The 72,089-nt window shown below is 44.5% G+C and overlaps 1 protein-coding gene and 1 pseudogene across 3 annotated transcripts; both read right to left on the bottom strand.

Moving 5' to 3' along the window:
• Positions 1 to 21,782: 21,782 nt before the first annotated feature.
• LOC113191732 (serine/threonine-protein phosphatase 2A 55 kDa regulatory subunit B delta isoform pseudogene) lies at positions 21,783 to 22,737 on the bottom strand (annotated as a pseudogene).
• Positions 22,738 to 39,962: 17,225 nt separating this feature from the next.
• On the bottom strand, positions 39,963 to 68,658 carry Mturn (maturin, neural progenitor differentiation regulator homolog). 3 transcript variants are annotated; one of them, XR_003301927.2, is made up of 4 exons: positions 68,270 to 68,658; positions 58,342 to 58,464; positions 45,148 to 45,308; positions 39,963 to 40,438 (listed from the first exon to the last, which is right to left on the bottom strand). XR_003301927.2 is itself a non-coding variant. In XM_026401545.2 (4 exons), exons 1-3 carry the CDS (start codon positions 68,429 to 68,431, stop codon positions 45,198 to 45,200), a joined length of 396 nt encoding a protein of 131 aa, XP_026257330.1. In that variant the 5' UTR covers positions 68,432 to 68,658; the 3' UTR covers positions 39,963 to 40,438; positions 45,168 to 45,197. The 3 variants fall into 3 exon arrangements, 2 of the variants coding, with proteins under 2 accessions (XP_026257330.1, XP_026257329.1); XM_026401545.2 differs by having other exon boundaries at positions 45,168 to 45,308; XM_026401544.2 differs by lacking the exon at positions 39,963 to 40,438 and having other exon boundaries at positions 44,327 to 45,308.
• Between the last annotated feature and the right edge of the window lie 3,431 nt (positions 68,659 to 72,089).

Genomic DNA, 72,089 nt, shown 5'->3' with positions numbered 1-72,089 from the left:
AGTCAAAAAGAGTACTTTGTTTTATATTTAGCAGTTGGTATGTTAGCACTTTAACTTGGCTAATTCATCTGATGTTTCCTCTACCAAACACATTTATGACTAATCCCATTGAGGTTAAATCTGACTTACTCATTTTTAACTATAGAAACCAAGATATCAAACAAGTGTAGTTAACAGTATTTGCCATATCTTCCTTATTGAAGAAAAATCCTAGAGGTAATGAATATTACATTCTAGACATTTTATAGAAACCAACACTTGGTTAATTGTCTGACCACCTAGACAAACTTGTGAGTTAGTAATTTTAAAGACGTCTTTACTCTCATTTGTTTGCCCAATTTAAATTAAACTTTTTAAAAAGCCACATGAACTAAAAAGTATTTGGGTCCATTTCTCATTTAAATTTTGATTTATGAGTGCTCATTTATCTATATGCCAATTTGATACCATGTACATGATATATGGACACAAGTACATATGTAGACACAAAAATACTATACACAGGGGTGCACACATACCTGAAAACTGATAGGAAATATATATCTTGTAGCTTTTTGTAAGTAGATCTCCACAGGTAGGAGGCATCATTATACATATTTATTAAAGCCTCTATTATATCTAACCTGTTAGAAATTAAAATAGAGCTTATCTGACATTCACATGATGATTTAAATATAGGGAAGAACTGTACAGTTGGAAATATTAGGTGTAGAGTCTGACAGCCATGGTGGACACTGAAATTAAAAGTTCAGGTGGCCACTTGCTCTTGATGGCTATCAGATTTATATGCAACATCACCAGGTCAATGTCCTGCTTAGGGTTTTGTAAAAGGAGATTTTTCCAATGTATTTGAGAGCCGACCCTTGAAAAATTATCCCCTGAACAAAGACAGAGTGTAAAAACTTCTGAAGTTAGATTAAAATAAGGCTGACCAGAAAAATATATTAATTTAGGCATGCAAGATCAAGTGTGAATTGACTATCAAACCATGAACTCAAAAATATAGAAATTAAAAAAAAACAGGAGATCTAAGAAAACCATGACACAGCTATAATTACTCTGATAAAGGAGCATGAAGAACATCTTTATCAGATCAGAGTGTACTTTTGGATCAGATTACAGTCAGTCCGTATATTTAAAGAATATGAGGGTCCTGAAATCCTCAGCTAAAGATTCTCAAGGTAAAGAAGACTTACATATGTGAGATCATTCTATTTTTCCTCCCTGTTCTTTACTGTTTAGGGAAGAACTTATTAAGAAAAGAGATGGTAGATTGCAAGAAGATAGCCAGCCATTTAGGTCCCACAGTGGTTTGAATTTAAAAGGAACACCTTTTCCCCCTTTGGTTTCAAACTGGTTTTGGGTAATCACCTCTGTTGCTTATAGTTCCAATGCAAGCCTTGGAGAGAGAGAGAGAGATCTGACAGGAGGTTAACAAGTAATGTGAACTACTGTTTTGAGCTTGCAAAACCTCATACAGAGGGTATTTTAACCATTTTTTCTTTTGTAAAGTCAGTCTCTTAATGTGTGGTGCTATAATTGATGTTTTCTCTGGAGACTGTTTTCCATTCCTCTAGTTGGTAATGAGGTCAGGTTTAGATGCAGAAAATTATAAGACATTTCCTTTATCCATCTGTGATTAGGTCACTTCCCAGACCTGACAGCAGAAGAAAATGAGGCATAATTTTGGGTCAAACTTATCCTGGTTTCTCAATATGCAAGCTAGTGGTGAACCAGGCATAACTGTTGAGAATGAAGCACCCATCTGAGTCCATTTTGTTAGGAATATTTCCCTGGATGAGCTTCTGATAGCCAGCAAACCCATCTCTCACTACCTGATTCTGCTGGATTTATTGCTGCCTCACCGGCAAGAATGGACAAGTGTCCCTGTTTCCCACATGACAAAGACCCTGGTGGAATCAGACTCAGTGGCATGACTGATCTCTTGCCAATATTAACTTTCCAAATTGATGCTGTCTTACAGCATATAAATATCTTACTTTCATATACTAAAACATTTCTGTCTGAAACTGTCTAATCATGTAACCTATTTTAATACTGTACATGAGTATTATTTTTCTCATGATAGAAAAAATATACACATTGTTTTACATGTGTTTTGTTTGTTCAGAGAACCAAACTACAAATGAACTCTGCATAAAACTTGCCGTCTTATGTTACACTGCTAAGCATTAAAATTTAAAAAAAAAACACAAGTATTTCTGAAATAAACAGATCTGCTTTTTCCTCAAGGACATTGGCTTTTCCAATATGAGAGTATAAGCAGCTTTCACTATCATTAAAATCTGTTTTGGATATCATTGCTGAATAACAAATGGTCTCAAAACTTTGTAGTGAAAACTATTGATTGAATTATGGTTACAGGCTCTGTTGGGTCAGAAATTAAGATAGAGGAGAGGAAGGTGGCTTGCTTCTGCTTCTTGTTCTCTGGCATCTTATCTAGGAAGACTCAGAAACATGAGGGGGACTTGACATCAGGGGACTAGAATCACTGGGAGTCTCCATTCACATGTCTGGCCCCTGGGCTGAGATGTCTTGCACACTGAGCTCTGCGGGGACCATCAACCAGAGTGCATCTATGAGTCCTCTCCATGCAGCTGTGCTTTCCCCAAATGTGGCAACCTTGGGATAGTTGAACATATGATTCAACAGCTTGTGGTTCCAGTACAAGGGTTCCAGTGGGCAAGGCAGAAGCCTTATTGCCTGTTATCACTCAGTCTTGGTGGTCACATAGTACCACCTCCATCATATTTAATCATCTGAAATAGTTACCAGTCTATCCAGCTTTCTAAGCAGCAGATATAAACCTCATGCCTTGATGGGAGGCATGTAAAAGAGTTTTACAGCCATTTTTTGAAATCCTCACCCCATGTGTTAGAAACTGAACCCTAGAATCCCTATCGATGGCAATCTTAATTCACTTCATCCCCATTTGGGCCTCATTTTCATTAATGTATATCATTCACTTTTCCTAAGGGATCTGATCTCTAGCCTCCCTATCATGCATGGAATATGCTGGCAACATGAGCAACAAAATTCTACCTCCTTTCCTGAATTCAGTGCTTATCATGGATTATGTCAACTTTAAAAAAATATATTTTCAGTTATAGTTGGACACAATTCCTTTATTTTATTTATTTATTTTCATGTGATGCTGCGGATTGAACCCAGGACCTCATATGTGCTAGGCAAGTGCTCTACCACTGAGCCACAATCCATGCCCAGATCATTATTTGAGAGAGGAGCTCTTGGTACTGGTTGAATCAATGGCAGGGAACTTTCCTAATGTTCTGAACATTGACAGAACCCAGGTAAAAGCAGTTGGACACAGAATAACTGGCCATATTTGGGCAAGCATGCCCCAAATCATGACCCACACCTTACTTCCACCTACCCCACAGCACTCCTCCTTCTTAGGAACTTGTCCACTGGCCATAATGCTTCTTCCAGAGTATAACAGTTTTGTGGAAAGTCTCAAGAGCCAGGGGGAAAGCAGCAGTCTCCTGTGGATGCAGATTGTTTGAGATATGTTGTTTGGGGCTAAAGGACTCCTGTAGAAACTCTTCCTTAGCCTTATCAGGGGTCTTTAGAAAATAAGGTGGGTGGGTGCCAGGACCTTGGGTCAGGGCACAGAGATCTTGGGACTTGTAACTCACAGGAATCAGGGAGTTGAAAAAGTCAAAATGTGGAATGCCAGGATTCTGATGACACTCTATATCCTGTCCAAGAAGACATTAAAGCAACTCAGAGTGACCCAGGAGAACCAGAGGTGTGTCCTGGTTTAGCTGGTGTACATACCTGGGACTGAGTGCCAGAGGTGGTGCATTCAGCTGCCCTGCCAGAAACTGATGTGCTGAGTGTCCTGTGGACCATCAGCTGTGGCCAGTAACCCTGTGCTCTCCTGGATTTACATCACCTTGTCCACTGGCCCCAAATGAATTACCATGTAAGAGAAAATGTGTCACCCAGGAGCATGTGGCAGATCCAGTTGTATTCTTCTTTTGTATGTGTTGCTCAGCATAGGGCAGGACTTTACCTAAGCTTGATAACAATCACTCTGCCTTTATTGAGCCTTGATTATGTTTTTTTTGCACTGGAAATTGTGTGCATTCTTTGTTTTAATCAACATAACAATCCTGAACTTAAATATAAAGTATCCCACATATGAGTACTGCTAAATATGCATTGGTTTTACATGGTGACAGATAAGTTTGAACAATGCTGATAGTCTAAACAGTGATATAAATGGTAATTCTCCAAGAAATGAATCTACATGCAACTTTCCAACCTTACTTTGTCATAGAGCAATTTGGAATAGCTGGGTATTTTAAGGAATTCAAATTTGAAGCTTGAGTGGAGAGTATAGAAATGAATCAACAGAAAATATGGTGTCCTAGGAGGAGTGGTCTAAAAAGCATTTGGAAATGGGTAAAGTTTAAGCCATTATTGTGGAACTCATGCCACTATCTTTGAAAAGGGACACTCATGATATACACAGGATGACTAGTAACTCCTGAAGGTAGTTATGGTTTATTCTTAGAGGTGTGGCATCTACTTTCAAACTCTCCATAGAAGTCTGTGATTTCATCACAGGAGTGAAGAGCTTCATCTGCATGTCACGTCCAGTCACATGCACAAGGTAGAAAGATATTGTGAGCCATTGAGATATTTACATGCTGCCTCCTCTGCTGAGTCCACCTTCTCCAAGAATGTGCAAGGCTTTTTCCTGCATACAACACTACATGGAATCCAAAACCAAAGCCACTAGGTGTATTGACAACCCAGGACCATACAAGCTCCTTTTTTTCTAAATTTGCACACTCAATACACCTGTCTTTCCTTTTCTTCTTCTGATACCATTAAAATATTTCAGCCTACTTTTGCAGCATTTATACAACTTCATATTCATTCTACAAAATACCTTTGAAGAACTTCCATTTGTGATTAAAATACTTCACGTCTTCTTAATTCTGTAGTGATTCTGATCAGATTAAAATGATCATATGTTTAGGAATTGTAATGGGTCAGGAAGGAAATTTCCTATCACATAAAGCAAAGGTAGCCTCAGTTAAACTCAACACTTTCCTAAAACCAGGAAAATGGTGTAATCATGAAAGTTAGTTTATTCATTAATTTAGGTATGCACAAACATTTGTGGGATGGTGGCAACATCCGACTTATAACTGAAGTTGAACTTTTAGTTCACTCGAGGGACCCACTGCTGCCCACACTACACATTTGTGAAAATGAGGCACAAGGAGTTTAAAGCAGGAATTTTAGCTCAGACAGCCTCGTGGCCAGAGTCTTCAGTGTTAACAAGGAATTACCAACAAACAGAATCTGCTACCATTTTTAGAGTAATTGCCATATCTTGACCATGGGCTTGATAAGCACTCAGAATTTTCCACTGAAATAGCACAAGGCCCATTATAGGGCCGCCTTCTTACAAACTCCTCAGGAGATCCTTGGAAACATTTTGCTGTGGACAAAATTTTTTAATGGGCCCATGTTATTATAAGACTAAAGTTTTACAAAATTGAACTATAAAACGTGGAGCTGTTTAAAATGCTTCCAACCCAAATCATTATTGAAATGCTACAAAACTAAAATTCTAAAAGCTATATTTTACAGATGGAGAGCAATTTTCTGGATAAACTTAATTATATGTTATATGAACATGATAATACTCCTTCTTTTATCTCCCGACTCTTGCAAATAACATATATGGTTAAAACAGCATTATAGAGTATTTTTACTTTAAAATGTTTTTGTTGGCTCAAAAAAAGGCAAACTATTAAAATGATGACTCATGGGACATCTTTTTTGTTTTTTAAAGGTATCCATTTCTGACCACTAAAGGGAAGGGCAGGAAGAAGGTGCCAGAGCTGCAGACATGCCAGGGCTGGAAGATTTCATATTTCCGCTCCCCAAATCCTACGTGTTCTCTCTTCACAACCTTTAGCTGTGACCAGGAGGAGCTTTTGGGTGGGCAGGCTGCATGGCATGTGGTGACGCACTTAGCCACTGCTACAGGAAGACCTGCCCCTGCCCACTGGCCCACTCTCACTTCCTTGCACAAGGGATTATGGAGATGAAGCCATAGAACACCCTGGAATCTCCGGTGCCTTGCCACGAGTGTCTTCTTCAACAGCTGCATCCCACCCTTCACACACACTTCAGGGAGGGTCCTGAAGACCAGAAAAAGGATTCCTCCTGGCCAAAGTGTCCAACTTAAAGTGAAACAAGTCTATGCTGGCTCAAGGGGGAGAATTTCCATCTAAAGAGGAGCAAGTCTGGCTAATTTGACTCAAGGCAAGTGAGTCCCCATCCACCCTGGTTCAATGTGAGTGAGTATCTGCACTGAGCACCATAGGGAGGCACAGTGGTTGAGGCCGTGAGAGGGTGGCTCCTGGACTTGGGCCTTTGTCCTGAGGCCTCCCGCTTAAAAACAAAAACAAACAAACAACAACAACAACAACAACAAAAAAAAACCCAACCAAGCAAACAAACAAAAAACCTCAGCCTTTTAAAAATCTTTGAAACATCAATTTTATTATATAATTTGTGGAAACCAGAAATTAAGAACAAATTTCTCTCAAAGAATGGGAGAAAGGACAAAGAGCAGGGCAGGGGGATGTGTCCCAGGGAAGAGTCTCTGTGAGGTGTCTTAGCAGGTGGGGGCAGAGGAGACTCCTGGTGGAAACAGAGGCTCCTGCCTGGAATCCACGGGGAGAAGCCTGAGCCAGTCAATGCTCCTCAGGGTCTGCTAGCTGTCCCCTGGTTCTGTGGGCCTTTGTTAGAGTCTGTAAACAAGTCTGGATGGCGCCTGGCAAAATGCTAGAGGGAGTGGTTTGTGAAGTAACGCCAGCAAGCCATTAAGTGTGGAGATTTCTTATTGGTTGACTGCTGTATCGAGTTTATGCTAATTAAGATAAGCTGTGTGGAATGTATAAATACCTCTGTTGTCCTACAATAAACAGCTCCCACTCCAGCTGTATCAATGAATACAAGTTGCTTGTCACCCCCCGGTTATTTTGCTGCAGCCGGACTGCGGCAGGCCTTGGCTCGGCATTTCCACTGGAGCCACTCTGTCCCTCACTGCTGACCCACTGAAGTAGGGTACACAGCAGAGCTGACGAAGGCAGGTGCTGATCCTCCTCCTCACCCTCTTCCCACCCCTGATGCGGTCCTGGGATTGCCCTGTGGAGGTACCTCTGGAGGATGAGCTGCCTCTTCTGCAACCCTAGAGGGGTCAGGCCTGCAGCATCCCGCTGGGAGGCTGGGCTGGGAGGGGTGTGTCAACATGGAAAAAGCTGAGAGGAATAGCAGGCACTATTCCTCTGCACTGGCACTGCCACCACCCTCCTGCTAGGACTGCTTGGCCTCCTCAGGTTGCTGCTGCTCACAGGGCAAGGGCAGGGCAGGCTCACTGGAATACTTCTTGGAGAGGCTGCTGGAAGGATCCACAGGGCACAGGGGAAGCCCAACCACCTTACCACTCACATGCTTCAACTGGCACTGCCCTCCCCTGGGTTCTCTGGTGCTGGAGCAGGAGCTATGTAGCCATTGTGTCATCATGTTTTTTATTTGACAGGGATACCCAGATGTTATAAGGGTCGTAACCCATGTTGAACATGGTTGTTATAATGGTGGGATCCTGGAGGTTGGGGAGAGCCTCACCAGAAGGTCTGCATAAAGCTTCCTTGCTCTGGCTCAGCCATGGGTGCCCCATTACCTGCTATAGGCTGGGCCTCTATGTAGGGTCCACTGTCAGGATCTCATGGATGAGGATATGAGCTCCCTCAGAAACATGCAGAGGCATGCCATACGTTCCCTCCATGATCAGCTTCCTCACCTCCCCAGTGTGTTGGCCATAAATGGGCAACTTCCTGTCAGCATGAAATAGAGAAGGATGACCAGGCTCCAGACATTGGTGGGGGGCCCTCACATCCTCCCACTGAACAACTTCAGGGGCAAATTATAGGAGTGTGCCCCAGAACCTGCTCAGCTTCTGCCTAGCTGTGAATCTGGTGCTCAGGCCAAAGTTTTACATTGCCGCCTGCATGGAGCACAGCATTCTCTGGCTTCAAGTCCAGGTGTGCAATACCCTTTTTGTGGCAGTTCTGCATGGCATGCACAGTCTGCCTGAAGAGTCTGTGGGCCTCCTCCTCTGGCATGCCTCAGAGATGAGGCTCCTTAGAGGTTCCCCACTGCATGCCCCATGATAATGTAGACATATTTGATAAGTCTCAATGACCTGGAACAGCTGGATCATGTTTGGTTGGTCCAAGCCTGCCATCAAATTGGGTTCAGATAGGAAGGGGAGGTTTCAGGCTAATTTTGCCATGACCTTCACCACAACCTCTGCCCCAGTGAGGAGATGGTGAGCAAGCTTCACCTTGGCAAAGCCCCCTTCCTCAATGCCCTGCACAACCTCATAATGGTCCATGAAGGTGGGCTCATAGGAGCCTGGCCCCTGCAGCTCTACACTGCTCTGACCACTCTCACCACTTATCCTAAAACAGAACACCATCTTAGGATGCTAGCTAAAAACAAATAATAATAAACAAAAATAAATACATAAATAAATAAACCAAAAAACCAAAGCAAAGAAATGCCCAAATCAAAAAGCCAATATCCAAAGAGCACAACCACCAGCCACCAAATGCACTAACTATCTGGGAGTCCATCAGGTCACCACCAAGAGCTTCCTGGACAAAATCCCACTTGCTCTTTGAAATTCCCTCACAATGGCTCTTTGTCAGATCAGGGCAAGAAATGACCCAGTCACACCTGGGCATAACCCCCAGCATTCATCTCACTTTTGGGCCTCCAGGACCTTTTAGACTTTCATAATAAGAATAAGAAAGGACACTAGAAGATTTCTTGCTTTATTGGATTATGGAGGGTGATATTTATTTGTTTAGAAATTAAGATTTGTAGAATACTTCAGCAGTCTTTTCATTTTGAGTCTGAAAATCTGTAATATCTTTGTGGCCTTAGAAGACCTCATCATATCTACAGTAGAGGCTTCTGCCTCTTTGCTGCCCTGCAGTGAGCAACTTTCCTCCACTGGGCCCTTCTCCCATGATGGATGACCTCACCTTGGGCAGAGCAATGGAGTCAGCTGTCTGTGAACTGAGACCTCTGCAACTGTTAGCCCCAGAGAAGCTTTTCCTCCACTCAGTTGTTGTTTTGTTCACAGGGATCAAAAAGCTAATTAAAACAGCCATGGATCATCATGCCATGCTTGACAAGTGTGCATGTGTGTGTGTGTGTGTGTGTGTGAACACGTGTGTGTATAAAGTGCTGGGAACTGAACCAGGTCCTTGCACGTGCTGGAGAAGCTCTCTTAATGTGCACATCCCATCCCTGTGGGTGGGAACTTCCTGGCCTAACCAGCTGTCAAACTATTACAATGAGGCTGAACTGTCAACAGGGATTTTGGAGGGAGACACACATTCTAACTGCAGCACCCAATAAACAAGAGCCCAGGGAGTTGGTCCCCCTAGGTGTGCCCTGCGTGAGGGAAGTCCTTCAGGTTGCACTGAACAGCCTTAGATGGGAACTCAGATCTTGATGAAGCCAGAAAGATCCTGTTAAAGCAAGTTCATGACGATTATAATAGCTAGTGCTGCTTTTGTTTTCTACAGGGAATAAGAGAATAATGTATCTAAACACTCTGATTTTATTCTATGGTATTGAATAAATATCGTATATAACACTGTAATATCAGTAACTGAGGGGGCAGGGTTGGAGAGGTACAGCAGCTGCATCTGTACCCTACTGAAGTCATGTTACTATAGATTCATATCTAAGCGGCATCTCTTTCTCACATTTAATGGAACCCCCATGGGAACCACAAAGAAATACTGGTAGAGCATACCCAAAAAGTGAGGAAAGGAGGGGACCCAGCAGATGTGGTGCTCATGGGAGCAGGCAAGTCTTTTACCCATTTATAGATTTTTGTTGAGAGCCACAGCCAGCCGAAGGGGCCCCAGCAAACTTCCAGCTGCCAGAAAACTTCCAGCTGCCGGGTAATGATTGGCTCACAGCGGCCCCAGCAACATCTAGCTGATTGGCTCCTCTGCAGTGATGCTCAATGGAGATGCTCATTGAGCTGTTTTCCAGCCCTTTCAGACTGTCAGCTGATGATTGGCTCACAGCGGCCCCAGCAACATCTAGCTGATTGGCTCCTCTGCGGTGATGCTCATTGGGCTGTTTCCCTGCCCTTTCAGACCACGGAGCTGCTCATTGGGGGACTTTTTTGGCTCCACCCATGTGACCCAGCCAATTGGCCTCAAGAGCAGGAGGATTGGGGGAGGTGGAGAGGCTTGTGGTGGAGAGAGAGGCTTGTGGAAGCCGGTGGTGGCAGTTGGGCTCTGAGGGTTTTTCCTGAGGAGCTATTTTGTTTGGCGTGTGTGGTTCTAAAAATAAAGTTAGTTTCTTTTTACAAGTGGCTCCTGATTGTGCCCAGCCAGACTGCGGCATTTGGTGGGCCACACGGGGAACGACTGAGGGTAAGTGATAAGGTAAACTGCTCGCCCCTAAAGGCAGGGCTAGAGGATGGGTAGCCATTTTAAGATTCCTCTTTTGTTTTGCTTCACTTTTGTTTTAAGTTGCCTGTCCCTGGAGATGTGTAAGATGGAAGAAAAACCTCTCACATCTGAGGAACAGATAGAGAGAAAGGACGGATGGACATTTCAGGAGGATAGAAAGGCTATAATGATTTTCTGTTGTTCCAATTTTGTTTCATTCTGTTTCAGTTTTGTTTGGCGTTATCTTGTTGGGTTATATTATAGTTATAGTAGAAATATTCAAGTAAAAGAGAAGGTCTCTCGAGCTAGTCAGACAGAGAAAAAAATTCAAGTAAAAAAGAAGGTCTCTCGAGCTAGTCAGACAGAGGAAAAAATTCAAGTAAAAGAGAAGGCCTCTCGAGCTAGTCAGACAGAGAAAGAAAGTGTAAAGCAGAAAAAGCCATCAGGGGGAAAGTTACAACAGGAGACTGCTACTAACACCTATCTATCACCAGAGGACGTAAGTGTCCAACTAACAAGGCCACCTCCATATGCTGGGAGGCCCCCAACCCCCGCAGTTGATAGTTGGGATCCTGAGACAAGATCTCAAATATTAACATGCTGTGTATTTGAGGCAGGAGGGCAGCAAGTTCACCATGCTTTAAATTTCAAAATAGTGAAGCAGCTAAAAGAGGCTGCAACAACCTATGGTCCTCAAGCACCCTCCACTGTAAGCTTGGTCGAACCCATTAACAACTTGAACATGACGTCAGCAGATTGGGCTAATATGTGTAAAGCTATGCTAAATGGAGGTCAATACCTGTTATGGAAGGTTGCCAATGAGGAATTTTGCAAGGAGACGGCTAGACGAAATGCAGCAGCTGGTTATCCTCAGAGAAATCTAGATATGTTGTTAGGAAAGGGACCTTATGAGGATCAGCAGCAACAGATTGCATATGATCCTGGTGTATACGCACAAATTGCTGTAGATGCAATTAAGGCATGGAAGACTTTACAAGGACATGGAGGTTTACAAGGTCAATTATCTAAGGTAATACAAGGAGCTAATGAACCTTATGCTCAATTTGCAGATAGGCTTATTCAAACAGCTACCAGAGTTTTTGGGAATACAGAACAAGCAATGCCATTAATAAAACAACTGGCTTATGAGCAAGCGAATCGTTGGTGCAGAGAAGTCAATAGACCATGGAAACATGAAAATTTAAACACATATATTAAATTATGTAGAGACATTAATGAATAAGAGCAAGTCGTGGCAGCTGCAGTAAAACAGGCTTTAGAACAAGGGAAAGTCATGGCAGCTGCAGTAAAACAGGCTTTAGATGCCAGGCCAAGAACATGCTACGATTGTGAAAAAACAGGACATTTTAAAAGGAATTGCCCCATAGGAGGAGGATTTAACAAAACTAGGTATCAAAGGAGTAGAATCCCGGGTATTTGCCCACGATGCCGTAGAGGGAGACATTGGGCTAATGAATGCCATTCTCAAACCACCATAGAGGGTACTCCATTATCAAAAAATGAACAAGGACCAGGTTTTTATCCACGATATTGTGGAGAAAGGCATCGGGCTCCATTGCCAAAAAATGGACAGGGGGGCCCAATGCTCCGGAGCCCACAACCACAAATATATGGAGCACTGGAGGAACCCAGCAACCCCATCAGGGTAGTGCCTAGGACACATTGTCCATCAGATCCCTCATCAGACAAACCAGAGGGAGTGCAGGGTTGGACATCTGCACCTCCGCCAGAGCAATACTAACTCCAGAGATGGGAGTTCAAATCATTCCCACAGGGGTAAAAGGACCTCTTCCCAAAGGAACAGTAGGCTTATTATTGGGACGCAGTTCTTCTACTCTAAAAGGACTTATGATAAGTCCTGGGGTAATTGATCCCGATTATGAAGGTGAAATAAAAATTATAGCCAGTTTTCCAAAGGGTATATCAGTAATTTCACCAGGAGATAGAATAGCACAGTTACTAATAATACCCAGCCTACATGATAAATTTTCCAGTCGTACTGTAGAAAGAGGTTCCAAGGGATTAGGCTCCACAGGTGTAGAGCCTAAGCAGGTGGGCTATGCTTTCTTTAAATTTAGATTCTCGCCCCATGCTAAAACTAAATATTCAAGGACATGAATTTAATGGGCTACTGGATACAGGTGCAGACCTTAGCATCATCTCTCGTCAAGAATGGCCAAAACATTGGCCATTACAACAAGCCACTCAAACGCTTCGAGGCCTAGGAGTCGCGACTAATCCCCATAGAAGTGCAATGGTATTAGATTGGAAGGATCCTGAAGGATGTGAGGGAACTATACAGCCATATGTATTGGATCATCTTCCCGTAAATTTATGGGGATGAGATGTCCTAGATCAATTAGGTTTGACATTAACAAATAACATCAATCAAAATGCACCCACTATTATGGCTAGACAAGGTTTTAGGAAAGGAAAAAGATTAGAAAAACAAGAACAAGGTATAGCATCACCAATACAAATAGATCAAGGAACAGACAGGCATGGGTTGGATTTTCAGAAAGGGCCACTGAGACAATAAAAATTACTTGAAAATCAGAAAGACCAGTATGGGTTCCTCAGTGGCCCCTGACTAAAGAAAAGATACAAGCAGCCCATGACCTGGTCAAACAACAATTAGCAGAAGGACATATACAACATTCTGTATCTCCCCATAATATTCCCATTTTTGTCATCAAAAAGAAATCTGGTAAATGGAGATTATTGCAAGATTTAAGAGCCATTAATAATGAGATGGTTATTATGGGACCTGCTCAATCAGGGATTCCTCAATTGTCTGCTTTGCCAAAAACCTGGTATGTTTTAGTTATAGATATTAAAGATTGTTTTTTTTTTCAATTCCAATTCATCCTGAGGATAGTCCACGTTTTGCATTTACTATCCCTGCACTGAATCATGAAGGTCCTGATCAGAGATATGAATGGAAAGTACTCCCTCAAGGGATGGCTAACAGCCCAACTATGTGTCAAATTTATGTTAACAAAGTAATCCAGCCACTTAGAAATAAAAATCCTGAACTACAAATATTTCACTATATGGATGATGTATTATTAGCACATAAAGATAAAAACACATTGCTAGAATGTTATGCCACACTTACAAACTTATTAAAAAATTATAATCTAGAGATAGCAATAGATAAAGTACAATTAAATTTTCCCATTAATTATTTAGGAGTTCTATTATCCTCAACGATGGTCCGTCCACCAAAAATTCAAATACGAGTAGATCAACTCAAATCACTTAATGACTTTCAAAAGTTATTAGGAGACATAAATTGGATAAGGCCTTATCTAGGTATTCCAACAGGAGAGTTGGGACCTTTATTTGATATCTTTCTTAAAAGGTCCATCAGATCCAAATTCACAACAAATGTTAATGCCTGAAGCAAGAAAGGCATTAAAAGTCATTGAAACATATATGGAAAATATGCATTTGGATAGTATTGATATAAGTTTGCCTTTATTATTTATTGTACTACCAACAAAAAATATTCCTACAGGAGTATTTTGGCAAGAAGTTCCATTATTATGGATACATTTATCTCATTCTCCTAACACTATTCTTACTAGGTATCCTGAGGCTGTAGGACAATTAATACTCAAAGGAATAAAAGCAGCCAAGGGAGTGTTTGGAATTTCTCCCAATAAAATTATTACTCCATATGCTATGGATCAAATTGATGAGTTAGCTAATGAGTTAAATACTTGGGCAATAATCATGTACAAATCTAATGTTTCATTTGATAACCACTTACCATCTAATCCTTTATTGTCTTTTTGGTCATTGCATCCTGTAATTTTTCCAAAAATGACAAGAAAAACACCTATCATGAATGCTCCGAATATATTCACTGATGGGTCAAATAATGGTACAGCAGCAATAGTTACACCTGATCAAACTTTTACATTTTTAGTACCCAAACAATCAGCTCAAAAGGTAGAGCTTAATGCAGTATTACAAGCTTTTGTGATGTTTAAAGATTCTGTATTTAATTTATTTTCCGATAGTCAGTATGTAGTTAATGCTATAGTATCCCTTGAAGATGCTGATAGGATTTCCCCTTCCTCTACTGTTTTCTCTTTGCTTTCCACTATACAAAGTCTAATCTGTGACAGAAAAGATCCATTCTTTATAGGACATATCAGGGCACATACAGGATTTCCTGGAGCTCTTAGTTTGGGCAATGATTTAGCAGATAAAACTACACATGACATACATATTTTCTCTACACTAGAAGAAGCTATAATTTTCATAAAAGGTTCCATGTCAATGCTAATACTTTACAAAAGCATTTTAAAATAACTAAGGAACAAGCTAGACAAATAATAAAACAATGTCAAAATTGTGTGACCTTTTTACCACAAGTTAATCTTGGAGTCAATCCTAGAGGATTGATACCTAACCATATTTGGCAGATGGACGTCACACACTTGCCAGAATTTGGAAAATTAAAGTATTTGCATGTTACAGTTGATACTTCTTCTGAATTTTTGATGGGCTCCCTTCATGCCGGAGAAAAAACTAAAGATGTTATAGCTTATTGCTTACAAAATTTTGCCACTGTGGGCGTTCCAAAACAGTTAAAAACAGATAATGCCCCTGGTTATACTTCTACCTCTTTTAAACAATTTTGCTCAACATTTGGCATTACTCATATAACAGGAATCCCATACAATCCACAGGGACAAGGCATAGTTGAAAGAGCTCATCAAACTATTAAAATGTACTTATTAAAGCAAAAAGAAGGAATTGGGAAGGGGTATATATTCCCCAAAGATAAACTTAAAATAACCCTTTTTACTCTAAACTTTTTAAATTTGGATTCATCAGGGCTTAGTGCTGCAGAAAGGCATATGTTTCCAAAAAATGTACATAAGCCCAAGGTACTTTGGAAGGATATTCTAACAGGACAATGATAAGGTCCTGACCCAGTAACTGTCTGGAGTCGGGGGTCTGTTTGTGTGTTTCCACAGGGAGAACAGCAGCCGATTTGGATTCCAGAAAGATTAACTAAAGCGATTTCTACAGACCAAAAAGAAGATGATTTGGCTCAAATCTATAACAACTGATATCCAAAACTCCAGTTTGGCTATCCTTACATCTGGCTGAACCAGGATGCTTTTTTCAATATCTATTTTATTATTGTCCTTTGCCATATCATGAAGTTCTATTTTGTTTTTTGACCTAGGTTAATGTTTTGCTGATCAGTTCTAATTTTTTGACTAGAGTTTTTAAACATTGCAATGGAGATTTCACCTGTAAAAAGTTATAAGGCCTTTACTATTATGTTATGTGTTGTATGTATTATATTATGTGTGCACATTTGTGTTTTGTGTTATATGTTTGAATGTACGTATGTCCATATATCATATATGATGAGCGCTCATGAAAAAATGGACCCAAATATTTTTTTTCACATGATTTAAATGGTTTAATTTAAATTGGGTAAACAGCTGTTGAGGATTGTTTCAATATATGAACAAAAAAAGAGGTTAACAGATCTGTTTGTTTACTTTTTTTTTTTAGATTTCTTTTCATGTTTACATGACCAAAAGTGACCAAAAGGTAGGAAGAGAGCCGTCCGGAAGGTGATTGTTTGTATTGGAAAGTGCGATCCTTCCACTTCCCTGAGTCTGTTACCAACTGGTTTGATAGGGAAGTATTATCAACCCATTTTCTTTTTTCTTTTCTTTGTTTCGGGGGTACCAGGCATTGAACCCAGGAGTGCTTAACCAGTGAACCATATCCCCAGCCCCTTTTATGTTTTATTTAGAGACAGGGTCTCACTAAGTTGCTTAGGGCCTCATTAAATTGCTGAGGCTGGTTTTGAACTTGCAATTCTCCTCCCTCAGCCTCCCAAATTGCTGGGATTACAGGTATATGCCACCACATCTGGTTTATCTACCCATTTTCTTTAGTTTGATAATCATCTACTTGTGCTTTGCTTGATTGTTCAAATATCTACATTTCTGTTGGATTTGTCAAATCAAATTTTTTGTCATTTGTTTTCTTAGTCCTCATTGTTGCTCAACTCTTCCTTGCATATCCCAAAACTATGTCTGCTCAAGTGAGTGATAACAGAAGTCCCAAACCTTCCTGGTTTCTAGATGTAGTCCTTTTGACTTCTAGGACACAAGCAGATGTGGAGATCTGGGTCTGAGGGCTCAGGGGTGCTGATCACAGTGGCAGTTTTAGTGTTATGGGTCATGCTCTTCGGGCACTGATTGACAGATACTGGGGGATAGAACAACCATGTTCTATAATGCACACAAAGTATCTATAATGTATATAAGGTCTACATTAGACATTGTTTAATGTATTTTATGTGAGAAACTGGGCCTCTAAAGCAGCATTCAGAGCAAGCCAGATGGTACATTTGGGTTTGAGGGTCATGCAGTCTTTGTTGTAGCTACTCTACTTTGCTGTTTAATACAAAGCAACCAAAGACCATTCAGAAGTGAAAGAGTGTGGCTGTGTTGTAATAAAACTTCATTTACCAGTGCAGGCCAGTTTGGGTCTGCCCGGCTACTCTTTGTTATGACCAACACACAGGCCCTGGGTGAGGGCTCTCCTGCCTGTGGGTCAGGCACTCCTGACTCTTCTCATCTACATTCTAATAATTTCAAGAATTTCTAGAACAAGGAATCCAAAAGAAGTATAAAACTTTTGTGTTCATCATTTGAGTTCCATCCAATTTTCCATAGCCACATAGAATGCTGGTCCTCTTAAGCTGTGTGATCTTGGGCAAGTCATTCAGCATCCTTTGGCTTCAGTTTTCTCATGGTCAGTTTGCTGTCTAGTCCTTCAGAGGATTATTGAGAAAATCAAAATGACGACAATGATGATGATGATGACGACAACAACAATGAAGATGATAACACTTTTCATTTGCAGAGTATTTTATAGCTTCCATGTAACCCTTAGAAGAATCTTATGAGGTAGCTAGTGTTAGAAGTTTACTGAAGGATCCCAACTTGTAGTCAGTAGAACAAGCTCTCAAAATCAGATCTCTTCAATTCCAGTCCTGGGCTACTCTTACTCCAACCACATAGGATTTCTATGTAATCTATCAAGTGCTATGTAAAAACAGTGCTTTTTGAAACATTATTTCTATATTATTTCTTCCATTTTGGACTCTCGATGCCTCTGTATTATAATTCTCCTATTATTTAGACTTCATCCAACTAAACATTCTGTCAAATGCACGTTAACACATTTGAGTTTTTACTGAATAAACACCATTTATACCTATATCTTGGATAGTGCCAATAGGAAGAAGACACATGCCAACTTTCTTAATTTCTGCCCATATGGGCTTTTTCATTAGGCTGCCAATGAGGAAGTTCATGGCCAATTGAGCAGTGAGTGACATAAACATTAGTTCATCTATTATAGTTTGCCTCAAAATGGCTCTCACCTGCACAGGTTCAACATGTACTTGAAGGAGAACATTCAGGAAATTCTTCTGCACTTGATGGGGTTTGGTGATCAGATTTGATGCTGCCTCCTTTGTTCATTATGGCTGTTAACCAAATGTCACAAACTTTGCTATTGCAAATTCCAAGTCAAAGTTCAGTCTCTTGCTGGAATTACAATTTGTCAAACAGCTATTTAAACCAGATTGTTTGAAGATTTAGAAATGGTTTATATTTTGCTTGCCCATCACACCAGCAGACCTTACAAGAATGATGCTCATCATTCTTTAAAAATTTGGTTCTAACTTGTTCAATCTTATATTCCCATATAACTGCTTTGTTATAGCATTTGCTTTTTCACACATAGATTTGGCAATTTTAATCTCACAAAGCTGTGCTGCCTAACATGGTAGTCATGATCACACATGGATGGTTATTTATGTTTAAGTTAATTAAATTTGAAAAGTCACTTCCTCTAGCCAAATTTGAGGGCTTGAGAGCTACTTGCAGCAAATAGCTCTCCTATACTGAGCAGCACAGATAAGGAAAATTCTATTTTTATAGAATGTTCCATTGGATAGCACTGTATAATGGATTCAGAAACTAATTTTGACAAACTTCATAATCTGGTGCAAATACATCAGAAGACTGCTCTTTTAAACCACTCATATTAAGACAAAGACTGCCAGTAATAACAGGTACTTTTAGTAGACACTTAACTAAGCTCTTAGTGCATATTGTCTCACTGAATCGTTATGATAAGCTCATATTGGGCTGAGAGTGTGGCTTAGTGGTAGAATGCTTGCCTAGCATGCTTGAGGCCCTGGGTTTAATCCCCAGCACTGAAAAACAAATCATCATCATCATCATCAAGACTTATTTAGAGATGGAGGCCAAGGGACACATAGTAAGAGGTAGATTTGAAATTTGAACCCAGGTCTTTCTTGCTCCAGATCTGAAGCTCTTAAACACTCAGCTATGCCACATCCTCCCTCTCCTTCTCCACCACTTACTGGGATGAGGTCCTGGTCAGGCCACGTGGGGATAATGCCAAGGCTGAATGTTATACTATAGGAGATCCTGCCAAGAGGAAGGGCAGAGCTGGGCATGAGTAGGCAGAATGAATTATCTTGGTGGGGGTAAATCCGGCCAGTCTAGTTTTATGCCAAAATGAAAGCTGTGTCCTTCATAACTGTCTGCAAAGACTTTACAAAGCCAAATACCTTTTCACTAGAAATACCCAAATAAGAGTAATCACTAGTGGCTCTGTTAGGACGAGGGAATAAAATTTGACATTCACCAAAATAACTGAACGTGTGGGCTTATTATTGTCATTCTCTGTTCATTTTTTTTCTTTTTGAAAGCACTCATTTCATTCCACACGTCCAAGTGCCAGCTATAGTGACAGTCTGTGTCTCAGTGTTCCCTGGGCCAGCTCTGGGGGAGGACTGGCTGCAACCACTCGTTCAAAGCAAACAGTTCATATGGGTTTCAATGCTTAAATTTAGTTTTGCCTTTAATGCAAACAAATATGCAGATTGGATGGCAGAATCGTGTGTCTCCAGGAGACAGCTATAACTTTTCTATAGCTCATTATGAAAACTCTGTGTTTCCCAACAATCATGGCTTTGTTACCACAGTCCTTGTATTCCTCTCATCCCTTTTTCCTTCTTCCCTTCACATGACTCCTTAAAACTTGACTTAACCATGTCTATGGTTACTTTATAAAACAGGCATAGTTCTGCTGGAATAAGTACGTTCAACTTAGTGCCAATAAGGCTGAGAGTTTTCCCCAAAATGAATTTTCACAGAAAGCATGTTAAGTCTGGATTCAGGGAAATTTTCCTTAGAATCAAAAAGAGCAATACGATCTTCAGGATCTAATTCTGCCTCCTCATACCTCTCTAGAAGCAAAGGCACCAGACAGCAGTTGGGGATCTGCCTGACCTCCTTTCCTCCCAGGTCCATGATTCCCTTGATCCTCAATACGTTATTTCAGATCCAGGTGTTAGACCATTCATTAAGCATCCATTTGACATATCAGACACGTTGTGTAATCACCAGTAATGAGTCAGAATACAAGAGCAGACCAATTAAAAAACTTCCATCTATGAGTCATATTTGCAAGTTAGCAATTGTCAAACACCAGCCAAATCCTGTCCATAATCAAGAACAAGAACAACAACAAAAAAATCTATTGACAAGGAAGGCTTTTGACATCAAGATGTCATAGTTGGGTTGAATTGCATGAGGCAGAATGGAAATTCATCAGATCAACAGACAGAATGAATAACACAAGCTAGAAAACTCAGAAGAGCTAGAACCAAAAGGGCTGGGACAGAAGAGAAGAACACGGCCGAAGCTGAATCTTAAGGTTTCAAGACATGGCCAAATTGTTACTTGACTCAATATCATTGAGTGCTTTGTGACCTTTGAGGAACGTGGGACTTTGTTTAATTCTTGGTGCATCAAACAGCACCCTGCTTATAGTAGGCAAACAATAAGTAAATTAGTAAAGTCATTAAAATGAATAAAGTGAAAATTGTCCTTTTGATTATTCTTTCCATCCGTCCTTGGTCACAAGCATCATCTTTTGGGGAAATATCTCCAAGATGATGTTTCATTCACTTACTTGTTCTGGCTCAATGTATGTAAACAAGTGTACCCATCCCTTATACTATGTTTTTACTTTAACATTTTAACAGCATGGTTAAGAGTTAGGATGTTTAAGTCAGACCCGGACCAGAATCTGCCATTTAATAGCTGCAAGGGCTTCAGCAAGTTATTTAGACCCTATTTCTTTCCTCATCTGTAAGTAAGGGATTTGAATAGTAAAACAGCTACCTCATCAAGTGGTTGTAAGCATTACTCCTGTGGAGTGCTTAGCTCAGCACCTAATCACAGTAAACCAGTAGCTCTGAGTGTGTGTGTTCCCATATTCCAGCACAGTCATCACTAGTAGTGTATTAGAAGTTTGAAGTCTTGATCCCATTCCAGACCTATTGAATCAGAAACGGGGAGCAGGGCCAGAGCAGTCTGTTTCAACAAGATTCCCAGGTGATTCTGATGTAAGCTAAAGTTTTGGAACCAATATAGTAAATGTAAGCTGTAATAATAATAAATAACAGCTAGCATTTCTATTATAATGTGCTGATATTCTTATTACTTTGATAGGGGAACCATCTAGGAGACTATTATTCAGTTGTTTTCCATCTAAGTTCTGGGAAGCTTTAGGGCTCAGAGACATGTATGGGAAACCACCACAAAATGTGGTGGGACAGAACACATAGAAAGTTTTAGGCTGTCTCTCAGCTAGTTCAGTTCTACATTGCTTGCTAGACCAAAAAGTTCTGTTGAGATGAATCTTAAAAACCACTGCTGTGTCCAAAGTGCCAATGGGAATTAAAAATTCCCCTGGGCTTGTCACCACGTAGGATGATGAGCACTGGCCCTGCGTTCTGACCCAAACTCCATAAGCATTCTTTGGGAACTGTGCAGGCACAGAACTTTATGCCATGTCTTTAAAGTCTTTTTTTTAAAAAAATAAATACATTTATTTGAGTAATGGCCTTTATTGAGCAATGTCCAGCAGTTCTGCTCCCAGTGGGCTCTGCTCTGGAGCAGCAGCACCCTTCTCTCCCGGGCTGAAGGCAGGGCCAGGCCAGGATGCACCGAGGCCAGCTCTTGCTCTGTGGGAGGGTGTGAGGCTCTGAACGCAGAGCTCCTTGACGCCTTTTGGGCTGCGGCACGGGCCTTGCCGGCTCCCTCAGTTGGCTTTGTCCTGGAATATGTACAGGTTGTTGGTGGCGGCCACGGCAATGATGTTGTCCACGAGGTGCCAGGCTGTGTGGAGGATGTTCTTATTGAAGTCCAGGCTGTCCACACTGATCTCACCCTTCTTCCTCTTCCCACCTGCACAAACTTTCCGGGGCTTTAAGCTGGCTCAGGGTTTGCTGCTCTCTTTTGAGGCTTCCAGGGTGACATCCCTGCGCATGCTTCTGTCGAACATCCTGAAGAAGTTGTTGTAGGAGCCCGTCATGACAGCACTGTCAGAACCATTCCAGCAGCACTCAAACTTGAAGATGCAGTCGTTCTCGTAGAGGGAGCAGAGCTTGCTCTGCAGGTACTCTTGTACCTGGTGGGTCTCCACTGGCCTGCTCTTCATGTTGAGGTCCCACACCTTCACTGACAGGTAGTCTCGGGTCATCATGTACTGACCACTATGGCTGAATTTGACGTCGGATATGGATGAGATTATTTCTGAGAAGAAGGACCTACTACTGGGATCTTCAGGCTCTTCAAAAAACTTAGAGAGTGCCGGTCGCACAGGGCGGAGGAGCGCATGTCACACAGCCGGATGGTCCCTTTGCTGCTGCTGTACACGAACACGTTGCACTGGTGTGGGTGGAACTCGGCGGCGGTGATCACCTCGGTCAGCTCCGCCATGTTGGCAGGTTTGATGTCCACAATGTTAAAACTTCTATCTGTGATTTCTAAATGCCACAGGTTAATTCTCAGGTCATCTGCAGAAAGATACATTTCATGATCACTATTTACTGAAATGGAATTTATATGATACGTATCAGCATTTGCAAAAATTGGTCGTGGGCTTGCTTCTACCATGAGGTCCATGGGCTTCAATATTGGAACCCACAGTGCTGTGATTCTAAATGGGTCTCGGAGTCGTCCATCTTCATCTTTCAAGTTATAACCTTCTGCTCTTTTATCTCGTTCAGTCTTTAAAGTCTTTACAAGGTCTTGTTTCCCCCTCCTTTCCAGATGAGAAAAATGAGAGTAAAAAGAGTTGAGTATCTCGTTCAAGGTCACACAGCTGGTGGTCCTAGGACTACAAGCCAGACTGCCTGATACTGCCAGTATCAACAAACTGGGTTTGTTGACGTCCTGCAGGAGTCTCTTCTGGTCATGTGGGGTAACCAACATCACCACGGAGGGAAATCACCTCTGGGATACTGGGCCAACTCTGCCAGGATGCTGGATCCTGCTCTTGACTAACTAGGAGCAGACAGCTAAATTGTGTTTCACCACTTGCTCAGCACTAAAATGACTCATGGTCACGAAGAACTAGAAAGCCCTCAAATTTAGGGGTTCAGAGGGGCTTTTCCATATTTGCTGAATTGGTTGGACCAAGAGGATGATCTTATATTGGATTTGTAGAAACAATAAGCCAAGAGTTCAAGACTCTCAATGTCAACCCTACAGCCATGTGGCCTTATAACCAGATGTGTTGTGTGGTCTTGGGCAAGTCAAGTTTAGCCCTTCAGTTTGGTCAAATGCTTAAGTCAATGGTCATACTTGTTACTTATCATCCAAAATGGACTTTGAAACTGAATTAAATAATTTTGAGAGATCTTTGAGCTCCTGGGGAAAGTTGCACCAGGTTTAATAGTTTTGTCATTACTGAAGTATCACTTATTCACTATTAGCCCATTTGACACTCATCACCTGCCAGACCTTGTGCCAGGTATTGAGGCTATAAAGGTGAATAAGACAGGTGTGGTTCCAGCTTGCACAGAGCCTGCAGTATGGTGGGAGTGGGAATCTGTTCCATGCTGACTACACAGGAGTGTTGCTAAGTATTTATCATGTGTTAGGGACAGTGCTAAGTGCTGCACATGCATCAAATCATTTAGTCCCCACAACTGCCCCTTGAGGTAGGAAAAACCATCTCCATATTACTGAAGAGAAAACTAGTGTTTAAGCAATTTCTCAAAGTCAAAGTCACTATTACTAACTGGCAGGATCTATTTGACTTCAAAGTTCTTAGCCTCTATGTTATAGGTGACTGTGTACATAAATACCTACGTATAAAGAATATACAGAATACACACAGGCCTCTAGTGAATTTTTAACAAATATTTATTAAATCACTACATTCACCTAAAGTCAACCTCAAGACAGAAGACAACAGATAAAGAGATGAATGGGGGTTGAGGGAGCTGGAGTGACCCTTCTGAGGAGTGGGGCAGTAGGCAGGGTGCTTCACTCAGTGGCAGCCTGGGAAACAGACCAGAGACAGAGGGAAACCTGAGCCACTGCGTCCACTCAGCCCAGAAGCCTGGGCACTGGATCCATCCCAGTCCCAGGCTTTCTGGGAGTGGTGCGGGGGCTGGGAGTAAGATGGGGAGAGAGGACTGACACTTCCCATCTCTCCCAGCTGCAACTACAGAAGTACATTCTGCCATCTGGGGACGGTCCATGTCCACCCAAGGAGCTCGGAAGAAAGTGACAGTAAAAGTGCTGTGCTGGGGCCATTTGCCCCTGCTGCTCTGACCACCTCCTTCCCCAGAGAGGTAGCATTAAATAAATGGCCTAATTGGTGGGGCTGGGCTAGAGAGATGGCTTGGCAGAGTCCAGAGTACAAGACTAGTCTGAAAAGTAATGGCCACTGTCATTCGTTGCCTTCATAAACAGGGCACCTTGAACTTCTACCACCATCACCTTGCTACCAGGCTTTAATCACACTCTGGTTTGGAAAAGCATGTTAACTTGAAAGTCCCACTTTTTGGTTGCTCAAACAAGATTACCCAACATCCCTGGCTACAAGAGTCACATTAGAAAAACAACATCACTATCATCTCTTTGTTCAGGCCCAGCAGAGTACAAACATGGAGGCCCAGGCATGCAGAGAAGGAGGAACCCAAGTACTGGGGGGCCCACAGATCTGAGTTAAACCCTAGGTGTTACTTCCTGTGGTGGCTGACTCTAGGCAGGCCCCCATGATCCCTCCCTCCTGGTATTCACACCCTGTGGTGTCTCTCCCCTTGAGTGTTGGCTGGGCAGTTAACTTGCTTCTAACCACCAGAACACAAGGACAGTAACGGGGATGTCACTTCCGAGATTATGTTGCAAGACATTGCTTGCAGATACCCTAACTGCCTTCTCTGCTCACAGGCACTGATAAAGTAAATAGAAATAGGCTCAGGGGACATGTGACTCCAGCCAGCCAACAGTGGAGGCTCTCAGCCCAACAGCAGGAAAGGAACTGAATTCTGTCAACATACACTGAGTACTTTGGAAGAGGATCCTTGCCCAGTGGAGCTTTCAGATGAGACCCCAGCCTGGCTGACATGCTGAGTACAGCCTCAGTAGATCCCCAGCTGCAGAGGACTCCGCTGAGACATGCCCAGATTCCTGACGCACATAAGCTGTGAGATGATCCGTGTGTATCGCTTTCAGTTGCCAAGTCCATGGCAATGTGTCAGGCCACAATAGAATATGAAACACTTTCCATCTTAACTCTATTCTTTTGTCTTTCAGGAGGCAGGGATAAGGTGACAATGATGATATATCTGTCTTTTGACAATTAAGTGGAAACAATGCCCCCCCCCTAAAAAATGTGTACAAATGTTGAAATCTCCTAAGAGGTCTCAGTTCAGCGTGGGCTGGAGCTTGAAGAATGGGGGAGCAGTGGCTGGTTAGGGGTGGGCAGGGCTTCTAGGCAGCATGAAGCTTGCACCTAAGGGGGTCCACAGACAGGACACCAAGGGAGGGCCAAGTCGGGAACCCCAGAGACCATCAAAAGAGTGAAGCCACACACAGCTGTAGATTGGAGACAGAAAGCAGAGAGCAACCCTAAGAATAAGATGGCAGGGCGGGGGGAAGCTTTTAGAAGATACTAGTGATGTCAGTGAGTGGGAAGAATCGAAGAATCGATGCGGACACTACACTTGTTTAGATTCATGGCAGAAATCCATTCACATTAAGGGCATTGGATCCCGAGTCTTGGGTACCCCCCACCCTTGGCTCCATGTCTCCATCCTATCTCATTGATGAAACCCTTCTTCCATTGTCCATGAGTCCTAGGGGGCTGGTCTTCCATTGTGGCTCTCCAACCTACACTGTCCAAGCTGCAGACTTCTCTGTCCTGCTCAGCATCCATGCCCAGTTATCTAGCAGGCATCAAATTCATCATGCCCAGATCTGAACTGATACCTCCTCTAAATTCTGTTCCTACTGCAACCTTCCTCTTGTCAGTTTTGTTCTGACAGCTTTATAAGGACTGGGGGTGACAGAACATAAGAATAACCTTGCAATACATATTGGAAAAGATGCAAAAACCACACATTTAATTATAGAGTGAAAAGCAGAAGTCTCCCTGCTCCCTCCTGCTGCCTACGGCCCTCCCACCATCCCTCCCTTCCTTCTTCTCTTTCTTTTCTTCCTTTTTCTTTTCTTCTTCTTAGATATTAAAAACAACACTCCATATCTATAAGATGCCATTATTTCTTCAGGATAGCTTCTTAGAAGCAGGACTGTGAAGCCAAAGGGCTTGCATATCTAAGTGCATTTAATGTGCATACAATTTCCAATCAAACCAATTTCCAATCCCAGCAACAGTGTATGACGGTGCCTCTGTTCCACTACTGCACAGTATCAATCTTTTTCAATTTCCTAAGGATGAAGTCTTGTTTTAATTTGCAGTTCCCTAATGGCTAGAGCTTGAGCGCATTTTCATATATTTATTGGCCATTCACATTTTTTTTTGTTCTATGAATTGCCTCTCTGTATCCATAGTTCATTTTTCTATTGGGTTATTTATCTCAAATTACTAGTGGAAAATCTGATGCCGGGGAAAATTTGCTAGCATGGAGTCCCACAACTAGTAAGGGCTGAGACTGGAGTGTGTGCAGACCCCAATCACCAGGTGGGTTGTTCTGCTTTCTCAGGGTTAACTACTAAATGAAAATCTGTAGGCTGCAAAAGGAAACTAGTATTACTGTTCTGCAGAGGTGGAGCCCTTTCTGGTTTTTTTTTTTTTTTTTTTTGAGAAAAAGGAAAAAGAAGGTTTATTGTTTTGCCAGCAAAGGAAAAACACAGGGGACCCCTGTCCCACAGGCTGTGATTCTGCCCATCAGCAGGAACAGGGGCTTTCAGAGACGACTCCAGTGCTACACTTTACTTGTTGTTGTTACTCCAACTCTGTTGGAGTTGAATTCACTTGTTAATGTGGGAGACAGTCATTTCTGAGACCTTCTGGTACCATCCCCAAAGTCTTGATGACTTCCTGCCTATGGAGGGTGTGTGCTCAGGGACAGATGAGTCTGCCTAGGATGGGAAGAAGGGCGACCCTGTTTCCCTGAGATTAGGGAGGGGGAGAGCTCAGGGAGGAGCAGGAAAAGAGGAGGAGAAAGAAACATGTCCCTTTAAAAACTGAGCTGCAGTGGCAGAGCAGCCAGGGTGGTGTCCCACACAGTCTCACTTCTGAGTGGTGAGTGTTCTGTGAAGTGCAAGTCCTTTGTATAAGCGACAATTTGCAAATATTTTCTCCCAAATTTCACTTCCTTAATGAAGTCATCGAGCATGGAACTGTCAATGTGATGGGTTCAGTCCCTTTCCTTCATGGACCCTACCTTGGTGTTTGCCTAAGGGACTTTGCCAGCACAGTCATGGAGATTTCCCTTTTTCCTTTGAGTTCATGGTTCCAGGTCTTCAAGTTTCATTTGAGCTCATTTTTGTGATGAGCATGAAGCGAGGGTCTTTACCATGTTTGACACATGGTCACCTGGTCACGACAGTGTCATTTGGGACAGACAGCCCTTTTCCCCATGGGAATCCTTGGCACCATCGTTATGTTAACTGACCAGTCCAGAAGGGCCTACCTGGGCTCCATGGATCTGGACGTTGATCGCTCACTTTATTACTATAGTTTTGTAGCAAGTTTTCAAATTCAAAATTTTTAGTTCTCCAACTTCATTCCTTTTTGAAATTGTTTGGTTATTGTGAATCCTTGCACTTTTTATATAAATTTTATGATCAGATTGATAATTTTTTCCATATACACACACACACACACACAAAAAAATAGATCCTGTTCACATTTTGATAATTTTGATGGGCATGGGGGGGGTGCATGGCCTTTGCAACAGTACTGAGCTTCTGATCCATGGAAGTCGAGTGTCTCCCGATGTTCAGAGCTTCTTCAGCACCACACACTGGGAACGCTATGGGACTTTAGTGTGCCAGCCTTGCACTGTTTTATTAAGCCCATTTCTAGGTATATTTTTATTTTTGAGGCTGTTGTGAATGGAATCGTTTTCTCAATTTCGTTTTTGGCCGTTCTTTGCCATCGGGTAGACCAGCACTTGCTGATGTGTGTCACTCTTGGTCTGGCAACCTCCCAACTGGCTATTCCCCTTACCTCCTCCTGCGTTTGGTCGCAGCTGCATCACAAATACAGAAGTGATAATGTATTTATGGATCTGAAGGCTTAGCACAGGCAGATGTCAGCTCTTCCCAAAGTGCTCTGAGCGCATGGCTGAGTGTGAATGTCTGGGGCCATCTCTCCTGGTGAGGGAAGCCTTCCATGGGCCAGGGCCCAGGGGACATCAGCCACTCCTGTCCTGGGAAACCATCTGCGTGTGTCCCGTCCCTCCTGTTCTTGTGGGACCAAGGAAACCCAGAATCCATCAGCTTGATGTGCAGTTCTTGGGCAAGCGACCTGCAGAGCCGTCGAGCCCTTGGGAAGCGGTGTTTTAATGAGGATGGAGGGCTTCGGGACCATGGTTCCAGGTGGCTCCCAGACCCCGAGAGCCAAGCAAGGGCCAGCCCAAACTCGGCGGAGCCAGGAGTAATTCCAAGTCCCTTTAAAGCAAATCGGAACCCTAACTGGAAGCTGGGACCTGATGACTCCTGGGCGTTTTGCGCTGCAGGAGGCCGACTCCTCCCCATACCTCCCAAACCGGTGGGGTAGGCAAGGGGGTGGGCCGCCCTTGCTGTTTTTATCTGCTGTATGTTTAAGCTCTACATGGGGCTCAGGTGCCACCAGCTAGGCCCCTAGGGGCTGTGGGAGTCCAGGGGAAACTGGGCCTGAGGGAAAGAAGGGCCTTCCCTCCAGGCCACCTGGCCAACCTGCCATGACAGGGCCCCTGTGCTGGCTCTGACTGCTCATTCTACTGCCTTTAGCAATCACATGGCCTCTAAAGATACTGGCAGCCAGAACTGAGTAATGACCTATGGCCTGAGGCCATTTCTTTACTGAGCCAACTGGAGCCAGACAGTCCCTGCCTTTTGGTGCGATTCATTTTCCAAAATCCAGACCCAAGACTTGGGACTGCTCACTGGATTTGGCAGGACTCAGCTGTCACTGCGGAGAGGGAATGTGCAGGCAGCTGCTGCTGTCAACTCATCTGACATCACGCCAGGGCCGTGCTACCATTGTCTGTGGCAGAACAGTGCCCTTCTCTGCCAGAGGAGATTTGCAATCCAACCCTTCGGTGTCTGTCAGGGACTCTGCTGACTGCTCAGCAGGCGGAGAGTGCTCTGTGGGCCTGAGGAATGTCCCTCTATAAATAGAAGTCATTTGCAGGCTTCCACTGGGCAGGCAGCGGGGAACAGCCTCAGCACTGTGCTGTACATTCTGCACAGGACCAGCTGCAGGCATGGCAGGGAAAGAAGAGCTGCTGGTGCTGCTGGTAGGCAGCTGTTCAAGTTCAATGGCCTGCGGCCATCACAGACCAGTACTCACAGCTGCGGCCAGTTTCACTGGGAGTCTAGGCAGATTGAGGATTTTGTTTATTGGCAAGAAAACAAATTTGATTATTTTACTTCACTCCAGACTCAATGACCTGTTGTGGATACTGGTACCATTTGTATCTTTATAAACACATACATGACTCCGCGCTGACTGAGGTCAACAGACTCCTGGAAGAAGATGCTACAGGTAGAACATGATCCCAATCAGAACCCGATTCTGCCACCCAGTGGGGAAGATGTCAGAGCTCTAATGCAGGTATCTCAAACTCAAATTCTCAATCCCATCTTTGGAAACAGTAGGGTAAGGCTCCTCAATCTCCTGTGGGGTCTGAAGGGTCAAGTCTATGGTTTGTGGGATCATACCTGTTAATAAAGGCCTGCTTGAACAATCACCAGGGAAGAAGGGTGGGCCTGGCAGTCCGCCATGATAAAGTGTATCTGAGTAGTACCGGGAAGGGGTGGGGGTTGAACCTCAAAATGAGAAGCTAGCACCAATTAAGCAAATGGAAAGAGAAAGCAGGTAGAAGCGTGAAATGGTATGGTTCTTGTTTCAAAATCCAGACCCTAGACTTGGTGAAGCCAGAACTAGACAAGCAGATAGGCAAGGGTTGGATCCAGAGAATGGAGGGATTGAAATGTTAATTCCTTCAGAGCCCTTGTCCACCCACCCTTATCAAGAACTGCCCCTGCTCCAAAGGTAACCTGTCCCAGGAATTGTCCCTCCCAACATGGATTTGTAAACATTGCTAACTAATTAGCCCTGAGCCCCCTTCCAACCAGATCACTCCTCCCTGGCCCCTCCAGCCCACCTGTTTCCCACCTTTGGCCATCCCATGGAGCATTTCCTGGGCCCAATCCGAAATGCAGGAAGGAGAGAGACAAGAGGGAAAGGAATAGGAGAACAAAGAAAGCCTAGGACATATAAAAAGGCAGAGCACCCTCACATTGGGGGATACCAGGACACTAGCTATGGCCTCTCCTCCCTCCTGGGAGAAGGTTACCCTTTTTAAAGTGAACCATGCTTTATATGCTTGCTTCCGGGTGCTTCCCTAATGTTACACTTCAACACATGAGGAAGCGGAACTCGTCAAGGTAACTGGTAACCGGCAGCATCATTGGGACTGCTCCTTCCTTTCCTCCCCTCCTCCCTTCTTCCCTTCCTCCCTTCCTTTCCCCCACCCCAGCTCTTCATGATCATGAAATTTGTTGTGGGGCCTGATGGCAGATGGTGAGGATTTTCTGAAAGATGCTTCTAAAGAAGGAATGTTTAAAAAGAGGCCTGGTGGTTCCAGACAGGGTTCCTGTGATTCTGACAGTACTGGGAGCTGGATATGGACCCAGAAAGGTAGGTGACTTCCTTAGAGCAATGCTACCCACTCTCCCTACTGCCTGGGAGGCACATGGAATGTTTATCTGTCCCTGGACCACTCTGATAAGGCCGTTTCTCAGCCTTCCCAGAGAGGGTTTGCAGGCTGGCAGCTTGGGCGAGCTGCTCCAACCACCAAAAAGTGTTCTTGTGCCTAGGGTGGCCTCTGGGCTGGGAGGGGGGAGTGATGTAAAAAGCAGGAGGGGCCTACAGCACATTTGGAGCTTTCTCACCAGGATGCATGAAGGGTTTCTCTGCTTCCTGACTTTGCCATCTGCAGATGCTATTTCCTGAAGGGTCATCCAAGGATAGTGCAGTGGGGATGCAGAGATCCATTCCATCCTCTCACTCCTACTCCTATTCTCTGATATACCTGAGCATCTTTGAAACAGACCAACAACTCTTGGAGACATGAAGACAAAGGTAGGGTCATGGCAGCTTGTGACTTGGGTCATTTGACTTCCAATACTCACTTCTCAACCTGTGAATGAATGAGAGCAAAGCAGCTTCCCCATGTCCTCTGGGAGGAAACACAGCCTTGTCTTTCCTCTCCTCACGTCCCACTTACCTGTTCATTCATTCATTCATTCATTCCACAAAGATATCTTGAAAGCCAGTATGGTGCTAAGTACAGGGGATAGCTGCAAAACCAGACAGAATATTCTCCCTCATGTAGCAAATGGGGCAGATAGGCAATAAAGAAATGAATACATCATGGCACGTTTGGAGAATGAAGCCTGCTTCTGTCCTCTTCTGCTGTGACCTTCAAGGGGCCAACCTGAGTGCCTACTTATTTGATGGAGGAAGTCTTCTGGTCTTGCTAGACCCTTTGCAATACTTTTCTTTCTTTTCTATTGGGGCCACAGATGTACTGAGGGTAGTGTAGTTTTCAATGGTAATAAAACACTGTTGCCAAATATAACTTGGCCTCTACTCATTATTGTTCCCCATATGCCACCAAAACAACACCCTGTGAAGAGAGACCAGGCTTTAGAATCAGGAAGAACTAGCTTCTACTCCCAGCTGTGTCACCAAATGAGCTTAGAGGGAGGGCCTTCTTGTCCTCCAAGTCTTGAGATGTCAATGGAGATAACTGTGGCAGCTCTATAAGGATTTTCTTTGTGGAACAAGATGTGTCAGAATCAGAACGGCATTCTGCCCAGCACTTGGCACCGGGTAACCTTGTGATGAATCTTGGCTCCTTTGTGACATGGTGAATGATGTGGTGAGTCTACAGGCTGGCTAAACCCCAGGGTTTCTCAAAGCATGGCCCATGGACCACCCACATCAAGACCACCTGAAGTATTTGTAAACACGCAGGACTCTGGATACATGATGTACATGTTTCACAAGTTTTCTGCATAGCTCTTAAGAGCAGTAGGGCTTCAGACTTGTTGGTCAACCACTCCGATTAGTGGTCCAGGCTTTTGACACTCTGAGGGTCTAGAAATCCACCCAAAATAGCTTTTATAAGTGTGAAGAGTCACTTGATGAGGTGGCACATGCCTGTAATCCCAGCAGCTCAGGAGGCTGAGGCAGGAAGATGAATACCACTAGCTAGGCGTGGAGGTGCACACCTATAGTCCCAGTGACTCAGAAGGCCAAGGCAGGAGGATCACAAGTTTGAGACCAGCTTATGCGATTCAGCAAGGCCCTAAGCAACTTACCTAGAATTATCTTATTGTCTCAAAATAAAAAATACAAAGGGCTGAGGATATAGCTCAGTAGTAATTTGTCCCTGGGTTCAACATTGAAAAAAAAAATGTGGAGAGTCACCTAATCCACAGCCCCCATCCCACACTTTACATCAGCTGGGGCCTCAGACTTCCTCTGTGCTCAGCACCTTGAGATCACCCAAAAGATTTATCCACCCTATTCCAGGAGGGTGGCAAGAGTCAGTTTATGACATTTCTGGACATATTGGCAGCAACACAGAGTGGACCGTGGACCGTGTATTTTGTTTTGTTTTGTTTTGTTTTACAGGAGAGGTTGAGCAGGCTCTGTGGGCAGAATTCAACTAATGGGATCGTGTCAGGCTCATAGACTGGGTTCAAGGTCACAGAGTCATGGCTGAATGAGAAGGTGAGTCTGTCACTTGAGGCAATGTGCAGATGTGTGAACTCGCGCCCCTTTAGTGAGGGGGTAAAAGATGAATACAAAATAAAAATGCTGTCACTGGGTATCACCTGCATTGATGCTGACACCCTCTATGTCACTGGCAATAGCACCCTGGCCCACACACTCAGGTTCACTGCCTCGAAGCCTCAGGGCAAATACTAGCAGATGGCAGCAGCAAGTGGGCAACTTTGGTGTATGACACCTGTGTTCATCTGCAGGAGTGACAATCCGGCTGCCATTTGGGGTTCTGCAGCCATGACAGAGAGCTGGGAGTTAAAGCCAGAAAGGAGAGTACCAGGGACCCCAGAAGACAAGCTTCTAAAACATACACGAGTCAGCCCCTCAGAACCCCACCCCAGAGTATTTGGGAGGAAACTGGTAGGGCTGGGAATCCCCCAAATAAATGACAGATTCAGAGAAATGTAAAGTGATGACAGTGAATGTGGTTCTCTTACTCCCAGGCTGGTGTGGTTTGGGGAAGAGGGATGACATCAGTGCTCAGAAGTCAGGAAACAATGAATCGCCCTGCCCCAGAGCATGCGCCCTCATTTTTGCTTCCTTAGTGACATCACTGTTACAAACTGTAGCCCACAGTGTAGCCGCAGGAAAAGTTCTATTTCTTGAGGATTCTCAAGAGTGCCATTATTCTGATGATGGACTAACAGATCAAGGTCATGGTATTTCCCAGTAGCTTCTCAGCTCAACTTGACATCAGACAGTCCTCCAGGGAGGCAGGTCTCCAGGGAGGTGAGCAGCATACACAAAACTGGATATTTCTTTTCTTTTGTCCAAATTCTACCCGTAGTTGCCAGTGCCAGCTTCTAAAATAAATTTTTCAAAAGCCTGTAGCCAATTTTGTTCGTGTTCTTCCAGAGTTCAAGAGCATGGGTGAGAGCAAAGTTTGGAACACACCCCAGGGAGCACTCTTTCATGCACTAAGCAAAAGGGTTGGCCAGAGTTCTGAAGAGACAGATTTTGGGGATGGGTTAGATGAGTTCATTGGCACCACACTGGGTGCCATTTTGGGCTTGCTTCAGGATGACAGGCTTTTTTCAAGAGCTTGGGGAGGTATACATGGAGATGCTTCCCAGCTTGTTAACATAGAACCAAAGGACTCATTATCATGCTTAGCCCTTCCTGGATCCAATTACAGGAGCTGCTGAGGAGCTGATCAGGCTCAGTGATGGAGTCTTTGAAGGAAGGAATCGGGATGGTTTCACTCTCCCATTGAGCACAACCCGTCCCTCGGCCAAATTACCACTTTTAGACTAGGGATGACGGATAGGAACGAGGGTGGGAGAAGATGGAGGGAGCTTGGGAGAAAGAAAGTGGGCCTGATAATAACAACCTTCATGAGGTTTTGATCAGTTTTACTTACATTTGGCCAAAAGTAAGATCTGAAAAGAGTGACGGAAGCCCTCTTGTGTCCCTACCCTGAACGCTCAGGGGAGCACCATAAGCTTCCACCCAATTAAAATGACAGCCTAAGGCCCCCGGAGCTGAAATCTCTAGAAGACAACAAAGACACTATAAGTTGATAGATGACTTCATTCATCTCTTTCTTCACCTTTTCCACACTCTCTTCTTCCACATTCCTACCGGGGAGGAAAGAAAAGAACTAACACTGGTGTCCAGTGTTCTTTCCAATTGGGGGCTGCTGTGTACAAGCCAGCTGGCAAAGGGCCTGCTGTCAGGGAGTCGTTTTTCATACAGGGATATTTTTAATTCTTCTCCCAGTACACTTTGAAAACTAAGGCCCCTTGTAAACAGAATGGATTTGCTTTTGAAGTCAGTGTTGTCAAGTAAAGGATTTAATGATACCCCAAATTAAATTCAGATGATGGATTTTGAATTACAGTCATCCCTTGGCACCTGTAGGGGATTGGTTCCAGAACTTCCCACAGAGACCAAAATCCTGAGATACACAGTCTCTTATGTAAAATGGTGTAGTATTTGCATGTCAGCTATGCAATCCTCCCATACACTTTAAATAAACTGTAGCTTACATATACTTTATACAATGTAAATGCTATGCAAATGGTTGTAGTACTGTGTTATTTAGGGAGTAATCACAAGAAGCGTCTGTAATTCTTCAGTATGGGGCCATTTTTCCCAAATATTTCCTCAAGTCCATGGACGCAGAAGACACACATGTGAAGGACCACTGTTAAAGTGCTCCACGGGAGGCAAGAGGGCAAGGAGAGAATGGGGGAGGACGGTGGATGGGAAAGACAGACTCACGGACAGTTCTTCCAAAGATGCTCCTGATGAGGGGGAGCGTGTGACCACAACCCCCCCCCCATGAGCCAGACCTCGGTATGGGGGGGGCAGGGGGCAGACTGCATGCTCTGTGTGCTTCCACTTCTGGTATCAGATGATCCTGGAATCCAAAAATTTTAAGTTCCTACTTTCCAGGCCCATTTGAAAGCTAATCTTCTACAAGTTTGTATTCTCATGGCCCCTTATATTCTCAGGCTCAAAGGATCCCTTAACATTTCTGCATAGAAGAAACTAAAGAACTAAAAGCAAGGGGCAATCCAGAACACCAAGCCTTCTGTCCCACCATGTGCTCCCTCCACTCTCCAGGGCAGGACAGCTTTATGTTCTTTGAGTATCCATTTCCACCCGCCTCTCCTGACTCACCTCACCTGTGTTCCCTCCTCTTACCTCGCATCATTTGGAAACCAGAGAAGCTGAGCTTGTGGGCTCCGCATGCTCTCCCCATAGCCACTCCCCAGCGAGCCCATGATCCTGGGGTCGGTGGAGGGTTCCAGTCACAGGGCTGCCTATACGTGATGACACTCAGGATCCCAGAAGCAGGAAAGGTGAATCTGCATACCGACATTCCGTAGGGGATACTGACCTGGCAGGTTTTTCTTTCCCTGTGTTTATGGAGGCAACAGGGAAGAGATGACCCGAACAAGCAGAAGGGCACACAGTGAATTCAGTGTTCTGTGACATGTGGTGTCTGGTTTCCATTCATTCCCTCCATGAATGGCCAGCCACAGCAAGAGTGGGAACCAAGGGTCTGTGGGCTCCTGCCTATGCATGGAGAGGGGAAGGAGAGGGTTGAGAATGGGCTGGGATGCTTCAGGGGTTTTTCAGAAGACAAGACCTAGGAAGGAGCCAAAAAGGAAGGCCAAAGGGTTTTCTCCCCAGGGCTTGCCCATGCCTGAAAATCCTGTTTTATAAATCTGTTGCCATTCATTTTTTAATCTTTTTTTTTTCCAAATATTTCTTCCAGCCATTGTCCAATCTTTGCAAGTATGTGGATACCTGGGGGTGGGGTGGGGGAGTATCAGGTTTGGTTTTGGTTTTGGTTTTGGTACTGGGGATTGAACTCAGGGGCACTCAACCACTGAGCCACATCCCCAGTCCTATTTTGTATTTTATTTAGAAACAGGGTCTTGCAGATTTAGAAATAGGTTCTTGCAGATTTGCTTAGCGCCTTGCATTGCTGAGGCTGGCTTAACTCACTCTCCTCCTGCCTCAGCCTCCTGAGCCTCTGGGATTACAGGTGTTCACCACGGCACCCAGCAAAAGTATCAGTGTTTATCCTAATTTCCCCAGCATGGCCAAAAGGATCTAAATTGTTGAGGGCCAAGTTGCCCAGGCTGCCCTTGAACTTAAGATCCTCCAACCTCAGCCTCCTGAGTCACTAGGATTACAGGCAGGCACTACCACATCTAGCTTATCATTTTGAAATTTAATGGTACTAGTGAAATTGCTGTTAAGGCACTGAGCATTAAGATATTTTTCTGGGGAGCCCTGGCTTCCATTGTGCTGAGAACTGTTTTCTTTTCATCATATCCCTTCTCAGTGTGGGTCCCAGGCTCAGGCCAATCCTCTAACAAAGGACAACCCACCGTACCCTTTAGTCGACTGTGGTGTAGGTGAAGCCTCTTTGGGAGACCTGAACAAGAAGGGGCAACAGAAAGAAAGGGAGGAAATCCTTTGTCCTTTCCCCTTCTGTTCCTTATAGGGCTAAAAGAAAACCTAGGCCACTCTGGGAGCCTTTGGGGACTCCCAAGGTTACCTCTGGATCAGGATCTGGGCCTGAGTGGTGGGGAAGCCTGTGGCCATCCCTGCATGGTGTTCTTGCCTATTGTGCCTGGGAGCCCCCAGGAATGCCTGCCAGTTTTCAGAGGGCTCCCACTACAATTCTGGCCACATCTCTCAAAGATGCTCAAATTCTCCCATTTGCACTCCTGACCAGTGTAGACCTCAAGAAGGTGGACTTGGGTTCTAAAAAGAAACCTGTGGTCCCTGGAGTCCATTGGGAGCTGCAAGGTTTAGGGAAGTCTGTGGGCTAATAAGCAGGAGACAGACAGAATGCAGAGCGGCTTTGCACCTGCCCAAAGCAAAATGCAGCATGCCTCCACCTCATCTTTGACATTTCCCTACCCCCTCCCAGAGTGAGCTAAATGCCACACTTCATTGATTGGTCAGTCAACTAGCAATGTGTGATACGTGGGTGTAGGAGCTGCAGAGAAAGATGGGTGAGAAGAGTCAAAAAACAACACAAGCCAAATGGGAGGGGCTTATATATAAAGAAAAATATACATTTTCCTCTCCTGTGCCCCGCTGGGACAGCCCCTCCTCTCGCAAAGCCTTCACAAAGAGAAAAGGAAAGGGCGTGGGTATCCAGTGCCGGGAAGCCCTTTCTTTATGTGGTGCTGACCTCTAGAGGATTCCAGTTAAAAAGCATCCCGAAGGACCAACTTCCCTGCAGGTGTTTCCACTCCATGTTGTTTCAGTATTTCATTAGAAAATATCTTAGCTACATAAATGCTCTCTCCTAGAAAATGCCTATCTTTTCTTTGGCTACCGACTTACAGCTTGCTCAGATTTTTATAAATGTCACGGTTTTCTACTTCAAAGAGAGGGAAAAGGTGGATCAATGAACGGGACAGTATTTCAGAATTGTTTTTTCTTTTCTTTCCCTAGCATGGGACTAAGAGGAAAAAGGTGCAGTGCCTGCTAATTCAGGTTGCATTTCTCCAGTTTCCAAACTACCAGATGGCCATGTCTGCAAACAGGAGAAAAGAATATTTATTCATCCCAATTCAGCCGGGCACCGGAGAAAACTATTCCCCAGATACTCCTGCCAGTGCGTGCTCGCGCGCTTGTACACACACACACACACACACACACACACACACACACGCACACACACACCAATCTGCTTGGTCTAACCCTGATGCAGGCCCAAACAGTGTGTAGTGGGTTTTACTTTATTTCTTGGGTTGCACATCCATCCACACGTGTGCATAATAAGCACTGAGGACAACATGGTATCACACTTGGCCTGACTTTACAATGGAAACCAGGGTTGTTTCTAAAGGAAATGAGACTCTATTGCATCCTGGAGCAAGACGCTCTGCTCCTCCTATTTTGGTACAGCTTCTGAGTTCTTACTACTGACCACAAGGAGAAGGGAAGCACAGGAAGGCAGGAGAGGGTGTTGAGGGATTGACATTTTGGCTCATTATACATCCATGCCACCAGCTGGGGCCTTTGTTCTAATAAGGGATCCTCTGGACACCCGGCTCAAACTGGAGAACAGCTAGTCAATGCCGGTGGCTCTGGGAGACTGTGTGTCCCTTGTGAATCACATCCACCCTCCCTGCTGGCTCCACAGCCAGGTCAAGGCGCACTCCTAATGCCAGTGTCAGAAAGGGGCTCAGCATTGCATCCCCCACTCTTCCTTTTACAAATGAGGAAACAAAGGCTGAGTGGGCACAGAAGGGACAGGCTGAGGGGGTCACAGGCAGTGAGGGCAGATCTGGGCTAGAACCTTGAGCCCCGCCAACCACTTACAGAATGATTATCTACAAAAGGGAATGTATTTTTAATTTGGTGAAGGGGTGGGTAGAGGCTCAGACACACCCAGCTTGGAAATATATGACTAATACTAGTCCCTGCACTCAAAGGGGCCATCTGCATTTTATAAAATACATTCACAAGAGCAATCAAATTGCAGTAAAAAAGAGATTCCCTCCTAAGAAAGGCTTGGTCTGTACCAGACCTGTGAGGTCTAGAAAGGTTTATGAATGGTCCACCTCTTTGAAAACAGCCACACCAGAAAACAAGATCCCCAAATCAAGTTATTTAAAACACACACAGGAGCCTCTGAGCTCTCTATTAAGCCACTCTCAATCTAATTTAACAATCTGTAGAGACCAATTTATTTGGAAAAAGAAATTTACTCTTAATCAAATCATGAAACTTACCGCCAACTTTCAGATGTATTATTTAAGTGCTATTGTTTAGTGAATAACAGCAGTTCGGAGGAAAGTCACAGGGAAATGGTGTCACAGAATGGCCACAGGATACAGATTTCTAATTGTGCCATAAAGGACTGCTAACTAGGTTAGAAAAAAGTAAGTCCGCAAGGCATGGTGGCACACATCTGTAATCTCAGTGGTTGGGGAAGCTGAGGCAGGAGGATCACGAATTCAAAGCCATCCTCAGCAAAAGTGAGTTGCTAAGCAACTCAGTGAGACCATGTCTCTTAAAAAAAAAAAAAAAAAAAAAAAGATAGGGCTGGAAATGTCGCTCAGTGGTTCAGTGCCCCTGAGTTCAATCCCCAGTACCCCCCAAAAAGTCCTCACATACTAAAGTACTAGTTCAGAGGTAGTATAGAAATTTACTAAACACCAGCTACAATGCTGGTAAGAGCTATGGATACCCCCGAACACATATATTATTAACCTCTGGATCTGTTTTATGTAACCACCACCTCCTTCTCCTCTTTCTCCTATTCTTCTTCTTCTTCTTCTTTTTTTTTTTTTTTTTTTTGGCTTACATTTTTTAATTGGATGACATTCTTTTTTTTTTTTAACTACCTCCTTCGCAATCCCTCTGCTCAGCTTTCCTTCCACCTCCACTTCTGCCCATGGTACTTAAGTGTCCATTAGGACCAAACTTTGTGGAGAGAGTAAACAAGAGGCACACACCAGCAGGGTTTGGAAGGCTCTTTAATAGCAAGCGTATGGTAATTACATCGTTGGATGAGATCCTCCCTCCAGGGAAGGGAGGAGGGAGCAGATGTGGACAGGGTGCAGGAGAGATTTTTTTTCCACTGTTCGAGGCATCTAACAAAGGGCAATGGTTTTTGGCAACCCATTTCACAGTTTTGTAATTTACAAGAGATTTCTTTCAAAGGAAACGTGAAGGCAAAGAAAGTACACACACCCTACAGGAAACACGTCTTGCCTTAAAAAAAAAAAACAAAAAACAAATCCCCAAAACCAACAAAAACAATTGTTCCTTGCTTTTGCTTCTGCTTCTCCTGTCGATGGCTAAATGTGCTCTCATACACCAACTGGGACTGACAGGCAGATGGGTTCCAATTTGCCTGGCATTAAAGGTTTACTTCCTCCTCTACAAAGCTGACGCTTGTACAGAGTACTCTGCGACTTGATGCTTGTATCAGAAAGTACCTGGTAAAGAAATGAATCTTGAGAAACAATAACAAAACGGAAGAAAAAACCAGGGGAAGGTAGTTTACCAAGAACAGACTGTCAGCTTCCTCTCTAGTACCAAACAACTTGAGTACAGTTCCAATTCAGTATTGATTGTTGTGTGGCCTGGTACACACCATGAACTGCTTGTGCCTATTCAGCCTTCTGGTGCTGTAAGCGGGGTTTCGAACATGAAATGCTGACAGCACACTGCCACGGACACCCTGGGCTACTGGCATTCTGTCAAGTCTTAGAATTATTCCACATAAAACCTAAAAGACCTCAGCTTATCATGTCATTCCTGTTAAAATAAAACCAAGTAAACTGGGTCTTTATGAAAGAAGATTATTTTTTAATGCAAAAAAAAAAAAAAGTTAGGCTTTTCTGAAGATGAAGCAACGGACAGGCAGTGACATCTCTTTGGAGTCAGCGCTCACTGGGATTTTCATTGTGCTCTTTCTGCAACCCTGAAGCAGGTGAAGCAGATGGTTGTGCGCGACAAGGGCCTCTGGCAGCCCTGGTGAGACCCAAGTTGGGTTCCTGTTCTACCTGCCTGTGATGATAGCTGCTCTTGGATCTGTCAGCACTCTTGGAAGACAGGCTTCTCTGGCCGGCAGCTGGTTTTATTAAGGGAAGGAATGTCACCAGATGTGCAGAACACCTAATGCATCCTTTGGCCTAGGGACTGGGGGGTGTAGGGGCATTTTTAAAATCACAAAGCCATCACCAGCACAAGGCCTTTCCTCTCAGTCCTCTCCGCAGTCAATTCTCTAAAGCTAGGAGGCCCCTAGAGTCATCCAGGAGAACAGTTTTCCTGCACCTCATGGGGTAACTGTCAAGGGTGCCCTCCCAACTCAAGACACCTGACTTAGAGACCTAACTCCTTCATTGTGTCTATTCCTCTCCTCCCACCCCAAATGAAGTCCTGTGGATTCCTACGTGCCTCTCGCTGTGCGAAGCCAGATTTGTTCATACTAGTTTCCCAGCTCATGAATTTAAACATGCCCAGCAGGTTCCTAAAATATCAACTGCACTGATGCTCTGGGATCACAGCTCCCCTAGGACCATCCACTTTGTGCTCTTATGAAACTGGAACAGTATTCAGAGACGCATATTGTGCTAGAGAACAGTTTCCGTTTATACGTGAACAATGACAGTTGCTACTAGAGAAGTTTTCTCTTAAGTACACTGGGAGCCCAATTCTGGCACCAGGACATAAGAACGATCTCCCGACATAACAGACTTTTTGTGTTCTGCTAGTGGAAGAACAATGTACCATGTGCTGCTGTGGGCCTGGGGGACACGGGTGGACACCTCGGTGCACTGAACCCATGGTGGTGCCAGGCACTGCGTGGGGCTTCACCCTCCCTGGGCCTGCAGTCCCTGCAGTTCCCTGAAGCCTGCTCCACACATCAGACAGAGGAAAGCAACCAGGCAGCCAGGAAAAACGTCTCCGTGGTTCACTCAAACCCAGGATCAAGGTTTGGTGTATTATCACAGGCATCATTTCAGATTTCACTGCTGGCCACAGGGATCAACAAGCAATCAGCACATCCCCCACATTCACCCCCACCCCCCCACTTTACTTTCTCTCTCCTGAATGACAGGGTAAAAGTCAAAGGACTCTTTCACTGTCTTTCAATTGTTCTACATGCAAATCTCCCCTCTCAGTTAAGCTAAATGCATACCACTTCCAAAGCCTCCAATGTTGGGACACTAAGAAGCTATGCCCTCCACAGGCAGCATATGTACAGCTGAGACAAGCACATCTTCTGGGGCTTTCCCTATGCCCTCTCCTAGAAGAAACAGGCTTTCCCTATGCCCTCTCCTAGGAGAAACAGGCTTTCCCTATGCCCTCTCTTAGGAGAAACAGGATTTCATCAGCCACAGAGGCAGGGGCCCATCCCGGGCTCCAGAGGTTTGGACACTCACAAATCAACACTTTCTAAAGCAGTCCACGGGGCCAGCATCCTAGGGACAGTATCTTTGGCAAGATTCCAAACACATTTCTTTTTGTGTCTCTAAGTGTCCTTGATGGTTGCTCCTACATACATACAGTTGGTTAAGCAGGTAAAGAAGGCCAGTCTTAAAAGCTGGAAGAGCAAATACCCCTGTTCCAGAGACTAGCCAAATGACTCATCAAGGTCACACAGTCAATGGCAGAGGCAAGCCAGGTGTGGCAGTGCACACCTGTAATTCCAGCAACTGGGTAGGCTGAGGCAGGAGGATCTCACGTTTGAGACCAGCCTCAGCCATATAGCAAGGCCCTAAGCAACGTAAAATAAAAAATAAAAAAGGCTGAGGATGTGGCTCAGTGGGATAGCCCGTGGGTTAAATCACTGGTACCAAAAAAAAAAAAAAAAAAGGCAGAGTCAAGGCTAGAACCTAGGGTCTTTCCTCACCCCAGCACACAGCTGTACCTCCTAGTGAGTATCTAGGAAAGGTCCCACAACTGTTGCACCACAGAATCAATTCCCTAACATAGGCTGCCCAATCTACCTGACCCGCAGGTGCCACGGTGTGGGCTGGAGGGAGTGTTTGAGTAAGCACACCAGAGCACTGCAGGGATGTGCACACCGTCAGAGAAGGAAGTTTTAGAGGAAACAATTGGATCTGCTTAAAGCCTTAGGGGTTTTACCATGAAATAAGTCACACAGTGATCTCTCCCCCATCACTGAGGCAGAACAGAGACCAGAATTCTCAGTGAGTGGCTGACCATTTCAGCTCAATTTTTATAAACAGAACATCAACATGGTGATACCAAAATGTGTCTGGTTCAAGTCTAAACATTTTTTTGATAAGATATATTCTACAGTAACAACCATTCCATTCCCAAGCATATGTAAATTTAGATGTAAAACCCTCTGTGTGTAAATTCCAGTTTACCTTGGAACTGGAGCAAGCTAATCACTTATCTTCCTTTTGGTGCAGAAGTCGTTCTTGCAACCATTGTATTTAAAAGAAGGGTACCAAACCTTGGCACTCTCTGCAGATGTCAGCTCACGATGACCTCTGTTCAGGGCAGAGCCAGTGGGCACGGGTCAGGGCTGCTGACCCCAATGGATGAAACTCTGAATCTGCTTTTGCTAATAGGTTACTCTAGGGAAATTGATCTGACTTGAAATTAACCTTTAATGTGCTTTCCCAAGAAAAAGAATAAAACATGGAGACCACCGTGTTATTTACCCGATGACAGAAAAGTACAGCACACTATTAGACCACGAGCAGCCAAGCTCCTCACAGCACCACTTAATTAAACAGAAAATGCTAAGACGATCAGGTTCACACCAACATGCCTGGAAGATGTACAAGACTCCCATGAGTTCTGTGGCCTCTGCTACTGATTTTTTTTTAATTCAAAATACTGACAACCTAATGGGCACATGTGGGCATGTTTGGAACATTCCCAGCCCAGATGCTAGAGGAAGTCAAGTGCTGTAAAAGAGGCATTCATTCCACATCCTACGTGATTAGAACCAGAGATGATGCCCGAGGTCCAAGAAAACGAGTATGTCAAATAGTTCCAACCTGGCATTACAGAGATGTCCCCAGTAAGCATTTGTTGGCTAAATGAAGACAGCAGTTGTTTCTGTGAGTTGTCTGAGTATCTTGATCATTAAATATGCCCCCTTTAACCAAGCCACCCAATCATCAAGTTGCCTATTTTCATGTTACTTTAAAAGTTCACTACTATTAGGTCCCTTAAAGTACTTGTTATAATTTTAAACAAATTATAGAACAGGAGCCTTTTCTTGGCTTTTTTTTTTAAGAATAAAAGATTAAGAAAGTAAAGGATTCCGTTATAGTTTTTTAAAAAATTTTTATCCTGGTTTATTTTCCTACTAAATTTATCTATGGATCTATGGCTTCAAAGTTTAAGTGGCACTTACTTAATTCTGGACTTTTTTTTGATTTAACAAGTGGCCATCTCATTAGAAAGACAGAAGGTAAATGTCTCATTTCATATATGGGATGGTTTATAAACTGCTTAAAGAAATTATTAGTTTTTGTCTCTCACCCCTTTATATTTTCCACTATTAGACTAAAAAGTGGCTTTGGAATTAGCATTTTTAAACCAATTGAACAAGCAAGTAACATTTATATCTAACCAGGAACCAGCTGCTATGTACCAGGTAACCAGCTCAGTGATGGCGAAACACTCCAGGCTTCTCTGCCTCTCTTACCCTCTTAATCCAAAGCTAAGTGATCATCCTTTTCTGCCCTTGTATTTGCACTTGTGCAGTTTAATGACTAGATATTTAAACTCATGCTTTATAAGCAAAACCTTTCACTTATGGACACTTAAAAGGTACATAAAAGTGCAGACTGCATTGCTTCTCTGCCATGCTGTTCCTCAGCCAGGTCACCTGCGAGGACTCAAAACACATCCTTAATACATTCAGAGTTCTCTACATTCCAGTCAGCGAATGTTAATTCTCCAACATAAACTCAAGAGAGAATAGGCAGCCACAAAAGACTCTAAATTCAAAGTGGCAAAGGCTACCAAGACAACTCCATAGAAACCCCACTGAAGCGGGACTGAAATTCAGGTCACTTCTGAGCAAAGCTCATCACAGATATTGTGTGGTCATTAAAAAGGTAATTCATTTTAATTTGGATGCTGGGAGCCAGACGTCCTGTTTCGAAGTGCTAATGCAAAATGCTAACCCAGGAGCACAGAACCCCACCTAGGGTACAGCGGGCTCACTTTCCTTCTCCAGAAGGTGCCCTTGGAGGTTTACTGCTGACTGACCCCCATTTGGGGGTGGTCCGCCTCTGGTTCCTCCTCCTCCACATCTGCACTGTACTCTTCAAATGCATCATCATCTGCATCCGGAAGCCCCAGTAACTAAAGGGAGAGAAGGAGAGAGAAGCAGCTGTGATTACCAAATGGACCATAGGCAGGAAGACAAGCAAAGGCATCACATCCCATTAAACAGCACCTCACAGGACTCAACAGAGAAGCTACAATTTGCTCTCCAAGACTCAACTACTCCTACTGCTGATTTTTACTTTGCTTTTTGCAGTACTGAACATTGAACCCAGGGGCGCTCTACCACTGAGCTACATCCCCAATCTTAATTAATTTATTTTTGTTTTTAGTACCAGGGATTGAACTCAGAAGCACTCAATCACTGAGCCACATCCCCAGCCCTATTTTGTATTTTATTTAGAGACAGGGTCTCATTGAGTTGCTTAGCATCTCACTTTTGCTGAGGCTGGCTTTGAACTTGCAATCCTCTTGTCTCAGCCTCCCAAACCTGGAATTACAGGCAAGCACCCTGTGCCCAGCTCCCTAGCCCTTTTCACTGTTTATTTTTGAGGCAGGGTCTCACTTAGTTACCCAAGCTAGGCTTGAACTTGCAATCCTCCTGCCTAAACCTCCTGAGTAGCTGGGATTACAGGCATGCACCACCCTGCCCCGCCCACTACCACTGTTTTTATAATTTACTGGAAGAGAATATTAATCCTTTATGATTAGTGTCTCAAAGGCTCAGTTTTTCTGGGCAGCCGGTAGAGTCCCCTTTTTTAAGTATCAAACATGCTAGGCAAACATGCAAAATGAATTCTTAAAAAATCATTTTATGTGCATATATAAATATACCACAGGGAAGCTCACCTTTATGCATAAGTAAAAAATAACCAATCAAATGTAAATAAATAGAAGAGTGAAAGGAAGTCTAGTAGAGGAAGAAGAATGGGGGAGGGCAGGGAAAAGGGAGATCATGAACTGAAGTTGAATTCCATGCATGTATGAGTCTGTCAGGAAGAACCCAACTACTATGCACACCCATAAAGCTCTAATTTAAAAAATGCTTTTTTTTTTTTTTTATCAGGGGAAGTGGCACATGCCTGTAATCCCAGTGGCTCGGGAGGCTGAGGCAGGAGGATTGCAAGTTCAAAGCCAGCCTCAGCAATTTAGCAAGGTGCTAAGTAACTCAGCAAGACCCTGTTCCTAAATAAAATACAAAATAGGGCTGGGAATGTGGCTCAGTGGTTAAGTGCCCTTGAATTGAATCCTCAATATTAAAAAAAAATGCTTTTTGAACTGTAAAAAAAAGCATACTGTATATCTATGCAGGAACATAAAATCTGTGTGCACATGCATATATCTGTGAGGTTAGTGATAGCATATGATGAACAGCACTGACATTCCATCAAGACATGAAAAACTCTGTCTCCTACTCTATTTTCTCCCCCCAAACACATGCTATTATGAATAGCAATTCATAAAAACGTTGAGACAACTAAAATGTTCAGCAGCAAAAGAGTTAAATAAATTATGGTGTGTCAGTAAGATGAACTCTTAACATATCCACTTAAAATGGTGTTTTTGAATTATTTAATGATATAAAAATTGGTACTTAAGTGTAAAATTGCACGTTCATTATGAGACAGTTTTCTAAAAATTTATACATAGATGCGTTAAAAAGACTTTAATAAAATATATCTAAATGTTGAAATTTTTTGGTTAGTTTATGGGATGATGGATTTTTTTTTTTTTGCTTTTTCATCTTTTTGTATTTCCCAAACACTCTAAGGATGATCAGGAACATTCAGAGTGAATTCATGATAAACATTTTTGAAAGGCACAGTCAGGTCTTTGGTTGGAAACAGTGCCATTTGCCAGGCCTAGAATCCAAAGCTCTTGTGCCAGAAGGAAGTCTTGACCTTAAGGGATCCTGAGTTTATCGGTGACAATCTGGCAGTGAGTGACCAAAAGACTTTTTTATATAGTGGCCTAGCAACTGATCACTTTCAAGCCACTTCACCAAGTTGCCCTAATGGCTGAAACACGAACAGCATTAAGACACAAAAAAATCACAGGGCACGGTAGTGCATGCCTGTAATCCCAGCAGCTCAGGCGCCTAAAACAGGAGGGTGGCGAGTTCAAAGCCAGCCTCAGCAACAGAGACACTAAGCAACTCAGCGAGACCCATACAAAATATGACTGGGGATGTGGCTCTGTGGTTGAGTGCCTCCGAGTTCAATCCCTGATACAAAAAAAAAAAAAAAAAAAGTCAGCGTCAGCGTTATCATTCTGTTTAGTCTGTATTGCCTGTCTACTGTCCTGCCACCTTCTCCCCAACTTCCTCCTAATTGCTGAAATGGGGAAAGAATAAAAGTAGAGATCCAATCGAAATAATGCCTGTGCTCTGAAGTTCTAGAACTGCAACTCTCACAGATCCCACAGTGCCCTATAGACATACTCAGGACAAAATCATCTATGAGGCATTATTGGTCATACTATGTACATGGCCTACTAAGGTAGACATAGACCACTGCAGACACATACTGTCCCCTTGGGCATGTACTACAGCTGTCTCAGAGCAACATGGTTACCTTGGAAAGGAAGGGTGGGTCTCAATTTGTCTGGACAGGGTGTGCTAATCTCGGATGTGAATGGGAGAAAAGGAAGCCCCCTTTTTCTTACTACTGTCTCACTTCTAGGTTTTAGTGGACGGAATAAAACAGTTGCCTCCAAAGAGAGAAAAGATGGCTGGTCACAATGAACACAGATGACCACTGTGTGCCAATGAGGTGGCCAAGTTTTATTTGAAGAGCTGCTTGATGATACAGCAAAGTGGAAGTGTCAGAGTGGTCACATCCCTAATAGCTGGTAAAATACCTTGTTGCCATGACTAGGAATTCCTGAGTCACCTAAACACCAAATGAAGATGCAGAAATTCAAAATAAATTAACTGTTCACTTCACTGAAGGGATGCCAGTAAATGAGAAATGGACAACGGGATCCTCTCACTTAACAGATGTGACTGGTAAGAGCTGCCTGGAGTCCTGGGTTCAGAATTCTGAGGCTCAGGGGGAAAGATTAAGGTCAGTTAGCAATGACTGTCATGGATAAGGAGGGTGCAGCTGAGTCTCCTTGTCCCAAATAGACATGCCATCCACCATTCTTCTTGCTAAGACACAGGTGATACATATTGACCCAAGCTGAAGAGCACTTAACGCTCTCCGGCTCATCAGTTTAGCACGCCTTGTTGAAGAGGACCCAGCAAGCCAAGCATGAAGCCAGCTCTCTCCCCCTCCTCTTTCTAGCTTCCTACCTTAACCTTCAAAGCACATGATTTCAAAGCACACAGTCACAGGTCCTAGAGCACCAGCCACAAGGGAAGCCCTCCACTTTAGCAGGAAGCGTTTTGATTGTTCTTGGAAGAACTGCTCACCCGTTACATTTTGTGGGGGTTGAAGAAGAGAAGCCCATTCTTGATGGCTTTCTGGGTTGTTCAGGCACTTAGTGCAGGGGCTGCAGATCCACTGAGAGGCTGGGAGGGAAAAGACACTGGATCTGGAGTCCTGAAGCCAGGGCTCTATTTGGTGGGGACATCTGCCAAGCCACTGCCTCTGCTGAGCCACAGTATCCTCCTCTGTGAATCGAATCATGAATCATGACGCCTGCTCTAACTCACAGAGGAACAAATAATGGAGCTCAAAGACATGCAGGTGCGGTGGTCTGCAAACAGTCCAGCCTCATGGAAACACCCAGCCAGATTCTCCTGCTTCCCTTATGCTGGGCATAGTCAGCTCAGTTATTCAGGGAGTTCCTGCTGCCTCAGTAGACTGCTCCAGCCAGGCTTCTCTGCCTCTTTCCTGCTGTGCTGCTTTCTAGACCCCCCCCCTGCTGTGAATCAGCATTCTAGGAAGTAAAAAGTGGTGAACCTCAATCTGTGAGCCTTTTTGGTTTGATTCCAGGCTTGCATTCAGCATCCCACTGAAGGAGGGGATGTCTCATACTTCAATAATGGTGAATATTAACTCACTGTCTGCTAGATATGGTCTTGAGCAGCTTTACATATGCTGATTCCTTTGGTCCTCATAATAATCCTGTGGGGAGGTGCTATTGTCCTGAGGAGGTGCTATTATTATCCCCCTTTACAGGTAAGACCTGGAGAGGCTAAGTAACCTGCCAAACTCACCTGGTAATAGCAAAGCCAGGATCTAAACCCAGGTGATCTGACTACAGACATTCCACACCTAATCATCAGGCTACCCTGGAGATGCTAGTCAATGCTGTGCCTAATAGCTGGATGTTTTAGTGTTTTCTACTGAGAAATACATGTTTTTAAAATATGCAATGCCAGGCTGGGATGTGGCTCAGGTGTAGAGTACTTGCCTACCATGCATGAGGTGTTGGTTTCAATCTAGATGGGCAAAATATTCAAGCTGGGGCTAGGGTATGGCATAATGGTAGAACACTTGCCACAGCATATGAGAAGCCCTAGGTTTGATATCCAGCACCACAAAATAATAAAAAATAAAAAGAAGAGAAAATGTGCAATGTTGATGTCTACATTTATGTATACCTATGCACAGTCTAAAATACCAGAATGAGAATTTGCCTAGATTTCTGAGAATATCATGCAGATATAATAATCTAGCATTCTCATCTGTCTCATTACCATCTATGGAAGCCAAATCTAAATTTAACTCCTGGATCCAAATCTTTCATAGCCAAGAAGAGCCAGATGTGGTGATGCACACCTGTAATCCCAGCATCCCAAGAGACTGAGGCAGGAGGATCACAAGTTCAAAGCCAGCCTCAGCAACTTAAGTGAGGCCCTAAGCAACTTAGTAGGACCCTGTCTCAAAATAAAAAATATAAAGGGCTGGGAATGTGCCTCCCTGGTTTACCACCCCACCCCAACCCCCTGCATAAAAAGACTGGGAACATAGTTCAGTGGTAAAGTGCCTCTGAGTTCAATCCCCAGTACAGAAGGAAGAGGAGGAAGGGGAGGAGGAGAAGCAGCAGCAATTTTAGAGTCAGGAGTACACCCTGGTGGGTCCTTCCTTTTATTGTGCCCATGCCTTCTGGAAAAGGAGACAGGTGAAAAAAGCTGAAGTGCTGGTATATTTACATTATTCCTGACAGTTATAATCACACATCCCCCCCCTTTTTTTTCTGAGTAAGCTGGGAAATAACAAATTTCTGCTCCTTTTGGCAGGAACCATGGCATTTCCAGAGCCCTGCTGCCCACAGGCTCCCTGGGAGCAACCTCCCATCCCACAGGACCGCAGGCCCCCCATCCCAGCAGGCTGTGTGTCAACGGGATGCTGCCAATGCTGAGAATTAAAGTCTTAAGACCCAGAAACACCAGTCACCTGTGGGTCTGACGAGAGGGCCTCAGGACAATGATATAATCTATCTGACACCACATTCAGCTGACATTTGGCATCACTCTGAAGAGGGCACTCTCTGTATACAGTGGCTAGAGTCTTTATCGGAGGGAAGGCGGTGCCTCTGCCTTGGACAGCAGTCTATCAGTGAGGCCTCTAGTGCATACATTAGGTGCCCTGGGCCTTCATGAAGAGTTCCCTTACGCTGCTTCCAGAGGCTCCCCTCAGCATTTCTTGAACCTTACTGTGTAGGTAATGCACCCAGAAATCTACCTAAAATGCAGTGGGTCTCAGGTGGGAACCTAATTCTGCATTTTGAAGAAGCTCCCAGGTAATGAAGATACTTCTAGTCCAGTAGCTACTCTGAGTAGTGAGATGCTGAAGCATTTGGGTAACCTGACACTACTGATCTTAGTGATCCATGATGTTTGGTACCATCGTGATTCCAAGAAACCCATGATTGAATCCTGATCGTTTTTTTTTTGTTGTTTTTTTTTTTTTTGGTACTGGGGATTGAACCCAGAGGCACTTAACCACTGAGCCACACCCTAGCCCTTTTTTATACTCTATTTAGAGATAGGGTCTTGCTGGGTTGAGGAGTCTGGCTTTTAACTCACAATCCTCCTGCTTCAGACTCCTAGGCTGCTGTATTACAGACATACACCACCACGCCCCGTTCAGTCTCCTTGATACCAGGAAAAAAAGAGATAGGCAGCAAGACAGGATGTAGGAGCCAAATGGGCAAAAGAGGTAGATGTCTCTTACTTCTAGGGGCCATTTTCCTTTTAAAAAAACAACAAGGGTTTGAATGTTTCCAACACGAGCAGAAAACAAAAGCCATGATAAAATTAAATTTACCAACACTCAATACTGTTTCTTCAACCCATTAAGTGTACAGAATCTTTTCTCATGGGACTTTGGGACCCACTGGGGCAGCTCCACACAGGTGGCTTCCTTCTCTTCTCAGGCTGTTGTTCAGACAATAGGAGCAGAAGCAAGAATTAAACTATTTTGGGCCACAAAAAATTTTTCTGTTGGGAGTCACCCCTGAGTCGTCAGCCATTAGTGGCCACATGAAAATATCAATCTTGCTCATGTCAGTGAGCTGGAATTAAGGGATTTTTTTCTGACAGAAGCATCTTTGTTTCTTGAGAGAAGAAACAGAGTCGCACTGCAACCTCAGGCAAAAGGACCTGAGTCGCTTGGAGGGAGAAACCAAAGGCACCACAGGATCTGATGCCAGGTGGGACCGTCAGAGAGGCATCAACCAGAGCAGCACACTGCACTGCAACAGGCACAGGCTCCGGGGGACCCTGAGGTCCACAGGGCAGAAAGGGAAGGAAGACAACCCTCTAGGAAAGAGCAGTCCCTTGCTACAAATCAAGGATTTGCAAGGGCAAAGATGAGATTGAGTTATGCAGTAAAGTTGGAAATAGTAGGCTATATCTCTTCTCTCATTTATTCAGAGTCAGTCTGTCAATCATCACAAAATAAAAAGATACAAAAACATTGAGGAAAAAATGAATGGCACAATCACCATTATTGAGATCCATAATCACTGTTTCATTATCTAGCTCAATTCCATGACGGCAGCTACTGTCATCTGAGGGTCACTTAATGCAGGGCTCCAAGAATGGACTTGCAATTTGCCAGTTATTGGTGGAGTTTTTGAAGCCATTTATGGGGAGTAGTGCCTGCCATGGGATGGCAACAACTCCTGCATGTCACTGTCATTTCCATTCATGTACCACTGGGATATGATGGGCCATATGAAGAGAAAATGAATCACACCTCTGAGCCCCTGGAGTGGAATAGGATGTGGGCCACTCTGGGAGGGAAGATGGTCAGCTGAATCCAGTGAGCATTCCCTAACACCAGCCGTGAGGAAGAAACTGAAACCAACCTCAGCAGGGTGGCTGGACTGTGACAGTCCTTTGTGTCCTCAGTCTGATTTCCTAACGCCCCACTGATCCACAAGACAGTGAAACAGGCACTGTCCCCATTTTAAAGATGGGAAACTAAAGTTGAGCCATCTCCAGGAGGCCACACAGCATGGGGGCAGGGTGGGGTAACTGATCCCACTCCCCAACCTGGGGACATTGCTAAGGACTTGAGTTGAGGAAGCCAAGATGGGCTCTTCCTGGACCTTCTCCTTGGCTAGACAGCTTCCTGCTCTGAGCATGTCTGCAATGGAACCTTCTCATGAAAGCACTTCCTGGCCCTGTGTGCCTCCACTGGCCCCCTGACTCTGACATTCCTAGCACTTCTAACACATCACAAGCAAATAGCTTTTAAAAAGTATAATGTATAAAAAAGTCTAAAGCATCCATGCATCTTTCCTGTAGCCTTAGCACCCAAAGCAGTGAGCCACACGGACTAGCTACTCAGAGTGTTTATTCTGCCCAAAATCAGTGTTGATAAACTTTGTCTTACTTTTAAAAATCCCTTGCCCTAACCAGATGCTTCTGTCAAGCTTGTGATGAAATTAATTAGCAAATTGTTTTCTTTCTCTACCAAAAATCTAAGCCTCCCACCAAAGTTTTCAGTAAGTCCTGATCACCTCTCACAGTATTTTGCCTCATGTCTTCACCTCATCCACATCAATTCTAACATTTATTTAGTGCTTATCACGTATGATGCTCTATAAAACTACCCCAGCAAAATGTGCTGTTTAATCTTCCCAGAATCCCTAAGGTAACTATTATCATTAGCTTACTCAGTTTACCAATGAAAAACTGAGAAACAGAAGAGAATATAAGTAACTTGTCTAAAAATGCCCAGTCAACAAGTGACCCAGGATTCAAACCCAAGTGGCTTGAGCCGGGTGTGATGGCACATGCCTATAATCCCAGTGGTTCAGGAGGCTGAGGCAGGAGGATCATAAGTTCAAAGCCAGCTTCAGCAACTTAGTGAGGCTCTAAGCAACTCAGTGAGACCCTCTCTCTAAATAAAATACAAAAAAGTGTTGGGAATGTGGCTCAGTGGTTGAGTGCCCCTGGGTTCAGTCCCTCATAGCAAAAACAACAAACAAACTAAAACAAACCCAAGTGGCCTCTCCACAGAGCTTGACTTCTTCATCACTGTAGGATCCTGATCCCACATAACTGGGCTAAGAAACCACAAACAACACCCTTTGTAATAAATGCTCACAAAAATCCTGTTAGAAATATTTCCCCTAAAGAACCCACAGAGTAGAATAAACTTGTCCAGTGTAGCATCTAGCAGCATGCCTGGGCCAAAATCAATGTCCTACCCTGTACCACGGGGTTTCCCTCTGTTTATAGCTGTTTCTCCTAGCCAGCACCCTGAGGGCAAGAACTAGCCATTTTGTGCCCTGCCCTGCACCCTTCCCAGCAGGACTTTGCAAGGCAGATTGATACATTCTGTTGAAAATGTGATGAAGTAGAAGAAAAACAAGGAGTAAGATGGCTAAAAAGAAAAAAATATATAATTTTTTTCTTTCTTTTAAAAATCCAACAACAGCTTTCTTGAGGGAGTAGGAACTCTGTGTCACTGATTGTTTCAGCATGGGGAAGGCAAGGCAAAGGAGGGGCACAGGTATACAGACCTGAAGTGTGGATGTCATCACACACAGAGCCCCAGGTGGCATGGCCTCGGCAGGGTGTTCCTCAGCACTCAGCTCTTATGCCCATGGACACAGGGTGCCCAAGGTCAAGTGAATGTGCCTGGCAGGGGGCCCTACAGGCAGCTGAGGACTGTCGACCATCAGGTATTTCTCTCTCTGGAGAGACTGCACAGGGCAGGGGCTGGTGATGGGGTGACTGTGGAAGACAGGGATTTGAAGGCCTGGATCAGCTGTTCTAAGATGCAGGTGAAGAAACTCCTGCTGGGGACACTCCACTGCAAAGTGGCAGCAGCCACTGCGTGAGCTGATTCAATCACTACAAAGTTCCAGGGAAATGATGCACTGGTCTCACTGCTCCACAGCCCTGTAGCCCTGGGGTAGGTGCTTCTTCACCAAGTACTTTCAACTCTGGCCACAGCAGCAAAGCCTCCTTCTGCCTGCTAAACCCAAATCTCCCTTTTCATTGAGCAAACATAAGCAGCACCTCTAGGAAGAAGTACACTACTCAGTGGAGAGGGAGAGGGCCCAAGTTTCCCCACTCATCTCCACAGTCCTTTACTGGGGCTGGCAACACTCTTTTTCATCCAGTCTGGTGCACATTCTGCCTGGGAGACATCACAGCCCAAAGGGACACAAACTGCTCTTCCCCATCCTGCAAAGAAGCTTCTCACTGGCCTTTCCTGGAGGAGCAGAGACCAGCCAAGGTGGTTCCCTAAGCGTAACCTTTCCTAATGGAAGAGGCTCTTTGCCCGCTCAAGGCCTCTCACCTGGGGAGTGACACCCCTGCTCACAATGTAAAGCTCCACATTGTTAATGGAACCTGGAAGCCCAGTATCATGGAACTGGATCTGTCTCCATGATACACACAGCTCAAACCGAAAAAAAAAATACTCAACCAATCTGACTGCTTTCAGCTACACATCTGGATTTTTTGGACTGCAGAATTTTCCTCCATTCACATATGACTGCCAGAATGCAGCCAGACTTAGTAAAGAAAAACAGCAAAACAAATTCTGGCTGGCGCTTACTTCTCCAGGTCAGTCAGTTCCGCAGCTGCTTTGCTCTCCAGCATAGAAGACATCCGTGTAAAGAAAACTGGGTGGCAGGCTAATGAACCAACACCCCCAAAGGAATCAGCTGCAGAGTGGACACTCCTTGCTAATAGGCACTTTGTTCCAGTTGAGATTTGCAGGATTCATTTTTCCTCCTATAATGGAGATCAAATCGGGGTGCTCTACCACTAAGCTATAACCCCAGTCTTTTTTATTTTTTATTTTGAGACAGGGTTTTGCTGAGTTGCCTAGGCTGGCCTCAAACTTCGTGATCCTCCTGCACCAACCTCTTGAATAGCTGAAATTACAGACTGTACCACTGCACATGGTGAGGAATTGATTTTTTTAAAAAATTTTGCCTAACTTGATATATCTACTTGGATGTCCAGTAGGTATTTCAAACATCGATATGTCCAAAAGTGAGCTCTGATAGGATCACACCCCAACTTTTCCTCCTACAGCTCGCCCCACCTCAATGACTGTGCGGGTCCCTTCAGTGCTCAGGCAAGAAACTCTGGCGTCATCCTGGTCTCTCTTTTTCTCACATCCCACTTCCAATTCACCAACAAGTCTAGCTGGGTCTACTTTCAAGGTGTCCCCAGAATCTGAGCTCTCTACTCCACCTCTGCTGTGTGGTGCCACATCAGGTCTGCCTGGAGGACATGACCGGCCTCCCTGTGGGTCCTTTCTTTCTCCTCTGACAGCTTAATCTCAATAGTCCTTAGAGCAGCCTCTCAAAATCTGAAGTCAGATCACATCCCCCTTCTTCTTGAACCCCTGTAATGGCTCCCAACATCCTTGGGCATCTGCAAGGTCCTGTGTTCCCTGGACTCAACTCACTCTGTCCCGCCTCCCCTCCCCTTCGGCCAGGCTGGTGACTCCTGTCCCTGAAACACAGGTGCTTGCCACCCAAGGCCTGCAGACCTGCTGCTTTCTCTACCTGCTGCTATTCCCCGGATTTCCTCATGGCTCTCTCCTGACTTAGCTTTTACTCCAGTGTTACCCTCTCAGTGAAGATTTCCTTGTTCCCCCTCATCAAACACCTCAGGATTCCTAACACTTCTTAGCCCCATCCATGATTTCTTTCTTTCCTTCCTGGCACCTATTACTGACACATTATATATAAACTTGTTCATCTTGTCCTCCCAGTCCAGAGCGTGAGCTCTGTGAGATCCAAGATGTTCACCCACTCCGTCCAAGTGCTGGGACCAGAGCAGTACGTGGTGCCAAGTGAAGTCAGATCACATCCCCTTCTCAAGAAATGTTTATTGGGTGACTGAAAGCAGGACAGACCAGTACTTTTAACCCAAACACCCATTTTGAATGAGCCAAACTGGCTTACAAAATTAACAAACAAAAAATGAGCTGATTCGACGATGAATGATACAAACCAGAGAATGTGACCAAAGCCACTGAAATTCCACTCCTTACAGTGGTGACCTAAGAGATGGGCCCCAGCTGTTCCATTGAGAACAAGTAAAATATGAAAAAAATCATATTTAATATGGAAAACATGCTCTAGAGAGATATGCCTGACACAAAGAGCTGCTTTTGTCCTGTAGGCTTCTGCTGACATGGAAGAAGCAGCTAGAAACTTTACTGCACTCTCAGCCTATTCTAGGAGATGGTGGACCAAAGTCAAAGCATAGAGTCTTCCAGAAAAAACAGACATGATGCCCTGATCCCACTCCAAGCTGAGACCTCCAAAGCCTAACACTTCCAGGGTGAGGATGAGCTAGGAGAGACCAGTCCTACAGGCTGATTGTTCTCACCTGGAGCACTCACAGAACTACAAGCCTCAAACTGTCAAAAGTGGTCTCAGACTGACAGGGCCCTGAGTCCTGAAGGAGCTAACAAAACTCTTTCTGGAGGAAGGTAATGTCATCTTAAGCCACAATTTACTCCTATATATAAACTTTTTTTTTCTTTTTTCTTTTTGGTATCAAGGATTAAATCCAGGGGTGCCATCCCCAGCCCTTTTTTATATTTTATTTAGAGACAGGGTCTCACTGAGTTGCATAGCGCCTCACTTTTGCTAAGGCTGGCTCTGAACTTGCGATCCTCCTGCCTCAGCCTCCAAGCCACTGGGATTACAGATGTGCACCACCATGCCTGACCTACATAAACTTTCAAATATACTAAATGGCACACAGAGATGATCCAACACACAGAGAAACAAGACACCAAGGAGTAGGAACAGGCAGCAAAAGGGGAAAAAAGAAAGAAAGATGCCAAACAGACTTAGAAATAAATCTCAAGACACTGGAATGTTAGACACAGGCTATTATGCAACCAAGCTACTGTGTTCAAAGAACTAAAAGCCAGAAATTACAGTGGAGAAGCAGATCATATTAAAAACAATTCAAAAAATAAATAGAAATTCGACAGCAAATACCATTGAATATGTAGAATGTTTACAGCAAGCAGGGAATTGAACTTGGGGGGGAACATCATGACGTTGGTCATCTGACCTTAACTTCCAATAAAGACAGGGAAATAGGGAATGTTGAAAGTGGGGGTAAGCATTCATTTTACATGTTTATCTGCTGGCAGGAAAACAGCCTGTCAGCAGCCACAGAAGGATAGATTCCGAAATCCCAAGAGAGGGAGGTGAAAAGCAAGCTCTGCACAAGAGACTTGGTAAAAAGGGAAAGGAATAGAACCAGGATCCAATTTCATCCCCATCTGCACCCACAAACATGGAAGTATAACATTTATATGCTTTCTGGCAAACCCTCAGTACAGACCCCAACATTTAAACAAAACCTCCCAACTGCTTCCAGCTTGTGGGTTTGAAGTCTACTGGCCGAGAATAGGAACACTCCACTGTCTCACATAGAATCTGTCTGCTCTCCTCCCTATCAGGGATTCTCAACTCAAGTGATGCTAGAAATAACCATCACCCCTGCAACAAGCAGCTGTGTCACATCCCGTCCCCTCCCCCTCCCCCACAGCCTCCCCACACTGGCTGCTATCTTTACGCCACAGGACAGACAAGAGAAAAACAATTAGTCAGCCCGGGTTTTGCCCACTTTCCCCACCACCCATATTATTCAAAACACAATGACTGCAGAAAACAAGCTAGCTTTAGAGGCCAAGCAGGCACCTACAGGTCTGAAGGACTTGAAGACTTTTTCCAAGACTTCATGGAGTGTCTTCTTGCCGCAGGAGGAGATGTAATCCTGCGCTAGCTGCAAGAAAGGCAGGCAGTCCTCGCTCTCGCTCCACACGTGCTGCGTGCCCCCATGAGGGCAAGGAGAAAACAAAGACACACAGGTCATTATCCTCGGGGTGAATCACAGACTGCCATGCAGATTTTTTTTTTTTTAAATTACATGAACCTGAAGACGGCTCTAGTGCACAGTGAAATCCATATGTTCATTCTGGATTTGTTTGCCTGGAAGGGGGTCAGAAAATCTCTAATCCACAGAAGCCCCAAGCTCTGGTTCCTGCTCTCACCTGTTCTGTTCCCCATCTGCTCACAGGTAGCAAAGAGGTCAGGGGGGTGGACATTCCTCACTTGTGATTTCCACAGCTCACCTGCTCCAGCAGGCTAAGGGTGGTTTTAAGATGGTAGGAGAAGCCAGAGCCTTTGCCTTCAAACTCCTTAACTTTGCCTTCAGCTATGCTGAAGGATTAATTAAGCATAGCTCATAATCCGAACTTGGAACAAGATGTTCCTTACCCAGATCAGCCTGCGAGTGGGGGTGGTGGTAAATTTACTTTTTTTAAATGAAATGAACTTAAGAGAGCACAAAAAGTCCACAAGAAGTCAAAGGTTTGGGAAACAAAGGTTTGCTAAAAGCTGACCACCCTGAACATGCTCTAAGAGAGCACTGCACACGCAGAGAGGAAATGGGTTTTAAGTTTTATTTTATTCCTAAGGCTCGATAAAGTTTTCCTCCACATGAGCACATCTTAAAGGTGAGGCAAACCTCTCCCCAAACTGTGCAAGACTCTGGACTAAGCCCAAGAAGCAGGCTGGAGAGATCTGAATGCAGAAGCCCCAGCTCTGCATATCTGAGGAAGACTCTCGGGTAACAGGCTTCCAGGATAACAAGAAGTCTGTCAAGTACAAGGATCTGTTTCAATAACAGGTTCAACACTGATAAAACTGCATGAGGCCAAGGAGAGGGTTGGATATTTGGTGGACTGGAACAAGTTACAGGGGCTAGGCCACAGGGAATGAGATCTTTCTGGAGAAATGGCCAATGTCAGGTACACAATCGCCCCCCTTCTATTCATACAAATGATTAAAGAATCACCTAGAAAGTTATGCTCGACACTCAATAAACACATTTCATTGCCTTCCTTCTCACTGCAGGATTTCCAAGAACTAGATCTGCACACTTCAAATGCTCCCAGATCCAAGTGAGGATAACTAGGTGCTAACGTGCCATTTTCATACCCCAATTATCTGTGTTTCGCAGTTGTAAAGGTCCATTTCCAACACCCGCTGCTCTAATTCCAGCAGACTTCCAGAGCTTCCTCCTCAACCTAATAAAGACAACAGCCAGGCCCTCTAGCTTAAGAGAACAGCTTAAATGTTCTTCCCTATTAATTAGAGACCCTTAATGCTGTCAAGCCACTGAAATGTCACTTATGTAATAGTCTCTTACATTGTACGAAAGTCTGGTAGTACAAAGCACTTTTATATCCATTACCTATATCACTTGATTCTTAATTAACGGAGATTCAGCAAGAACAACAAAGGTCTACTCTATTAAGTTCTGCTCAGCATTCATTTCACCCTCAAATCTGTAAAGTTTCAGCTAATTTCAAATTAGGACCCAACCTGGAACTGAGATTAAAATCTAGCAACTCACAATTTGAAGCCTACCATCCCTAGACTTAGTGTCAAGGTTAGAAAGTGAAAAATTGAAATTTTATTAAGTGCTTGGCACAGTGCCAGGCTGGTACACAGTGTGTATCTGAGTAAGAACCTTCTTTCCACTTTTGCATCTGCAGGAGGATGGGGGAGAAATGTTGAACTTTCTGCCTTCCACATTGCTAAGGTGACTCAATGAGTAAACCAGATACCCGGTGTGACTTTACCCTGAATTCAGAAGTAGGTGGATCTATGAAAAACTGGTATACATACTTTTTTGTTGAAAGTGCATTTGGGCTTAAAAGTACAAAGTCAACAGAAAACCTTATAACTTAACAGAATTACAATGTATCCACTACCTCCTGGCCATCAGTTTATTCAGATAAGTGTTTGCAGGCATCTCTAACCTCAGGAAGAGATTGTTCATGCTGCAATGTCCATTACTCTCCTTTTGGAGTCACTTATTCATACATATGTTAGAGAAGGAAGACCTAAAACCCACCAAAGGGCCTTGTGCCCAATTTCCTTTATTTAACTCTCTACTTCTCCCTGGAGTCCCAGTTTTGTGGATTAAAACAAACAACCAAAAAAAAAAAAAATTTAACTGAATCTCTCTATCCATACACAAATCTAGGTGGACATGGCCACTTAAAAGACATCTCCATTTGCTGACTTCTATTGTATTATATCCACTGCAACTCAGAACAAAAAGTATTTCACTTTATTTAAGCTGTTTCTTTCCAAAACTAATGAAGGCTGGTGGCAAAGAGTCATAGGATACAAGACAAGCTGAACTGAAAAATAAGTCTGCAGTCAGGGGGAAAAAAGGACAAAGGTAAAATAATGGAAGGAAAATAAGCTAAAACTAAGAGTGAGAAGAGGACAAACAGAGGAAGATGTGCGGGCCTGGCCACTTGTTACAGATGGGACACAGAGCTGGTGCTAACGCTTTTTCTAAGCAGCCCAGGCAAAGAAAGAAAAATCACCTCCCATCAGTGTCCCCAGAGAAGACACCCAGGCACTTCAGGACAATCAACAGACAAAGGTTTGAGGGCAGAGGGTTATTTTCTCAGAAAAATAGAGGGGGTCCACATTAAAACCAAGGAAGGCAGAGAGAATGCTTGGGGGCAGGGCTGATGGCCCTGAGAACAGATTTGGTGGTCTAGTCTCATAGAAAGACAAATAGGTGGGCAAAGACTCAGAGTGCTGGGGCCACAAGGCATGGCCATAGTAACTCCAACTGGGAAAATATTTTAAGCATATAACCCAACACCCATCTTTGATTTCAATTCCCAAGAAATTCCAGTGCCAGGCTGGTACACAGTGTTGTAACAGCATGCTGCTGTTCTGGGTCACACTTTGAAAACCAGGCAAAGAGCAGAACTTTAGCTAATCCTATTTAGAGTCATAACGTAGGAGTGGTGGTACATTTAAAATCTTTCTGGAAGACCTCAAGCAATGCCATTATTGACTACAACCAATTCCAAATCTCATATTGGGGTAAGCTTTAGTGAAGTGGCATTCACAATAAGAGGCCCATATTAGTACAGGCAATCTGTGTCCCTTCTTTCTGTTAAGGTGGGAAGGAGTTTATTATAAAAGCTCACCCAGCTAAGAAAATAAAACCATGCCACCTATAAATAAGCAAATGAACACCTTTCCCTTTTCTACATTGTAGATGAGAATACCTAGTTTGTCAAAAAATGGTATTAAATCATTAAGGTAATTTGATCCTTCTTGTTTCGTGTATAAGCTGTGTGTTCCTACTATTCTAAATCCTGGTGGGCATGCTGCTGGGCCTCTGGGTGCTTAAGCTAGTAGTGGTTTGTGGGTGTTAAGAACACATACATTTCTACTCTCTGGACAGTTATCTGAGTCAGGGCCCTTGCTATGGGCCTCTCTCATTGTAGTGTAGTTGGTCTTTTTATCCACAATTCTGTATGTGTGGCTCCACATCCGTGTAGAATATCAGGAGAAAACTGTGTCTATACTATATATGTGAAAACTTTTTTCCTGACATTATTCCCTAAACAAATAGAGTATATATAACACTTATAATGTATCTTATATTGTATTACGCATTATAAGTCTATAGAAGAGAGTGTGTAGGTTGTATAAAAACACTACATCATTTATATAAAGAGACCTGAGCATCCTCAGATTTTGGTATCCAAGATAGGACCTGGAACCGGTCCATTAAGGAAACCACAGGTCAACTGAACAGATGTGTGAGTTTTCTGCCATTCTAAGTCCATTCTGAATTGGTGCAGCTTAATCCGGAACTGATTTCTGTCCATAGGACAGCTGAACATAAAAGCCACAAACCACCCAACATGATCAGATGTATCTAAGTAGAGCCTGCTCTTTGTGTCAACCATTAACCCATTTTACCACAGGCCAAACTGAGGCTCAGAAGGGTTAACTTGCCTGTGGTTATACCAGGAGCAAGGGGGAGAGCCAAATATCAAGCACATGCACTTTCAACTGTACTTTTCAAAATGTTTAACTGAGCCTCCGTCATCTATTTGTAAGTCAAGGAAGATGATTATATTCACAGGGGGGTTCTAAAGATGACAGGAATCACCTGTATACTGCCTCTCATTTAGCAGAAACCTAGTAAATGCTTATTACCACCTATTTAGATTCATATTAACATAACTTGATTCTCTTAGGTTTACCACTCCACAAACACAAATCACCTATCTTTTCTCAGAAGTGGCCTCTCTGTATGGACAATGCACAGCCCCTGCGAAGTGTCACATGCTGGCAAGCACCTTCGAATCACTACTCACATAAATCCTCATGGTGATTATGCAATGCAGGTATGCCTGACCCAGTCTGATAAATGAAGAAATTGAGGGTAGCTCTGAAGTAGAAGAGGAAGTCTTCTCTTTCCTATATACCACCACATAAACATGATGTGATCTCCTTTAAGTTATATAAGTTATATTTTCTCTCTCCCAAATGAAAAGGTTGTTATTTAATCAACTAACTAGTTGAGAATAGAGACATGCATAGACCACAAAGGGGGGAAATATACATATATACAATAAGCAAACACACATATATAAAGTCAAATCACACAGTCCTTCCATACAAAATCTTTTTAATTATGACAATGGTTATCTTTGCTTTTGAATTGAAGGAGGATTAAACCACCCAGAATTTTGAATCCAAGCATGTTTCTGATGAGCTGACAGAGGGGGTGGGTCAATAAAGGAAATGGCTCCTCTCTCCTGTAATCATGAGCACCCAGGCCTGGAGGGGCAGGGCAGAGGAAGGAAGAAGCCCAGCTGTGCTCCCAGGAAGGGATACACATGTGGTCACTCTGTGGGTAGGGCACTTGAGCGGCTGCCAACACTCCACCCACTCCTCAGGCCTGACTGAGCCTTGGACCTTCTGAGTTGCAGAGGAATGGGCACACCGGCCTGCCCGTGAGCTCTCACCAGGGCCCAGGGGCCCTTGCTGTCACACCTGTAAAGTTAGGCGGGGTGGCCTGGCCCTGAACTCCCTCCACAAAAGAAACTGGAGGGGTTTTGGTTTGGGGGCTTTCTTTGCGAAGCTGGGGACCTAACCAAGGGTCTCATGCAGGCTGGGCTGGCATGGCACCACTGAGCTGCAGCCCCACAACTTTTTTATCCAAGGTACTACCCATTCACAGGGAGGGGTCCCAGTCAGGGAGGCAGTCTGGAAAGGAACAACATGGTTGGGATGCCCTGTGAAGTGAGAGGGAAAGAGTGCACAAGGGACCCAGGAGCCATCAAAGTGAAGGGACAATCAAAATAGGTCCTTGCTTCTGGCTCTGAGCTACTGACGTGATCCTGCCTACAGCCACTCTACCTGGTGACAGAACAGGGATCTGGGCTGGGCTTCAGTCCTGCCTCTGTCACTTCTTAGCAGTGTACTTCTTAGCACTGTGGTGAGTACCTTACACTCACTGAGCCTCAATTTACTCAACCATAGGCAGTAATGATATCTACCTACCTCAAGGGATTTTTGTGAGGCCCAGGAACAAGTCACCCTTGAACTGCAACTGGATTGGATGCCCTGGATTGAATGGTCCAAGAGGAGGTGAGAGAGGCACCAAGAGACACACTATGGAGGGGCTAGAGTCTATCACTCTCGTGATGCTATGTATTCAACCTGAGGCTACAGTCCAGGTCGTTCTACTACTCTTTAACCATGGGTAAGTCAATAAACCTCCCAATACCTCAGTTTCCCCATCTGTAAAACAGGGATAATTATACAGAATACCTGTGACACCTTAAGATTCAATAAATTCAAATATGCAAAGTGTCTGGAACAGTGTCAGATACATAGTAAATTGAACATAAGTGGTGCACTGCTGACTCTTTGAAGTCTGATTCTTGAAATCTAACCTCTGTCTTCTACACTAGACTGTCACTTATCCACTCTTTTCCCCTTTTTTACAGTCCTGGCAATTGAATCCAAGGGTGCTTTACCACTGATCTACATTCTTTTTTATTATTTATTTTGAGACAGAGTCTCATCAAGTTGCCCAGACTGGACTTAAACTTGCAATCATGACCTCAGATTCCCAAGTAGCTGGGATTACAGGTGTGTGCAACCAGGCCCAGCTCATTCATTCATTCTTACAAATGTGTATTGAGCATATACCAATTATCTGACACTGTTCCAGGTACTGTGATACAGTGATGAATAAGATAAACAAGGTCTCTGCTCCAGGAACTTGTAGTCTAGTGGAGAACACAGAAAACAAAAAGAGGATATCCAGCCTAATGAGTGCTGATAAGAACAAAAAACATGAAATGAAGGAGGAGAGGTCAGGAAGGCTTCTCCCAGGCCTGCATGCCATAAAGAGCCAGTCATGTAAAGATCTGGGACAAGGATGTTCTAGGCAAGGAGAACAGCAAGGGCAAAGGCCTCGGGGCAGGAAAGAGCTTGGCATGAATGAGGCCAGAGAGATCAGTATAGTAGAAACACAGAAGTAAGCAAGTGAGAAGAATGATCCAAAAGGAGGTGAGAGAGGCACCAAGAGACACTTTATGTAGGGGCTGGAGGCCTGGGCGAGGTCTTGGGTTTTATTGCCAAAGGGAAGGGAAGTCAGTTTAGGTGAGGTGGGGAGTGGGTGGTGGCAGGTGGGTACTACAAGCATGGAGACAAGTTAGGAGATAAGATGAAAAATGATAGTGGCTGAGGCTACTGCGATAGTATGAGAGTACAGAAAAACAGGTGGACACTGCATGCTTTTTGAATGCAATTCTGGCAGAATTTTGGTGAGTTAGATTCAGAGAGTTGTAGAGTGAGGTTAAAGACCTCCTTTAGATTTTTGGCTCCAGGAACTAGATGGACAGTAGAATTTATAGAGCTAACAGCACAATGGGCTACCAGTATTGAGCACTTGTGCTTTCTCAGCCTACTTGTGCTCTTTGGAGAATAAGCCAGGAACTACATTCTCAAGCAACCCTGAAGATACTACTAAAACCTTGACCCCCCTTGAAGCACCAATCCCAAGTAACCTTGCTAGGGAGGTTACAGATGTTGAAGCTGTGGCATAGAGGGCACAACCCTAACCCTAACCCTAACCCTAACCCCAGGGCACACGGAGCTGGGACTTCTGACCCCAAAGTCTGTGCTAACCATTGTGCTACACTGCTTCTTAGCTAGGTAAACTGGCCCCAGGATTTGTATGCTAGACAGCTATGGCCCAGCAAAGAATAAGCCCTCAATAATTGGTTAAATAAAACAAATGTTGTGAAAATACCTTGTAAATTGAGAGATGGCTATGTAAATACATTAACAAATCTTTCAAATAACAGGGATTCCACTCAACTCAAATTTCTACTAATGCTTAACATATTTTCCTGGGAAAAAAAGGAAAAGAACTAGGGTAGGACACTCATTAGAAGCAAACAGTAATTGGACACACCTGGCCTCCAGGGGATTCAAGAAAAAATTAAGTTAAAAAAACTACTGCAGTTGGCATCTTGTCCATTATGGCTTCCAGAAACTTTTGAGAAAGTTACAGTCTACCTGAGGAATTGTTTTTTTTTTTTTTTTTTTTACTTCTCTCTTCTTATTTATCTTCCACCCCACCTTTATCTTCTTTATTCCATTTAAATTGTTAGTCAACATTTTCAATGTGGGTGGCCTCAGGAAAAGGGCCTAATACAAATAATGTTTCTGAATGATGATTTGACAACATCCCAGGCAAGAGAATGGACTTGTGCCTTCCTCGGTGTACTTGTGCTCTTTGGAGTCATTTCTGTGGTGTGTCCCCTGTAGTCTGGCTGTGTGGAACCCTCCCCATAAAATCCATGAACCATACCCAATTTCACACAGTAGGGAGGAGGAGGGGCACTAGAAAACTATGGAAGTTGAGAGCTGGGAGGGACTCCTAATCACAACCTAACATTTTACAGTTAGTTGGATCTTGATTCCCTTTCCACCTATCCCTGGGGTTTTTGCATACTTTTCCAATGGAGTGAATCCCAGTACAGTTAACCTGTGCTTACATGTATTAATAGCTTACTTGCTCTTCAAAAGAACCCTATGAAAGCCCACTTTACAGTTGAGAAAACTGAGGTTCTTAAAAAAAGAAAGACAAGCTCTAAACTCTGGAAAACAGGTCTCTGAATCCCAAATTTGTACAGCCCTTGCTTAAGAGAGACTGTCAAGGTGTTCTACCTACATGACTATCAGGGCACTGTTATTATTACGCTCATTTTGTGGATATATGGAAACTGGGCTCAGGGAAGGGCGTCTGATAATAGCCGCACAGGGAGCACTCAAATCTGGCTGTCACCCAAAGCCACCCCTCTTCCATGGTGACGCAAAACGGGGCTCAGGTGGGTTCCTCCCCTCAGCGAGGTGGGGATGGTGGGAGGGGCGTGCATTATCCGCCAGGCTTGCACCAGACTTCACCTCTCCGGGTCCAAAAAAGGCACTCTAGCTCTAACTCCTTCGCGAACTTCCCGCGGCTGACTGGGGCGCGCGGCAGTAAAAGCCACAGCCCAAGCTTTGTCTCGCCCCACCTGAGGAGCCTGCGCCAGGCCGCGCCTCTGCGCCGCCCCATCCGTCGGCAGGGACAGCAGCAGCGCCAGCTCCAGGCTCAGGCCGGCGACCACACGGTAACCCGCGTCCACAGCCGCCTCCATCTTACATTTGGGGACCATATTTATTCCCCGCGCTCACAAACACTTCATGGAACGCCATCCTCGCTTGGTCTCCACGCCCTTCCACTGCAACTTCCCTGCCCTCTGCATCCTCTTCCTAAACTGTCAGTGCCAAGATCCCAAGTGGGCTCAGGATGCGAAGTCGAAGGTATAGACACCGCAGGTTCAGGTCCAGGTCGCTCCTAGCCAAGGGTGTAGGGGATTCCCCTTCCCCTGGAAAAGCCAAAGGGGCTTCGGCATGGCCGCAGCCGCCTCCGGACCGACAGAATCCGCCCCGGTCACACGCACCTCACCTCGCTGGAGGCTCAAAGAGGAGCAATGGAAGCACGGGGAAAAGGGGGATAGGCGTGCCCGAGTGCGTGTATGTGTGTATGTGCGTGCGTGTGTGTGTGTGTCTGTGTATTGGGATGTATGCGCACGCGCGCGTGCGTTTTTAAGATCCAGGGTGTAATTCCGCAAAGAAGGTCCAGGAGATCGGGCATCGTTAATGTGGACAGAGGCTTTGTGTCCAAACAGGCGGCACAGGGAATAACAGGGAGGGGATTGAGGGTTCTCCCGAACCCGGCAATTGGTGGAGTTGTGTCTGCGCACTGGGAGGGGAACGGGATTCCTCACCAGGACGGGACGCCCGGGTGTAGGAAGCTCCGGACTTCGGATTCTTCAAGAGGGACCCAGTGCCCCAGCCCAGGTCCGTGCGATGCGGCTGACATCCCCAGGATGTTCGAAGCCAAACACAGCCCTTCAGCAGTGGGGTCGCGTTCTCAAAATAGCGTCCGCCGAGGGTAAGGGGTGGACTCCGGAAAACGCCACACCTCCCGCCCCAGTCCTGCTCCCCGGATCCTACGGGCGCCCAGCCCGACACCCACCCGCCCCACCCGGGGCGCTGACACCGCGGCGCCTGGCCCCGGGGCTTCCCCTACCCAGCTGGGAGCAGCGGGTGCGCAGCGGCCAGCGGGTTACGCCTCCCCACCGCGCGGAAGCTCCGGCGCAGCTACGCGGCCGCAGCGTCCACAGTCCCACCCGCTCCAGCGGTCCCTCCCCCCAAGCGCTCACAAAATTGTCGCCGCAGCCGTTGTCCGGACACAGCACGTAGAAGGAGACGCCGGGGTCGGCGTAGAAATCCATCCTGCGCTCGGTCTCCTCGGTGGCGATGAGCTCGAAGGGCGTGTTGGAGCACCATTTCTCCGCAACGTCGGCCAGCTGCTGGAAATCCATCGTGGCCCGCCGCGCCCGCCGCCGCTCCCTCCGCCTCGGCGCTCGCCGCCCGCCCCGCTCCCTCCGCCTCCCGCCGCCGCCCTCCTCGCTCCTCGGCGCCCTCCTCCCGGACGGGCAGCACTGCGCGACGCTCCGCTAGGCGCGGGTCCGGGGCGGCGGCGGGCCGGGCAGGCGGACTCCCTGCGGGTCCCTGGGCTCGCGCCGACGGGGACTGTTTACATGCGGTGTGTAACGGGGGCGGGCGGCGGCCGCGGACGGCGCGGCGCCGCGCCCGCGGCTCCTCCTCCGCCCCGCCTACCCCCGCCTCTTTCGGGCCGCGGGCGAGGCTGGCGCGGCCGGGGTGCGGGGCGCCTGGCGGGGCGGCGGGTGACTCCGCGGGCCGGCGGTTCTTCTCCTCCGCCCCCCTACCCCTTTATTTTTAAACGAACCGGAGCATCCCGGGGCCCTCGCCAGTGCGGGGCCGCCCCGGCCCGTGACGTCATGGACCTGGGCCAATCCCCGCGCCGCGGCCCGCGAGCCGGGTGACATCACAGCGCGGGCCCGGCCTCAGCCGCTCGGCAGCCTCGGGGAAAGCGGGCGACGTCCTGGCACTCCGTTAGCGTTCTGTGGAGTTAGAAAGTCCGGGAAGGGTTTTTCCGACTGCGATTTAAATGCCACGGCGCCTACAGAAGTGCAGATAACTTGAACCTTGTCTGAGGCAAATTGTAGAGGAGCTGAGAAAAATCTAAGGGAAACGGAGCTTTTCCTTTTACAAAGACTAAAGTTCTGTCTTTAATGTAAAGGAATGTCTTCCGTTAATGCATTTACCAGACATGGATATGAATGTCTATTTGGAAATGAAGGGGTTTTTTTGCGTTTTATATTTCTTAGGAATAAGTCTCATAAGTCTAGCTTTAGTATTATTCTGCTTGCATTCATATTGCATAACCTAAAATGGTCAACTGCTGGGTTGGAAGAAGAGAAAGCACACGGCCCAGCGACTCTACCTGTTGAATGCTCCCTGGCTGCCCAGGATCCGACAGACATTGCTGGATTACAGAAAAATGAGTCCTCACGCACAGAACTGAATGACTACCAGCAGAGAGACGTTAAATAACATTCATTCTACAAACTTTCAATCAGCGTTTATCCTTGAAGTGTGTCCTGTAGTGAGCATCGCCACTCTCAATGAACTGGTAAATCAACCAAGGGGCATTCAAGACATTATGAACCCACTGAACACACCTTGTACTCAATGGGCTAGACTTGATTCCGGAAAATAGTCTGCTTTGTATATTTATGGAGTAGGAATTTTTCCCTTGAACCCCCCCCCATGTTTAAATTAAAACTATGTTTCGGTAGCAAAACACCTCATATCTAAACCGTTAGAAACTCTAATTACTTTTTTGGAGGAGAAAGAGGGTAGGGCAGTGATGAGCACAAAGGCATCGGAGGCATTGCATCTTTTCTGATCTTTTTCCTGCTGGGAGCTGTCCTGTTTTAGTTAGCTTTTCATTGTTGTGACCGAAATACTTGACAAGAACAATTTGGAAGAAGAAAAGTTTATTTTGGCTCGAAGTTTCCCAGGTTCAGTCCATGGTGGGCTGACTCCACAGTTCAGGACCCCAGCAATGCAGAACATCAAGGTGAAAGGGTGTGGAGTAAGAAAGGAGCTCAGAACATGGCAACCAGGAAGCAGAGAGAGAACTCTGCTCACTTGGGACAAAATATAAACCCCAAAGGCACATCCCTAGTGACCTACCTCCTCCAACCACACCCTACTGCCTACAGTTATTGTTCAATTAATTCATATGGGTGGATTAATCCACCGATTAGGTTATAATTCTTGACATTGTTTCACACATGAACTTTTGGGACACCTCATATTTAAACCATAGCCTGTCCTTAACTAGAACTTCATGTTCCCTGGAACAATTTTCTGGCCTTGACTGTCTTCCTTTAAAACAATATAGCTCAGTCACTGAGTATGGAGCATCTACTGGGTACCAAACCCAGATGCATAAGGCCCAGTTTTTGGCCATGGAGGAATTTCCTGACTGAAAACTAGACAGGATTCTAAGATGACTCCCAAGATCCCTGTCCCTCCTGGTATGCACACACACATTTTCCCAATTATTCAGTCAAACAATAGTTTTGGTGCTGCTCTGAAGAATATTGCAGATGCAATTAAACTCAAATCAATTGACCTTAAAATGGGAGATTATCCTTGGCAGGCCTGGCCTAATTAGGTGATCCCTTGAAAGATACTGGGCTCTTCCTGGAGAGAAATTCAAAGCACCAAGTGGCTTCATCACCTCATGAGAGGTTTTCTACTGATGGCTTTGGAGATGGAGGGACCAGAGAGCAGTGTCTAGGTGCTGAAAGCAGGGAGCAGTGCTCACAGCCAGCAGGGTCACAGAGACTTCGGTCCTATCATACAAGGGACTAAATTCTGTTAATGACTCGAGTGAGCTTAAGTAGATTTCCCCCCACAGTCTCCAAACAAGAACTGAGTCTGACAGGGTGGATTAATTAATTAATGGGTGGATTAATCCACCCATATGAATTAATCGGACAATAACTGTAGGCAGTAGGGTGTGGTTGGAGAAGGTAGGTCACCAGGGATGTGCTAAGGGTTCATCTAGTTAGCAGAGAACCCAGTTATGTCACAGCTGTGATGGGGCTTTGGACTTTCAGACCAGTAAGACAATAAATGGCGCGTGTTGTTTTAGGCTTCTAAGTTTGCTTAAATTTCTCCTGTAATCCTAAGAAACTAAAACATGGGACAATGAAGGATACAGGGACATGAGTGAAAAAAATTTGTTATACTGTTATACAGTTGCAGGATGATTAATTTTCATTCTTTCAAACTTTAATACAGAAGTGGCAACAACCCTAACTATACAGTATTAATAATGACCAACAATATATATAGCTACTATTAAAAGGCAAAACTTAATTTTTACTCAACAATATTGAGAAAATTTGTCTTTTTGGAATGTAAAGACTGCCTGAATAAAAGCTGCCAAGTACTAGATTTGAGGATATCAACATTTAAGTAAATTTATATGATTCAAGCATAACTTCTGAGCCACATCTCTAGTCCTTTTTTAAAAAAATTTTTATTTTGAGAAAGTGTCTGGCTAAGTTGCTGAGACTGGCTTCAAACTTGTGAGCCTCCTGCCTCAGCCTCCTGAGATGCTAGGATGACAGGCATATCCCACTGTGCCTAGCAGTTCATCTGATTTTTGCATTTAACAATGTAACTAATTTTATCAATAGGATGGTTGATAATCAACCTGATTATAATGCTAAATAGCAAATAATTTTTCACTTTTTAATTTACAATTTGACTTTTATTCCATATTTTTATTGGCACATTATAATTATACATCATAGTGGGATTTTTGTTACAGATTCATATATGCACATGAAAGAACAATATGATTTGATCAATGTAGTTTCCGAGTATTTCCCCTTTCTCTCTCTCCCTTCCTCCCCTGGTCCTTTTCCCCTAGACTACTGGTCTCCCTTCTGGTTTCATGAAACTGCCTCCCATCTTTCTTTCCCTTTTTCCTTTCTAGTTTCTGCATATGAGAGAAAACATACAATTTTTTACTTTTTGAGTTTGGCTTATTTCACTTAACATAATGTTCTCAAGTTGCATCTATTTTCCTGC

This window comes from Urocitellus parryii, chromosome 3 (genome assembly GCF_045843805.1).
Source record: "Urocitellus parryii isolate mUroPar1 chromosome 3, mUroPar1.hap1, whole genome shotgun sequence".
Taxonomy (NCBI): Eukaryota; Metazoa; Chordata; class Mammalia; order Rodentia; family Sciuridae; genus Urocitellus; species Urocitellus parryii.
This window is presented reverse-complemented; position numbering and strand designations above follow the sequence as displayed.

Bases quoted from the DNA above. Each gene is read 5' to 3' on its own strand.
- Mturn (XM_026401545.2), bottom strand. From the start codon at position 68,431: ATGGATTTCCAGCAGCTGGCCGACGTTGCGGAGAAATGGTGCTCCAAC. The intron at 58,465-68,269 runs GTGAGCGCTTGG...GGGGGCACGCAG, and splicing joins ACGGCTGCGGCGACAATTTT to CACGTGTGGAGCGAGAGCGA. The intron at 45,309-58,341 runs GTAGGTGCCTGC...CTCTCCCTTTAG, and splicing joins TCTTCAAGTCCTTCAGACCT to TTACTGGGGCTTCCGGATGC.